Below are 72,089 nucleotides of genomic sequence, written 5' to 3'. Positions count from 1 at the left end.
GAGTCTAAAATGAGAATAAAAATTTATGTATATTTAAACTTAGTACTTTCAATCAACCAAAAAAAATTTAAATTGAGTACTTTCAATTAAGAAAGAAATGTAATGAGTATCAGAAGAGAAAAAGTGGAATACCAATGGTGGCGACGGTGGAATATTGGTGTGCGGTGATGATAAAAACAAACAAAGAAGATGAAAACAAACAGAGAAGATAAAAAAACCAACGAATACAAGTTATTTTTATAGTGGGAAAATGAAATATGAAAGGTAAAACACATTTTTTTAAAATTTTAAGAATTTGAGAGGCTGACGTGTCCGTTATTTAAAATAGTGTGTCGTACCCATGTTCGTTGCATTTTAATTTTTTTTGTTGGACACTTCAAAAACGTGACTCATACGTGTTGTACGTATGTCATACGCGTGTCGGTGTCCGGTGCGGGGACACGCCTTCTGATTGACGTGTCAGAAATTTATACATATATAAGGTCCCTATTGCATAACCCTAGCATCGTCAAGATGTTGGTGAACATGAAATCACATGAACTCTCGTCGTTAATAAGGATCCTTGACATCAGGTGACTTGCTATAGTCGTAGTTATGACAAACATAAACATTAAGTTGGGAATCCCACTCACCTCGTCGTTGTCTCAGAACCATACAACATACCTGTCTATTCCCTGTTGTTTAGTTGCCAACAGTGACTTTGGAGAGTTTTATGTCGACTGTTTTTTCTGTTTATAATTCTTCCTTGTTAGATAATCTGATAGGAGGTGCAATTAGATATTTTAATTAGTATTATAATTATGTTAGCTGTATTTTATTTTAAATATTGTTGGATTGGGCTTTTATTAGTATTTAGGCCTTTAAGTTTATTATCCATTAATAGTATTATATATTGTAGTCTCATTGAGACATTAGGTATGAAGAATCAAATGAAAATGTCTTTTATTTTCCTTTATTTTATTTAGTCAATTTTAATGTTCTTCCCCTTTTAGTGTAGAAACCCTAATTCTTAGTTTTGATAGGAAAACTTCCTATCAATTGGTGCTTTCATTTCGATCTCATTCTCCCCAATTATATGGCACTTCCAGTGTTCTATGGAGAAGAAGAAGAAGATGCCTACTGGTGGATTCTTTGTGTTGAGAAATTTTTCAAAGAGCAAGGAACAAGGGAAACATTAAAAGTGGTAAAAGCTATCACATCATTTCGAGGTCATGCTCTTCGATGGTGGCTTTGGAGGTCTCAACTTCATCCACCATCTTGTTGGGATACTTTCACTAGTGTGTTTCTTTGGAATTTTAAATCTGAATGGAGAGAGATTTTACCGATTTCTGATGAGGAAGAGGAATTGGTCCAAGAGTTATCATCCTTGGTGGAGGAAAGTGTTACGGAGTCTTTATATCCAATTTCAGAACTTGTTGAGAAGGATGTAGAAGAAGCATCGTATTTGTACACAAATCAAGTGTCGCAAACAAATCTGATGACAAAAGAGGATGAAGAAATAGAGTCCCTGAAAGAGAACTCACCACCGGAGAAACCATCAAGTTTCGATCACACAACTCAACTCACATCAGCCTTTGATTCTTCATCAATGTTCATGGCCAAAGCTCCCTTCAAGGTAATTGCGTTTCGGGATGATGAAGATTTTTCAGTTCCACCAAAACCTCCAGATCAAAGCTTTTCAAAGACGACACTAAAATCTCGGGATGCAACCCGATCACGGTCTGATGATAAATTTGAAGAGGAGTTAGAGCAAAAGCATAGACCTGATGTGAAACCACTTGAGGTGCCTATTGCGGAAAAAGAGTTGAAAAAGCGTGAAAAGAAAGATATTTTAGTTGGCCATCAGGCTGAACAGGCAAGGAAAGAAGCTCTTAAGGATGATTTTCCGGTTTTCACTGTTGTCATTGGAAGTCGGGCTTCGGTACTTGATGGATATGATGGTGCTGAATCGATTCAATCAGGGTCATCTCCACTTCCAGAGCCACTTGATTCAATCACGGTACCAGTCTTGCTGCTGCGACTTGAACAAACTCACCATCTGTTTGATGAAATGTTGGAACGAGACATTGCCAGATGCTTCGCCAAAGAGGGGTTGCGCATCAGTTTCTTCGCCAAAGCGATGTTACGTATCATCTCCATGACCTACGATCCAGGACCACTTGCGACTACAAAAATTGATTTTCTGAATAGCCCACACAAGTCGGAACGAGTTGTTCCTCATAGCACATTGTGTCAAGACTACATAAATATGATACTGTTGTTTTTTCAATTGGACCAGCATCAATGTTCTGTACCTCAAACAGGTTTGGTCAATTACATGCTAATCACTCTTGTCCCTTCTCATTTGGCTATGGATTCCATATTTTATGTTACACCACTTCTGCTTGAGATTTGTACCATGGTTCACTACTCTCGCTTGTTTTTCATTATGACTGATATTGGTTATTTGAAGCTCAGTGGTTCCCTCACATGGATGATATTCCTCTATTGTTTTGGACATCGAAAAGAAGTAACTTATAATAATTTCAGCTGTGAATTTTTTTCTAGTTTCAACAAGCTCTCTCATTTGGATACACTCTGTCTGGAACAAAATAGACAAAGATCAAAAAGTGATTCTGAAAATGTAGTACATGCCAAGAGTGTTGATATTGAAAATGGTGCTGGTAATGGTGGTGTGAGTAATTCAGGTTCTTGTTTGGTCTCGGGTTCGGTTTCCGTTTCAGCTTTGGGTGTATCATTACAATGGAGATTGGTGTTCGTTGAGAATGTGACTAGAAAGTTTTGTTTAGATGATTTGTTAAGAGCTTCTCAAAACGTCGTTCCGGTCTTAACCCCATCCAACGTCGATTTGAAACTCCTAGTCAATAATGTTGATGTTGTGAAATCAGCGTTCGAAGTTAACATTGTTTTTGATTTATCCCTATATGTCAGAGAGCACATAAAGGGTATCGTTCCTAGGAATTTCATGAATCTCGACCCGGTAAGGCGGCTAGCGGATGGTTCCAATAGTGGATATTTTCACGACAATGTCGAGTTAGTAATTCCGCCAAAACCTCCTTATTCTCGTTTAAAGAAGACCATCAACATTATAATTTTTCCTTCTACCTTTGCTATTTTCGTTGAGGGAAAAACACAACATTTGTTAAAGTTGAAAGTGAATTTTATTCGACTTGAAATTGCAGCTTCCAATAGTCACATACAACAGGGGAGATTCCGCAAGCACGCTTTCAATCCACCAGTTGTTATGGTTGATGATTGGCTTCATACAAGTGACATTGGAGAATGGCTGTCAAATGGTGCCATGAAAATTATTGACAGAAAAAAGAATATCTTTGCTGTTAAACCTGGAAGGGGCAAACAATCAAAGTCTGACAAAGATGATGAGACTGGTGCAACAAAATTCCTTGGGTTATTGTTTGCCTGCCATGCCAAAGTGATGTTCATGGGAATAGGAATTTTTTCTTTGCAGCAACTCTCTGACTTAAATGTTGTTTTCTATTTCTCTTCAGCTGTCTTTGAAAGCTTTGGTGTACCATCTAAGATGAAAAATAATTATGTTTCAACATGCAATTTGTTTGAATTAAGTTGTTTCAATATGGATAAACTTGGAAAGAAAGTGCTTCTATAGGGTAGCCTATTAGACATGACAGTAACTATGGGTCTACAAGTCTTTGCTGCAACTTATTATGCAATTGGAGCAATATATCTTCTTTTTGGTGGCATGTTGTGGTATTGTATGTGCTATTCATTTGCTTTTGGTGCTGCTCCGGTTCCTTGTCTTGGCTTGGAATGAAATTGTTTTGTCTACAACCTTGAGGACAAGGTTGTTCTTTAAGGGGTGAGTAATGATAGGAGGTGCAATTAGATATTTTAATTAGTATTATAATTATGTTAGCTGTATTTTATTTTAAATATTGTTGAATTGGGCTTTTATTAGTATTTAGGCCTTTAAGTTTATTATCCATTAATAGTATTATATATTGTAGTCTCATTGAGACATTAGGTATGAAGAATCAAATGAAAATGTCTTTTATTTTCCTTTATTTTATTTAGTCAATTTTAATGTTCTTCCCCTTTTAGTGTAGAAACCCTAATTCTTAGTTTTGATAGGAAAACTTCCATAGTTAATTGAAGAGAAGATGAGGTAAGAGGGTGAATTTATGATTGGTAGACATATGATGACTTATGCAAGTGGATCAAATATACTTGATTAGAAATCCTTAAAAATCATAAGTCACTTTCAAAATGAAAAAAAAGGTTAAATATATCATGGATCCTCATAAATATGCGACCCTCCAATTTTAGTCCCTACAAAATTTTCCTTCAAACAATGGTCTCTACAAACTTTCCAATCTCTAAAATTGGTCTCTGCAAACAGTTGGTTGGTGTGCACTAAAAAAAATTCATTTTCCCAGCAATATTGTTTCGATTAATATTTAAAGTACTGTAGACAAGCCACGCTTAACTTGAACTTGCGTGAACATTATTAAACTTGAAATGCTAATATGCAAATGGAAGACCTTGTGCTACTTAGTTTGGATTTGGTTATCAGTGAGAGATAATGGAGAATTTGAAGATTAAAAACGTAGTTTTCAAAAATAAATTGTCAAGGGGCAGTTTGGAAGAAAAAAACAAATTAAATTGATCCAAGAATCAGGAACTAATCCAATTTCTTTTTAAGTGCTCATTGATAATCAGCAAGAAAATCAAGTCCAATTTTCCTGCAGGCTTCTTTCACCTGAAAATATACAGACAAAAAGTCTTAATTTGATTAGTGTTTTCCTCTTATTTATGTGCTATAGTATCACTATTTTGCATATGAAAAGGGGTAGTTATATAGTTAAGAATGATAAAATGATCAGAGAAGAACATGTCAATCTCTGTCCAACAGAAAATGAAAAAACACGTGTTACTCATTTGGCTTCCATAAAAAACAGGAGTGTCATTGACACCATCGTTACTTGTTTTTAAAATGTTTCTAAGAAGGGATAGTTCCTTCATAAGGTTTTTGGAAACCTCGTCAGCATCTACCGTCTGGTTTCTAGAAAATTTAAATGATCTCGCTATTTGAAGGCGAAAAGAAGCACAGTTTAAACATGTGTAAAGCTCTCGGCATCCTCTGGGGTTTCTTCTCAAAATTCCTTTTTGAGAACCAACATTGGGGCACTAGTAAAGGACACTTGTAATTTGTGATAACAATTTTGTTGGGAAAATGAAATTTTTTAGTGAACGCCAACTATTTCATGAAATGATTGTGAGAGGAATGTATGAAGAAGAAGAAAAAAAGGAGCAAGATTAACATGAAAAAAGAAGTGATTAATGTAGCAAAATTGGTGACCTCCAAGATTTACGAAACAAAAATACCATCGTCTACCTTGATTTTCCTCAGGTCACTCATTCCTCTACTCGCTTACAAATAAATATAGTTATTTTAGTTCGGTTTGATTTCTTAATTCTTTGTTTTTTGAATGATGAGTTGGTTGTTATAATAATTTGGGAAAATAAAAGTGATAACAATGGCGAGTGTTGTTACATTCAATCACTTCTATCATGTATAATGCTATTTTGTAGTTGTTTTGTATCGGTTATCCTCAGTACGCGTCACTATCACTACGACTATGAGGTTTTGTTCGCTTTAACTATAAGAATCATCATGACTTTGTCTTTTAGAAAAAATGTCCGACTTTGTCTTTTGTAAAAGACGTCTCATTAGGTTGATGTATTTCGGTGTTGTAAGTAACCTACTCTTAACCTCGATTTTCAAACAATGTAAAACTATTTTGGCGAATCCGGAAACAGTAGATGCTCTTAGGAAGCAGCATAGTGTGATTTATTTAGGTCAGTTCAAACTTCTTTTTTTATTGAAATGTTAAGATAATAAAAAGCACATTGAAAATTTAGTCTTTAGAGGAATTATATTTTAAAATAAAGATGTTTTAAGAACTACAAAGAGAAATCAAATCATCAATTCATTCATGCAAACATATTTCTCTCTAATATCTCTTATTTGCTGTGATGTATCCAACTATATGACTGTTGGACCACGATTTTAATAATTTTGCCACCAAAGAAATTACCGGGTCGAGTCGCGGATCGGTACGCTTTCTTTAAGACGTTTCGCGGTACTGCCAAAATTATGCAAAGCAGCTCTTAATAACCACGACGCCTCCAGGATAAAACAACCCAGTTCTATACTATACGATTACTACTTGCACGGTAGATAATCGGTCTAGAAATACACCTTCAGATGGTACTAGGACCATTCAAATATGGTATCAATACCATCTTAGTATCTGGTATAACGACCAGTCGTAGTAATTTCTCAAACCAAGAGAAATTTCAATAATTCTCTAAAGAGAATCCAAGAAAAATTATACTTGATAATTTCTCAACTCAAATGAGGAGAAATTAACATTATTCTCTAAGGAGAATTCAAGAAAGTACTCGGAAAATTCAACGAGTAGAAAGAAAGGGGGAGAAGTTGGCGCTTCGACAATTCGAAAGACGCAGAGTTATGAGAATGAGGAAGGAAAAACTCAAAATAAGTTTTTGGTGTGTTTTGAAATGAAACAAGTGACTTCCTTATATAATGAAGTAAATTAGCCAAGATTTCTAATCTAGGCGATGTGGGACTAAGGAATTTTTCCAACTAACATACAATGTGGGACTTGACTTAATGAATTTTTTCAATTCATCTCTCTATATTGGAATATATACATATTATTCCAACAATCCCCCACTTGAATTTAAAAAAGTGTTTTAGAAATAACGTCAAATGTTTCTAAGATTGTGCATAAGCAAAGGTGTCTACGACTTGAACCTTTGCGTAGCAAGTAGGATTCCGATTCAACAAGAGTGACACTATTGTCTTGAACTCTATCTCAGACATCAAACTCGCACACAACCTTTTCTTAAGGTGTATTCTTAATAGCCCGTGCTTTTAATGGCCCTGCACGTGTATCCCGGTTTAGTGAAGGCTCTAGGAATTCTGCCTCGAAACTCCATAGGAACCGACCTCAGTTCCACAATCACATAGGTGAGTCTATCAAGAGTACTCCTGTAGCCTAGGTACTCCCTCATATAGAGTATAGATCTCATTAAGAGTTTCTATTATCTCATCCTCTTATTACTTCAGGATTCATGCTTATTTTATTTACTCTAGCATGATCGCCTCATATTACTCACAACTTGTTATTACCCATTGAACCTATTTCTTGGGATCTCCAGTCATTTAGGCCGGGTTACCATCATGAGCAACTCATTTATGTACAGGCATTAGTCCCATCTTTTTGGATGTATTATGGACTTTCTCTCTAGCTAATCCTTTCGTCAAAGGATCTGCTAAGTTTTCATTAGTGCGTACATGATCCACTCTTACAGCTCCTTTAGAGATACAATCTCTAAAGGCGTTCTGCTTTCTTCTTATTTGACGTCTTTTACCATTATAATAACGGTTCTCAATTTTTGCAATAGCCGCGGTACTATCACAGTGGATCAACACAACTGGCATTGGTTTTTCCCATAAGGAATCTCAGCTAGCAAGCATCTTAACCAACTTGCTTCTTCACTAGCATTTGCTAATGCTATCATTTTAGACTCCATCGTGGACTGAGCCAAGATAGTCTGTTTCTTTAATTTCCAAGATACAGCTCCTCCAACCATGTTGAATACATAGCCACTAGTAGCTTTGGAATCACCTGACAAGGTATTCCAATCTGCATCACTGTATCCTTCAAGTACAACAGGAAATTTCTGATAATGTAGGCCGAGATCTATGGTCCTTTTAAGGTACCTCATGACTCGCTCAATAGCTTGTCATTGCTCGTTACTCGGTCTACTCGTAAATATGCATAACAATCTTACGACATACACAATGTCGGGTCTAGTACAATCAGTGACATATCTAAGGCTGCCAGTGATGCTCGCATACTCTATTTGTCTTACACTTTCACAAGTGTTCTTAAACAATTTCACACTTGGATCATATGGTGTGCACACAGGTTTACAATCAAAGTATTTATATTTCTTTAAGATCTTCTCCACATAGTATGATTGATCTAAAGAAATTCCTAGCTCGGATCTAGTGATCTTGATACCAAGAATCACACTTGTTTTTCCGAGGTCTTTCATATCAAAATTGTTGCACAATAATGATTTCATAGCATTAACGACATGAATGTTTGATCCAAATATGAGCAGATCGTCTACGTATAGACATATGATAGTGCATATGCGATTCTCAGATTTATAATAAACCCATTTGTCACTTTCATTCACTTTGTATCCATTCGATATCATTAAGTTATCAAACTTTTCATGCCATTGCTTAGGAGCTTGTTTTAATCCATACAAGGACTTATCTAACTTACATACCTTGTTTTCTTGTCCATGGATCACAAAACCTTCCGGCTGTTCCATATAGATTTCTTCTTCTAAGTCACCGCTTAAAAAAGTTGTTTTTACATCCATTTGGTGTACTATAAAATTATAAATAGCAGCAATTGAGATAAGTACCCTAATGGATGTAATTCTAGTGGTGACTGGAGAGTAGGTGTCAAAGAAATCTACATTTTCTCTTTGTCTAAAATCCTTGGCTACAACAAGCCTTGTATTTATCAATAGTTCCATCAGGTTTTAGTTTCTTTTTCAAAACCCATTTACAACCGATTGATTTGCAACCAGGAACCAAGTCTACTAAGTGCCAGGTCTTGTTAGATTCTAGAGAATCTATCTCATCATTAGTAGCTTCTTGCCATAAGTCTGCATCCAGAGATGACAAAGCTTCTTGAAGATTTATTGGATCTTCTTCTACATAATAGGCCGCATAGTCAGGCCCATAATCTTTAGAGACTCTTACTCTTTTACTTCGTCGAAGTTCTATTTCTACATTTTTGTTGCTTTCTGTGCTTCTTATCACAAGAATGTGACTCGATTGAGTGCCCCCACTATTTCTCAATTTGAAGGGAAATTCGTATTCATAGAAATCAACATCATTTGATTCTATGATCGCTTTTGCATTTAGGTCATAAAACTTATATGCCTTACTGTTTGCTGCATATCTAATGAATACATATTCATATGCTCTACTAGCGAGTTTAACTCGTTTCGGATCCGGATTTCTGACATAAGCCAGACATCCCCAAGTTCTCAAATAAGACAAGATTGGTTGTCTTTTCTTTAATATATCATAAGGAGATTTATTACTCTTTGACTTGGGAACTCTATTCAGGACATAACAAACAGTCAATTAAATTTCCCCCCACTAGTGAGGTGCAGCACCAGAATTCATCATAATTGCAACAAAAAATTCAGTAAGAGTTCTATTCTTTGTTTCTGCTTTACCATTTATTTCAGGAGAATATAGAGCAGTCGTTTCATGTACAATTCAATGTTATTTATAAAAATTATTAAATAAACTAGAATCATACATATTACCTATCACTACAAATTCTTACTAAATCATTTTCAAATTCTTTACAAAGTTTTTAAACTTATCAATTTCATTCACAAAAATATCATTCTTTATGATAATGGCGTACAAATCTACCCCAATAAATTGACTAAATATTTCCTTATTAATAAGAAGAAGAAAAAACATAAACATGATTCTTTATAATATCAGAAGTATACATGACATTCTTCAAGATTAAAGTCTTTTCATAGGTGGACCATGTTCCACTTCTCCAATATCGACAACATTAGTGGTGTGGGCATCTCCCAACAACACTTTCTTATCTTTAGTATTCGTGTATGTTTTAAACATAACACGATCATAACAAACACGACGAGAGATGCCTGTGTTTATCCACCAACCATCAGATCTATCAACCATGTTGATTTCAATGATCATATGAATACATTTTCCATTAGCCAGGTTAACCCGTGCATTACGGGCTACACCAAGTTCAAGCATTACATGTTACATCTCTTAGCCATATGACTTAGTTTTCCACAGTTGAAACAAAAGGAAAACAACGTCATTTCTTTGAGGTGGTGGTTGTTGTCTAGTTGGAGCAATTGGGGCCATAGAAGGGTTCCCATTCTTAATTCGGTTCACAATATTGCAGTTCTAATTCTATAATGATTTGCCATATGGCTTTAGAACCACACCGAATTTATTTTTGTTGTTTAAAACAACCAAGACTTTTCTATTTAATCATGTCTCTGATATTCTTCTTTAATGAGAATAATCAGTCTCTAAATAAAAATTATTTTATTTTGTAATAAAACATAATTCTTAAAAACTTTCAAACTAGGGGCAGTTTGTCTATAAAAAAAGAAATTCTAATTGCTTATAAATACATACCTTATGAGCAATCTTTTGAAGTTCGTGACTTTGAGTTTCTATGGACCTTTCAACTACCATCTGATACTTCACGTAGTTGCTAAAACCATTCTTCTGTTCTCCAGCTTCTTCAATGTCATACTTGTTTTTCAAAGCCTCTTAAACATATTTTGAAGTATCACAGTTACTGTAATAGTCATACAGATCATTTGTGATTCCATTCAGAATGTTATAATCATTCTTTCTATAAGGTGATTTCTTTCCTAAGCTGTAAATTGTTCGCTTTAACCTGTGGAACAAACTCAACTTCAACACTATTATGTGTTCCTTTTGAATGCTCGGATTCTTACAGTTAGTTCGTTCGATTGATCCAGAAGGAGCAACAAAATGTCCTCGGTCAGAATGTTAGCTATATTTTTCAACATTAAGAAGAAAATCATCATTTGCTTTGCTAACATTTGAAGTGACATTTCTCAAACATCAATAGTTTTTCAAAGAAAGTATCCGCAGAAGTACCAATAATTTCTTCAGTAGCCATGGCAATTCGAAACGTCTTAAAATTGTTGGACCACGATTTTAACAATTTTGCCACCAAAGAAATTACCGGGTCGAGTCGCGGATCGGTACGCTTTCTTTAAGACGTTTCGCGGTACTGCCAAAATTATGCAAAGCAACTCTTAATAACCACGACGCCTCCAGGATAAAACAGCCCAGTTCTATACTATACGATTACTACTTGCACGGTAGATAATCGGTCTAGAAATACACCTTCAGATGGTACTAGGACCATTCAAATATGGTATCAATACCATCTTAGTATCTGGTATAACGACCAGTTGTAGTAATTTCTCAAACCAAGAGAAATTTCAATAATTCTCTAAAGAGAATCCAAGAAAAATTATACTTGATAATTTCTCAACTCAAATGAGGAGAAATTAACATTATTCTCTAAGGAGAATTCAAGAAAGTACTCGGAAAATTCAACGAGTAGAAAGAAAGGGGGAGAAGTTGGCGCTTCGACAATTCAAAAGACGCAGAGTTATGAGAATGAGGAAGGAAAAACTCAAAATAAGTTTTTGGTGTGTTTTGAAATGAAACAAGTGACTTCCTTATATAATGAAGTAAATTAGCCAAGATTTCTAATCTAGGCGATGTGGGACTAAGGAATTTTTCCAACTAACATACAATGTGGGACTTGACTTAATGAATTTTTTCAATTCATCTCTCTAAAATAAAGATGTTTTAAGAACTACAAAGAGAAATCAAATCATCAATTCATTCATGCAAACATATTTCTCTCTAATATCTCTTATTTGCTGTGATGTATCCAACTATATGACCACTGAGAATTTAGAATTGCAAACGTAAGTAATATTGACAGATATACATTGCATCAACAAACTTTCACTATATACCAAATCCAATTCTAACTTGACCTTAATGAGTTCTTATTTTCCAGGACGATTTAAAAAACCACATATGTCTTTGGAACTATACTTCTTGAAAAAAAAGAACTGTGTTTTGGTTCCGAAATATGCTTCTGGACAACATAAATATTGTTTCTTCTTCTTTAGAACTATACTTCCGAAGTAACTATAGAGGTGGAAAAAGAAGCTCCCGGCCTTAACTCTTCCCTAAGAAAGTATCAACCCTATTATTTGTGGCCCTTGATAAGAACTTCATGCAAATGGGTGGCTTAACTCCAAAAAGAGCAAGCATTGAAGCAGGAAGAGTCCATATTCCATCACCACATATCAAACCAGAAGCAACAGCAGGTGCAAAAGCATCAGCCTTAGCTTTGTTAACCTTTTCCCAAATAAACAATATCAAACTTCCAACACACATGTCAATGGCAAAATAAGGTCCTAGATAGAAAGGTATTGCCATTGCCATAGGAAGTGGTATGAACCTCCCTACTTTACCAACCAAATCCTTAATTAAGTTTATCACAATCGCCGCGTGTAACACGGTGAACTGACTTTTTAATAATCGAAATGTCGCGGTAAGCAAGAGTCGCCACCGACTTTTATTTTATCCAAACAATATTCGGAAAGGCAAAAAGAAACAGAAAAAAAACCTTTTAAAAGAATTCTAAGTTCGGGGGGTAATTTATGCAAAGGGAAGGTGTAAGGCACCCTTTGCATCCATGGTTTTCCATGGGCTCTTAATTGCTTTGCTTGCTCGTTTGTTTAGAAAATGTAGATGAAAGAGATAGGGACTTTAGCTTGTGAATAAGCGTTGCCCTTTTGAAAAATTATGAGAAAGAATATAATAAAAAGGTTTGAGCATCGCAAGGCAATTAGGGGCAATTACCTTAAACTCAGATGATAGGTCTCTTTTTGCCTTTCAGAATGAAAGGGTCTATCCTTGCCATAAGAGGGCAGGAAGCCTTTCGTTTGGAGGTTGAAGGGTCGTCGAAGCATCCTTTGCCATAAGACTGTCCCATGCCATAGAAGGGCAGGTAGTCTGAGGCAAGGATCAGAATAAGCCATTTCGTAGGCAACCAGAGGATACCTCAGCCTTTTTCCGTAGGCAACATCCGAGGGTCGAGGTCATATTGTGTATCGAAGGCAGCATCATTAGGGTCGTGACCTTTTTATCGAGGCAACACGGCTGAGGTATCCTCGAATTCGAGGGACGAGGCTTATTCTGCAAAAACACAAGGGCAACAGGCAACAGGCAACAGGCAACAGAGAGGGTTACCCAAAAAGCGTGCGTGTGTGCACCAATCATGTGATTCAATTCAGATTATATTATCTTGTGTTTAGTTATTCTAATTGATTCAGAGTTGCACTCCCTAAATTACTAACCACGCAGTATATAATAACATAAAGCAATAAAGGGGCGGGAAATTGTAACCAGCGGATCCCTTATCGGGGTTGACACAAGTAATAATAAAACAGAGAAAATATTAAGACAGGGTTACCAGTAACGTAGCTTTGACAATTGATAAACCTGACAAAAAAGAAGAAACAGAAAATTGAAGGTGAGTGCATAATCGGTTCGAGGGCAGACTTCATTAATTAAGAAAAATAAAATAATGAAATAAAGGTAAAACAGAGAGAGTGTACTTAGCTTTGGTGTTTGCCTGACAGGGTTGAGGGCAAGGGTTTATCAGAAACATTGACTCTGATCATTAGAACAGACAAGGAAACGGACAAGGCGTGAGTGTATTATTAATTCGAAGATAATCAGGGTTAACGTAAATAAAATGAAAGAGAAATAAACTAATAATGAATAAATAGGGAATACTTAGCTTTGATTCGAATTTGATCTGATATGGTTGTTAGGCGCCTTTAGGATTGACCCTGAAACAAGGCAGAAAATAGGTGAAGGCAAAGCAAACCCTAAAAGTAAATTAATTTAAGTATAATTAAAATTAAACAGAATAGGACACTTATCTTTGAGGTTTGTTGAAGGCGCGCCTTCGGGAGAATCATGTTGCTAACCCTGATGATGCATAGAAAAGAAAATAAAATCAGTGTAGGGAATGGTCATCGTGAACCCTGATTAGGGTGCCAATTAAGAGGAATAATTTAATTAATTATTGGTCTAATGACCTAATTAATTAAATCGAATTGAAAAATAAAATCGGATACGAAATATATTTTTTTGGAAATTTTTTTGGGAGTTTTAATGAATTAATATGAATTTTGAAAGGCTTTTTAAATAATTAAATCAATTTTACTATTTATTTAAAATATACAATAAATGCTTTATGAAATAATAAATATTATATTTTTTATAAAAAAAGAACATATAACTTATATATAAAACAAAATTTGATTGGCAAAAAAAATATATAAATAAATAATTAAAAAGAAAATTTGTATAATTAAATATAAAAAAAATTTGAGGGACTTAGCGTTTGATTCGGTGTGACGCATCTCTGGAGGTGTACGATGCACATGCGGCTTGAAGGACGTTGGATCAGAGATAAGCGTGATCGGATGGCCAGAGAACGTGGACGCATGGTACTTGCGTGGGCTGCTGGAGTATCGGATCATTCTGCATCAAGAAAGTCCAGCGCGCCCTTTTTGTTTGAATTAGACCAATGAGGCGTTGACACCTCTCGTCTTCTTCGCCCATCCCTGCAACTTTCTGCTACGAACCTACAGCGGCGGTTTAGCTACGATTTTGTGACCAAAATTCTGTAGCAAACTCCATGATCCTTGAACCTGCATGAAAACGTTCCAAAAACAAAATACAATAATCCAGATCGATAGTGTGCAGCCTTGCGAACCTAATGGGGGCCTTAATTCAACCTGAAATCGACCCTTTCTACGGATCCCTAATTTGAAGGCCATAAACCCTAAACATGGTGGAAGGCTTAATCTGCACAGAAACTTAAATCAAAACATCCAGATAGCATCGTGACATCAATACAAACACAAATATATTATCAATTCATATGCAGCATGAGTAAGTGTATGAAATCGAAGTTGAGAAAAAAATTGCTCATTCATGGACGTATGATTACGTTTCTGAGTGGCCTGGATTGATGAGGATGACTGGAACGACTTCAGGAACCTTCAAATAACGTGTTGCAACGCTTAGGAGGCTTCGAATCTTCTTCAAACTCCAAAAACGATCTTTGAGTTTTTCTTGATTTTTAGAGCTCGGGTTTATGGCTCTCTGTTGCAGAAAAATCGAACCCTTGTACCTTTGACTTGTTATCTACTTATAGGAGAGTGATTAGGGTTAATAAAACTAGAAAGAATCTTCTTGAATCTTTGATTGGAAATTTGGCAAAATTTGATTTGGAATTGTTTCTAATTTGAGCCAATATTGATCCAATATTTTTTCAATCAAATTTGCACGAAATTGTGATGTTTATGAGACATAATTGGAAATTAAATTTGATCCTTGTAAACACTTGAATCAAATATTTGATTTTTCTTAATTTATTTGATTTTAATCCCTTTTTTAATTGAATAAAAAATCATAATAAACTAAATAAATCTCATAAATTCGTGGGAATTGATCCTTGGGCTTTAGATGACTTGTGGGTCAAGCTTGAATCAAAATAACTTGGGCTCATTTGTAAAAAAAACCAAATTCTTTCACATTTTCCCCTCCAAAATAACCCAACTTTGACAAGGCCTATCTCTCTCAATTTTTGAGGTATGGAAGTGTTCTAGTACTTTTTAGAAACCTCAAAGAGTCCTCTAACCATTGTCTTTGGTCTCATATCAAAATTATTTTCCATGCTCATTTTATGCCCTTTTGAAAAAAAGTGTCTTTTTGTTGACTTTTGAGAAGGACCTATAATGTATGAAGCCATATCTCTTAGATTATTGACCTATGAGCTTTGATTCTTGGACCATTGGATAGAGGAATGAATTCCCTTCAAAATGAGCTTTGGTAGGAATTTTTCTGATGAAGTATGAATATTTGGTGAATTTTCAAAGTTTGGTTGACTTATTCAGTTCATGCCCAAAATAGTAACTCTTGACTTTTGACTTCTCTGATCTTTTCTTGCATCATCATGATCAACCCTTGATCAAATGATGATTTTAGGGGTATGAGGATGTTGTTGACCAAATATCTTGAACTTTGACTGTATTTTGGCTTGAAATGACTGTTTTGCCCTTGAGAGTCGACTGTTGACCTAATCATGATTTGAGGGACTAAGTTTTCTCTGTTTGTCTTGAAACTTTATATGGAGATACTTTGGGATGTTAGTGACCTTATGGAACCACCTTGAGCCATTGATTCAATGATTTTTTGTCGAATTAATCAAACCCTAGTTTAGAGTTTCTGTGTAGGAGACTGTGTTTTGGAGCTTTGTGTTTTTGAATAGCATGGGCAAATTTTGGGGTATGACAGCTGCCCCTGTTCAATTATCTTAAACCTGAAGATGTAGAGTGGTCTGCATGCCAGTCGGTATCTGAAGGTAGAAGATGATTGAACATAAGAATACCAAGAAATTTGCCCTATTTGAAGTAGGAACTTTTGTCGGAGATGGGCTTGTGGATGCCATCTGGTAGTTGAATTTTGAGAAGATGTTGTTTGCGCTTTGATCGTGTCATTACCGTTCGTGGTAGATGAATTAGATCCTTGGGAATTGATCGTGTCAGTATCGTTCGTGATACTTGAATTAGATCTTGGAAAGATGATCGTGTCTTCATCGTTCGTGATGATAGAATTAGATCTGAGGAGATAATCGTGTCTTCATCGCTCGTGATGATAGAATTAGATTCTCTTGTCGCGTCAGCACCGTTCGTAGTGACTGAATTAGACTTGGAAGGCCAGTGATCGTGTCCACACCGTTCGTGATGATAGAATTAGACCTCTGAAATTTGATCGTGTCAGTACCGTTCGTAGTATCTGAATTAGACCTCTGAAATTTGATCGTGTCAGTACCGTTCGTAGTATCTGAATTAGATCTTCTGTCGTGTCAGTACCGTTCGTAGTAGCTGAATTAGACTGAGAAGGTCAGTGACCGTGTCTACACCGTTCGTGATGATAGAATTAGATCTCTGAGAGTCGACCGTGTCAGTACCGTTCGTAGTAACCGAATTAGATCTTTTGTCGTGTCAGTACTGTTCGTAGTAGCTGAATTAGACTTTGAAAGTGATCGTGTCATTACCGTTCGTGGTAAATGAATTAGATCTTCGAGCGTTGATCGTGTCAGTACCATTCGTAGTAGCTGAATTAGATCTTGGAAAGTTGGAGATTTCGTTCATTTGTCGGTACCTGTATTCTGAAAAAGGTAAGGTTAATCTTTATGCAATGTCATGATGCATGGGTTATGTAATGAATCCCTCAAAATAAATGAGAGCTTTTGCATGTTATGTATGAGTTCATTATGAGGTAATGTATGCAATGTATGAATGACATATGATATGTGAATATGATTTATGTAGATCTTTTGTCCTTGTAATTGTACTGTCTGATCTTGTCTTGAAGATGCTCAGCTGGGAATTTATGATTTCTGCTTGGAGATGATCAGTGACTTGATGTTCCCTGATTGGTGATAAAGATATTGATAAATCGTGTTGGAGGAGAGCGACAGTGTTGAAGATGTAAACTCTGTTGGGCAGCCATGTCTTTATCGGGAGCGTTTGAAGATATCTTCTTAATGATTACTCTTGTGGGGATATGATCTTGTGAACCCGGCTTTGTGGGGAGACATGGGTGAAAGTTGCCCCCAGTATTATAGTAACTACTACTTGATTTAGGACACGTCACTTAAAATGTCAAACGGGACTTGTATAGATTTGCCCCAGTTAGCATGAACTTTGGAAAGATTCACCTTGCGAGGACTTTATAAGATGTGCACTTTAGGAGACATGCCCCTGGTAATCATATGCCCAATATGATGTCCTATGTTGGTTGAGAAGTAGCTTCAGATCTTCTTGGATGTGTGCCCCTGATTATTTTGGCATCTTTGAGAGATTCTCGGAAACTTGACTTGATTGCCCCAGATTGTTTGGACAAATAGTTTGAAACCCACTTGAGGTGTATGCCCTTGATTGTTTGGCTTCTGAGAGATTCTTATAATCTTGACTGGATTGCCCCAGTTTGATCAGGAACATAGCTTGAAACCCATTTGAGGTGTATGCCTTTGATTGTTTGACTTTTGAGAGATTCTTGGAACCTTGACTGGATTCTCCCAGATTGATTGGGCAAAACATGCCATGCCCATTGTATACGTGGGAGACATTTCTTCTCGAAGTAATTTTGTCTATCGGGATAACTTTCAGTCATTAGCCATACCCTGTGCAAGTTCTTTCTGATGCTAACATTTGAAATTATGTAGCAGAATATGTTTAATAATGAATTCATGAGATGCAGTGCATACGTTTGTCTTGAGTTTTGAGAAAAACATTAAAACAAGAGATGTAAAAACATGATATTTGTAACAACGTGATGTTTGTAAAAATGAAATATCGACTCAGCATTTTTGGTAAACCTTAAGGAGTCAGGATACCTTTTTGATGACAGTATGCTTTCGAACTAACCATGCTTCAGTTAGGACTTTCAAGGGTTGTAACGTGGCTTGGTTCACGGTTTAAGAAACAAAGGATAATGGCTCAAAATTTATTTATACCCATCCCCTTCTTCGTGATGTTCTTCAGTCCTAAGCTCAGTTAATTCAACTTATGCATTCAGGTTCCAGGAGACTTTTGGATTTGTACCTTTGATGATGATGATGGTTCACAAGCAAAGAGATCTTTTGAGATGGCAGTCACTTCTTCCTTTTGGTAGTCACAACATTGTTTTGTTCAGGAATTTATTGACTTTTTTTTTCATCTTTTTGATATCCCTAAATTTTGCCTGAACTGTTTATTTTGGAGCTTACAGTCAGCGGGATGCCTTGATTTTTTTGCCTAAGTCATCTTTTTGATTTTTGACTTAGCAGGCTTTTCTTTGTATATATGTTTTTCATAATTTTTTTTTGAAAGATATTGACTGCCTTGCTTAATGATTGGTAAACCAACATTGGCTTTTGATTGACCTCTCCAACACTTCTTCGATATGTGCGGATGAACGTTGGTGATTGAAACCATTGTTGAAAACTGTACTGAATGATTCTCTTGAAATAGAATGCACAGCCAAATTAACTGAGAACTACCCTGCCCCAGGTTAAAAATGCGGGTGTTTCGTACAAAAAGAAACTTCTACTCCTTAGGCTCAAAGGGGTTGACGAGGGATTACCATCCTTATATCTCCACTGTTTAGGAATTAAAATAATGCCTGTACATCATCAGCATAGTCCATTCAAAAGCATACTGTATGAGGTTGCGGTATCGTTTTCGTCATCCTCCCTCAAAAGGCTTACAACTTAGCAAGAGTTGAATAATCATAAAACATATGCAAAGTAAATACGCAATTTAAAATGAGTGATAAACGAAATAATTTATTCAAGACAAATATATGCAATGCACTGATGATGATTATTAAAACAAATAATGTCTATCATAATTTGAATGTTTAAACAAACAGAATAGAAATTGCAAATGAAAGTAAAACTAATGATCTAAAGTTCATCCACTATGACATTAATCATTCTTGTCGTGATTGTGCCTGGGAGCAGGGATCACTATAGGAGTCTGGGGATGAGGAAATTCAATTTCACTAGCATCGATCATGTCTTGAATCTTGTTCTTCAATGGCCAACAATCATTTGTATCATGTCCAGGGCTATTGGAGTGGTATGCGCACCTCGCATTGGGCTTATAGCTGGGAGCGGAAGTGTTGGGCTTTACAGGAGGACCCCTCACAGTGATCAAGTTCTTTCTCAACAAATGTTGTAATGCCTGAGCCAGTGACATGTTGATCTTTGTAAACTGGCGTTTAGATGTATTCGACTTGCGTCTTTGTTGCGGAGCTAATGTAGAGGTCAGAATTGTCCCCACAAATTGGTTGGGTTCATTGTGATCTTTCTGGTCGTACACAACGTGAGGTTCCTCAGGAGACTGGCAGTTAATGATTTTGTCATTGATTAAGTCTTGGATCTTATTCTTCAGTGTCCAACAGTTATTAGTGTCATGTCCAGGACTATCAGAATGATACGCACACCTTGCATTAGGATTATAACGAGAAGAGGAAGTACTAGGATTCCTCGGAGGGTCCTTCAAAGTGATTAGCCCTTTCTTCAGCAATTGTTGCAACGCTTCGGCCAGAGTCATATTGATCTTTGCGAATTGGCGCTTGGGTGTATCTGACTTGTGTCCTTGTTGTGGAACTGGTGTAAAGGTCAGAATTGTCCCCACAGATTGGTTGGGTTCATTGTGACCTTTCCGATTGTACCCAGTACTGGCCATATGAGGTTTCTCAGGTGAAATGACGTCAATGATCTTGCAATCAATGAGGTCTTGGATCATGTGCTTCAATGGTCCACAATCCTCTGTATCGTGACCAGGACTGTTTGAATGATAAGCACATCTTGCATGGTACTTGTACCCAGGAGCGGGATTAGTAGGAAGTGAATATGGAGGCAATAGAGTTATCAAGTTCTGATTGAGCAGTTGTTGCAGAGCTTGAGACAGCGACATATGTAATGGAGTAAATGACCGCTTAGGCTTGGATCTCTGATTATCTTGACCACCTTGATACTTGTATTGATTCTTCTCCTTCTCGATCAGAAGTGCCTTCAATTCTTCTTGCCCCTTGGCCAAGTTAAGGATCATTTCTTGGAATTGGTTGTTCTGAGTTTGGAGATTCTTCACAGATTGTTCGAGATTCATCTTTGTTACTGAAATAAACAGCACAAAGAAGAGGCATTTATTTTACGAAACCTGTGATGCAATGTTTATGAATGATATGATTATGCACATGCAATGTTCTCAAGGAGTTAAAGGCTTTTTAACACATTTAAAAGAAAAGAAAATAGAAGCAAAATAAATTAATTAAAAATAAAAACCAATGTATTGTTTATTATTTTTGAAGTTACATCGAAGAAATACTATATAATAAATATAAAATAAGAGAAGTCAATCTTCAAGTCGACGCTTTCTCTTCAATCCTCTGATTTCCTCTTTATGGGCTTTGACCATCTCGTTCTTTTCTTGAATAAGCCTATCAATCTCTAACTCCCATGATTGTATTTGTTCAGGAGAGATAAAATCCTCAATCTTCCACTTGCGAGAGAAATAGTCAAGCATACTATCCCGTTCTTTAGCATTAGCCACTAATACTGCCTTTTCTGCTTCAACCTTTTGTAGACGCTTCTCAAGATCAGCCTTTTCTTGTCTTAAATGAGCAATGGTGGCAGTAAGGTCTTCGTTTGGAGCGGGTACATAAGGCTCCAATTCTACGTGAACTTCGGGAGGAGTGATCCTTGGAACAACAGGTGTGTCAGATGGATGTGGTATGCCAAACTCGACGACTCGGTCATAAATCCATTTAAAGTAGATATCTGAAGGAGTATCGATCCTCATTCCCAATTCTCTTGCACCCACCTTTTTTACTTCATACCAAGCTTTAATGAAGCGATTCTTCTTTTCAGTTGTATCTGAACCATAGTCAAAATTTTCCGCACTAAGATATATGGAGCGGGGCTTATCTTTCAAAGCAAAACCAAACTGATGTCGAGCAAGTATAGGGTTATAGGTAATTCCTCCATGAATGCCAAGAAGAGGCACATTAGGGAACTCTCCGCAGCGGTCATATAACTGAACTCCCTCGAATTTCTTTGGATACCAAATGATGTCGTCGTATGAAAGCTCCATAATCCTTTGAATCCAAGTCAAACCTTCTTCATTCTTTATTGAGGATCGGGGTAAGTGAGAAATAAACCACCTATGTAAGAGAGGGATGCACCCTAGAACACAACCTCGTCTCTTTGTCACTCTAGCGTTGATGGAATGCAATAAATCACCAAGTAGAGTAGGAACAGGATTCTTGCTAAGGAAGATTTTGATAGCAGCCCTATCAACAACTTTGTCGCAGCGGTGAAAAAGAACTTGTCCATATATCAACAGGGTTAGAACACTTTCCAAGGCATCCATGCTTAAAGCTTTAGCAAAGATCTTAGCTTTCTCGATCAAGAAATCCACAGGTATCCCAGAGTAGTCTCTTTTGTTGATCCAAACTTTGTTAATTTCTGATCTTGGTAGGTGTAGAGCAGCAGCAATGTCTTCCAACTTAGGACCTCCTTCCTCACCAGTGTAAGGGATTTGATCAGGTATGGGCATGTCCATTATGTAAGAGAATTCTTCCAAGGTAGGCACCAGTTGAAAATCTCTATAAGTGAAGCAATGGAGAAGGGGATCATAAAATTGCATCATAGAGTTAAGGAGAGCTTCATCCACTTTGGTTCGCATTAAACTTATCAGTTTGTTGAGAGATTCAGAAAGAACAAGAGAACCAGTAATATCATCACATAAGAGTCTTAATGTAGTAGGTACTTTCTTGAAGTTGAGGAAGAAAGGTTTTCTGATTAGGATTCCCATTATTTAAATAACCTACAAAACAAATTATGGTTAAAAGACCTTTTTTCTCCTTGAGATGAGTTAGCCATGTCATGAATGCATGTATGCATGATGCATCACAGAAAAACAAATCCATACAAATCACACAATTTTTGGCTTAAGGCTTGCATGGAGTTTAGATCAAGTGTCCTTCCCAAGGGTATTTCTATGGATAAGGAGATCTCAGCAACGGGTTCTACAAGTCATCCAGAATTGTCAGCCCTTCTAAAGCACCCTCGGACATGATGCATTTGCACCATGCAATGATACTTTGAGAAAGAACCTATCTGAATTGTAGCATCGGGTAGCGACTAGTCCTTAACATTTGTCAAGGGTAGTCCCCCCACTACGTTCCTAAAGGCCAGGATGGGTTAAGGGTAACTAAAGGTCCTTGAGCTCCGGCGCACCCACAGACACATACATAGACCTCCCTCATTTGAGAAAGGTGTGCATATGCTATGGAGTCCTAACTCAAGCGTGAACTTCATACTGACTCATCTCCCACATATGTGAAAGAGGTCCTTATGACTATGCCACTCCTAAACTTAGGTGTTCTTGAATCCGGGAATAGGATTCGTCCTTCAATTTTCCCAAAACGCCCCTGAAAAATAAAACAAACAAAACAAACAATAGAAAACATTTAAGTGAATCCTAAACTTTTAAGGTAACCCCTCTTTTATCGGAAAATCCCCAGCAGAGTCGCCAGTTCTGTAACACGGTGAACTGACTTTTTAATAATCGAAATGTCGCGGTAAGCAAGAGTCGCCACCGACTTTTATTTTATCCAAACAATATTCGGAAAGGCAAAAAGAAACAGAAAAAAAACCTTTTAAAAGAATTCTAAGTTCGGGGGGTAATTTATGCAAAGGGAAGGTGTAAGGCACCCTTTGCATCCATGGTTTTCCATGGGCTCTTAATTGCTTTGCTTGCTCGTTTGTTTAGAAAATGTAGATGAAAGAGATAGGGACTTTAGCTTGTGAATAAGCGTTGCCCTTTTGAAAAATTATGAGAAAGAATATAATAAAAAGGTTTGAGCATCGCAAGGCAATTAGGGGCAATTACCTTAAACTCAGATGATAGGTCTCTTTTTGCCTTTCAGAATGAAAGGGTCTATCCTTGCCATAAGAGGGCAGGAAGCCTTTCGTTTGGAGGTTGAAGGGTCGTCGAAGCATCCTTTGCCATAAGACTGTCCCATGCCATAGAAGGGCAGGTAGTCTGAGGCAAGGATCAGAATAAGCCATTTCGTAGGCAACCAGAGGATACCTCAGCCTTTTTCCGTAGGCAACATCCGAGGGTCGAGGTCATATTGTGTATCGAAGGCAGCATCATTAGGGTCGTGACCTTTTTATCGAGGCAACACGGCTGAGGTATCCTCGAATTCGAGGGACGAGGCTTATTCTGCAAAAACACAAGGGCAACAGGCAACAGGCAACAGGCAACAGAGAGGGTTACCCAAAAAGCGTGCGTGTGTGCACCAATCATGTGATTCAATTCAGATTATATTATCTTGTGTTTAGTTATTCTAATTGATTCAGAGTTGCACTCCCTAAATTACTAACCACGCAGTATATAATAACATAAAGCAATAAAGGGGCGGGAAATTGTAACCAGCGGATCCCTTATCGGGGTTGACACAAGTAATAATAAAACAGAGAAAATATTAAGACAGGGTTACCAGTAACGTAGCTTTGACAATTGATAAACCTGACAAAAAAGAAGAAACAGAAAATTGAAGGTGAGTGCATAATCGGTTCGAGGGCAGACTTCATTAATTAAGAAAAATAAAATAATGAAATAAAGGTAAAACAGAGAGAGTGTACTTAGCTTTGGTGTTTGCCTGACAGGGTTGAGGGCAAGGGTTTATCAGAAACATTGACTCTGATCATTAGAACAGACAAGGAAACGGACAAGGCGTGAGTGTATTATTAATTCGAAGATAATCAGGGTTAACGTAAATAAAATGAAAGAGAAATAAACTAATAATGAATAAATAGGGAATACTTAGCTTTGATTCGAATTTGATCTGATATGGTTGTTAGGCGCCTTTAGGATTGACCCTGAAACAAGGCAGAAAATAGGTGAAGGCAAAGCAAACCCTAAAAGTAAATTAATTTAAGTATAATTAAAATTAAACAGAATAGGACACTTATCTTTGAGGTTTGTTGAAGGCGCGCCTTCGGGAGAATCATGTTGCTAACCCTGATGATGCATAGAAAAGAAAATAAAATCAGTGTAGGGAATGGTCATCGTGAACCCTGATTAGGGTGCCAATTAAGAGGAATAATTTAATTAATTATTGGTCTAATGACCTAATTAATTAAATCGAATTGAAAAATAAAATCGGATACGAAATATATTTTTTTGGAAATTTTTTTGGGAGTTTTAATGAATTAATATGAATTTTGAAAGGCTTTTTAAATAATTAAATCAATTTTACTATTTATTTAAAATATACAATAAATGCTTTATGAAATAATAAATATTATATTTTTTATAAAAAAAGAACATATAACTTATATATAAAACAAAATTTGATTGGCAAAAAAAATATATAAATAAATAATTAAAAAGAAAATTTGTATAATTAAATATAAAAAAAATTTGAGGGACTTAGCGTTTGATTCGGTGTGACGCATCTCTGGAGGTGTACGATGCACATGCGGCTTGAAGGACGTTGGATCAGAGATAAGCGTGATCGGATGGCCAGAGAACGTGGACGCATGGTACTTGCGTGGGCTGCTGGAGTATCGGATCATTCTGCATCAAGAAAGTCCAGCGCGCCCTTTTTGTTTGAATTAGACCAATGAGGCGTTGACACCTCTCGTCTTCTTCGCCCATCCCTGCAACTTTCTGCTACGAACCTACAGCGGCGGTTTAGCTACGATTTTGTGACCAAAATTCTGTAGCAAACTCCATGATCCTTGAACCTGCATGAAAACGTTCCAAAAACAAAATACAATAATCCAGATCGATAGTGTGCAGCCTTGCGAACCTAATGGGGGCCTTAATTCAACCTGAAATCGACCCTTTCTACGGATCCCTAATTTGAAGGCCATAAACCCTAAACATGGTGGAAGGCTTAATCTGCACAGAAACTTAAATCAAAACATCCAGATAGCATCGTGACATCAATACAAACACAAATATATTATCAATTCATATGCAGCATGAGTAAGTGTATGAAATCGAAGTTGAGAAAAAAATTGCTCATTCATGGACGTATGATTACGTTTCTGAGTGGCCTGGATTGATGAGGATGACTGGAACGGCTTCAGGAACCTTCAAATAACGTGTTGCAACGCTTAGGAGGCTTCGAATCTTCTTCAAACTCCAAAAACGATCTTTGAGTTTTTCTTGATTTTTAGAGCTCGGGTTTATGGCTCTCTGTTGCAGAAAAATCGAACCCTTGTACCTTTGACTTGTTATCTACTTATAGGAGAGTGATTAGGGTTAATAAAACTAGAAAGAATCTTCTTGAATCTTTGATTGGAAATTTGGCAAAATTTGATTTGGAATTGTTTCTAATTTGAGCCAATATTGATCCAATATTTTTTCAATCAAATTTGCACGAAATTGTGATGTTTATGAGACATAATTGGAAATTAAATTTGATCCTTGTAAACACTTGAATCAAATATTTGATTTTTCTTAATTTATTTGATTTTAATCCCTTTTTTAATTGAATAAAAAATCATAATAAACTAAATAAATCTCATAAATTCGTGGGAATTGATCCTTGGGCTTTAGATGACTTGTGGGTCAAGCTTGAATCAAAATAACTTGGGCTCATTTGTAAAAAAAACCAAATTCTTTCACATTTTCCCCTCCAAAATAACCCAACTTTGACAAGGCCTATCTCTCTCAATTTTTGAGGTATGGAAGTGTTCTAGTACTTTTTAGAAACCTCAAAGAGTCCTCTAACCATTGTCTTTGGTCTCATATCAAAATTATTTTCCATGCTCATTTTATGCCCTTTTGAAAAAAAGTGTCTTTTTGTTGACTTTTGAGAAGGACCTATAATGTATGAAGCCATATCTCTTAGATTATTGACCTATGAGCTTTGATTCTTGGACCATTGGATAGAGGAATGAATTCCCTTCAAAATGAGCTTTGGTAGGAATTTTTCTGATGAAGTATGAATATTTGGTGAATTTTCAAAGTTTGGTTGACTTATTCAGTTCATGCCCAAAATAGTAACTCTTGACTTTTGACTTCTCTGATCTTTTCTTGCATCATCATGATCAACCCTTGATCAAATGATGATTTTAGGGGTATGAGGATGTTGTTGACCAAATATCTTGAACTTTGACTGTATTTTGGCTTGAAATGACTGTTTTGCCCTTGAGAGTCGACTGTTGACCTAATCATGATTTGAGGGACTAAGTTTTCTCTGTTTGTCTTGAAACTTTATATGGAGATACTTTGGGATGTTAGTGACCTTATGGAACCACCTTGAGCCATTGATTCAATGATTTTTTGTCGAATTAATCAAACCCTAGTTTAGAGTTTCTGTGTAGGAGACTGTGTTTTGGAGCTTTGTGTTTTTGAATAGCATGGGCAAATTTTGGGGTATGACAGCTGCCCCTGTTCAATTATCTTAAACCTGAAGATGTAGAGTGGTCTGCATGCCAGTCGGTATCTGAAGGTAGAAGATGATTGAACATAAGAATACCAAGAAATTTGCCCTATTTGAAGTAGGAACTTTTGTCGGAGATGGGCTTGTGGATGCCATCTGGTAGTTGAATTTTGAGAAGATGTTGTTTGCGCTTTGATCGTGTCATTACCGTTCGTGGTAGATGAATTAGATCCTTGGGAATTGATCGTGTCAGTATCGTTCGTGATACTTGAATTAGATCTTGGAAAGATGATCGTGTCTTCATCGTTCGTGATGATAGAATTAGATCTGAGGAGATAATCGTGTCTTCATCGCTCGTGATGATAGAATTAGATTCTCTTGTCGCGTCAGCACCGTTCGTAGTGACTGAATTAGACTTGGAAGGCCAGTGATCGTGTCCACACCGTTCGTGATGATAGAATTAGACCTCTGAAATTTGATCGTGTCAGTACCGTTCGTAGTATCTGAATTAGACCTCTGAAATTTGATCGTGTCAGTACCGTTCGTAGTATCTGAATTAGATCTTCTGTCGTGTCAGTACCGTTCGTAGTAGCTGAATTAGACTGAGAAGGTCAGTGACCGTGTCTACACCGTTCGTGATGATAGAATTAGATCTCTGAGAGTCGACCGTGTCAGTACCGTTCGTAGTAACCGAATTAGATCTTTTGTCGTGTCAGTATTGTTCGTAGTAGCTGAATTAGACTTTGAAAGTGATCGTGTCATTACCGTTCGTGGTAAATGAATTAGATCTTCGAGCGTTGATCGTGTCAGTACCATTCGTAGTAGCTGAATTAGATCTTGGAAAGTTGGAGATTTCGTTCATTTGTCGGTACCTGTATTCTGAAAAAGGTAAGGTTAATCTTTATGCAATGTCATGATGCATGGGTTATGTAATGAATCCCTCAAAATAAATGAGAGCTTTTGCATGTTATGTATGAGTTCATTATGAGGTAATGTATGCAATGTATGAATGACATATGATATGTGAATATGATTTATGTAGATCTTTTGTCCTTGTAATTGTACTGTCTGATCTTGTCTTGAAGATGCTCAGCTGGGAATTTATGATTTCTGCTTGGAGATGATCAGTGACTTGATGTTCCCTGATTGGTGATAAAGATATTGATAAATCGTGTTGGAGGAGAGCGACAGTGTTGAAGATGTAAACTCTGTTGGGCAGCCATGTCTTTATCGGGAGCGTTTGAAGATATCTTCTTAATGATTACTCTTGTGGGGATATGATCTTGTGAACCCGGCTTTGTGGGGAGACATGGGTGAAAGTTGCCCCCAGTATTATAGTAACTACTACTTGATTTAGGACACGTCACTTAAAATGTCAAACGGGACTTGTATAGATTTGCCCCAGTTAGCATGAACTTTGGAAAGATTCACCTTGCGAGGACTTTATAAGATGTGCACTTTAGGAGACATGCCCCTGGTAATCATATGCCCAATATGATGTCCTATGTTGGTTGAGAAGTAGCTTCAGATCTTCTTGGATGTGTGCCCCTGATTATTTTGGCATCTTTGAGAGATTCTCGGAAACTTGACTTGATTGCCCCAGATTGTTTGGACAAATAGTTTGAAACCCACTTGAGGTGTATGCCCTTGATTGTTTGGCTTCTGAGAGATTCTTATAATCTTGACTGGATTGCCCCAGTTTGATCAGGAACATAGCTTGAAACCCATTTGAGGTGTATGCCTTTGATTGTTTGACTTTTGAGAGATTCTTGGAACCTTGACTGGATTCTCCCAGATTGATTGGGCAAAACATGCCATGCCCATTGTATACGTGGGAGACATTTCTTCTCGAAGTAATTTTGTCTATCGGGATAACTTTCAGTCATTAGCCATACCCTGTGCAAGTTCTTTCTGATGCTAACATTTGAAATTATGTAGCAGAATATGTTTAATAATGAATTCATGAGATGCAGTGCATACGTTTGTCTTGAGTTTTGAGAAAAACATTAAAACAAGAGATGTAAAAACATGATATTTGTAACAACGTGATGTTTGTAAAAATGAAATATCGACTCAGCATTTTTGGTAAACCTTAAGGAGTCAGGATACCTTTTTGATGACAGTATGCTTTCGAACTAACCATGCTTCAGTTAGGACTTTCAAGGGTTGTAACGTGGCTTGGTTCACGGTTTAAGAAACAAAGGATAATGGCTCAAAATTTATTTATACCCATCCCCTTCTTCGTGATGTTCTTCAGTCCTAAGCTCAGTTAATTCAACTTATGCATTCAGGTTCCAGGAGACTTTTGGATTTGTACCTTTGATGATGATGATGGTTCACAAGCAAAGAGATCTTTTGAGATGGCAGTCACTTCTTCCTTTTGGTAGTCACAACATTGTTTTGTTCAGGAATTTATTGACTTTTTTTTTCATCTTTTTGATATCCCTAAATTTTGCCTGAACTGTTTATTTTGGAGCTTACAGTCAGCGGGATGCCTTGATTTTTTTGCCTAAGTCATCTTTTTGATTTTTGACTTAGCAGGCTTTTCTTTGTATATATGTTTTTCATAATTTTTTTTTGAAAGATATTGACTGCCTTGCTTAATGATTGGTAAACCAACATTGGCTTTTGATTGACCTCTCCAACACTTCTTCGATATGTGCGGATGAACGTTGGTGATTGAAACCATTGTTGAAAACTGTACTGAATGATTCTCTTGAAATAGAATGCACAGCCAAATTAACTGAGAACTACCCTGCCCCAGGTTAAAAATGCGGGTGTTTCGTACAAAAAGAAACTTCTACTCCTTAGGCTCAAAGGGGTTGACGAGGGATTACCATCCTTATATCTCCACTGTTTAGGAATTAAAATAATGCCTGTACATCATCAGCATAGTCCATTCAAAAGCATACTGTATGAGGTTGCGGTATCGTTTTCGTCATCCTCCCTCAAAAGGCTTACAACTTAGCAAGAGTTGAATAATCATAAAACATATGCAAAGTAAATACGCAATTTAAAATGAGTGATAAACGAAATAATTTATTCAAGACAAATATATGCAATGCACTGATGATGATTATTAAAACAAATAATGTCTATCATAATTTGAATGTTTAAACAAACAGAATAGAAATTGCAAATGAAAGTAAAACTAATGATCTAAAGTTCATCCACTATGACATTAATCATTCTTGTCGTGATTGTGCCTGGGAGCAGGGATCACTATAGGAGTCTGGGGATGAGGAAATTCAATTTCACTAGCATCGATCATGTCTTGAATCTTGTTCTTCAATGGCCAACAATCATTTGTATCATGTCCAGGGCTATTGGAGTGGTATGCGCACCTCGCATTGGGCTTATAGCTGGGAGCGGAAGTGTTGGGCTTTACAGGAGGACCCCTCACAGTGATCAAGTTCTTTCTCAACAAATGTTGTAATGCCTGAGCCAGTGACATGTTGATCTTTGTAAACTGGCGTTTAGATGTATTCGACTTGCGTCTTTGTTGCGGAGCTAATGTAGAGGTCAGAATTGTCCCCACAAATTGGTTGGGTTCATTGTGATCTTTCTGGTCGTACACAACGTGAGGTTCCTCAGGAGACTGGCAGTTAATGATTTTGTCATCGATTAAGTCTTGGATCTTATTCTTCAGTGTCCAACAGTTATTAGTGTCATGTCCAGGACTATCAGAATGATACGCACACCTTGCATTAGGATTATAACGAGAAGAGGAAGTACTAGGATTCCTCGGAGGGTCCTTCAAAGTGATTAGCCCTTTCTTCAGCAATTGTTGCAACGCTTCGGCCAGAGTCATATTGATCTTTGCGAATTGGCGCTTGGGTGTATCTGACTTGTGTCCTTGTTGTGGAACTGGTGTAAAGGTCAGAATTGTCCCCACAGATTGGTTGGGTTCATTGTGACCTTTCCGATTGTACCCAGTACTGGCCATATGAGGTTTCTCAGGTGAAATGACGTCAATGATCTTGCAATCAATGAGGTCTTGGATCATGTGCTTCAATGGTCCACAATCCTCTGTATCGTGACCAGGACTGTTTGAATGATAAGCACATCTTGCATGGTACTTGTACCCAGGAGCGGGATTAGTAGGAAGTGAATATGGAGGCAATAGAGTTATCAAGTTCTGATTGAGCAGTTGTTGCAGAGCTTGAGACAGCGACATATGTAATGGAGTAAATGACCGCTTAGGCTTGGATCTCTGATTATCTTGACCACCTTGATACTTGTATTGATTCTTCTCCTTCTCGATCAGAAGTGCCTTCAATTCTTCTTGCCCCTTGGCCAAGTTAAGGATCATTTCTTGGAATTGGTTGTTCTGAGTTTGGAGATTCTTCACAGATTGTTCGAGATTCATCTTTGTTACTGAAATAAACAGCACAAAGAAGAGGCATTTATTTTACGAAACCTGTGATGCAATGTTTATGAATGATATGATTATGCACATGCAATGTTCTCAAGGAGTTAAAGGCTTTTTAACACATTTAAAAGAAAAGAAAATAGAAGCAAAATAAATTAATTAAAAATAAAAACCAATGTATTGTTTATTATTTTTGAAGTTACATCGAAGAAATACTATATAATAAATATAAAATAAGAGAAGTCAATCTTCAAGTCGACGCTTTCTCTTCAATCCTCTGATTTCCTCTTTATGGGCTTTGACCATCTCGTTCTTTTCTTGAATAAGCCTATCAATCTCTAACTCCCATGATTGTATTTGTTCAGGAGAGATAAAATCCTCAATCTTCCACTTGCGAGAGAAATAGTCAAGCATACTATCTCGTTCTTTAGCATTAGCCACTAATACTGCCTTTTCTGCTTCAACCTTTTGTAGACGCTTCTCAAGATCAGCCTTTTCTTGTCTTAAATGAGCAATGGTGGCAGTAAGGTCTTCGTTTGGAGCGGGTACATAAGGCTCCAATTCTACGTGAACTTCGGGAGGAGTGATCCTTGGAACAACAGGTGTGTCAGATGGATGTGGTATGCCAAACTCGACGACTCGGTCATAAATCCATTTAAAGTAGAGATCTGAAGGAGTATCGATCCTCATTCCCAATTCTCTTGCACCCACCTTTTTTACTTCATACCAAGCTTTAATGAAGCGATTCTTCTTTTCAGTTGTATCTGAACCATAGTCAAAATTTTCCGCACTAAGATATATGGAGCGGGGCTTATCTTTCAAAGCAAAACCAAACTGATGTCGAGCAAGTATAGGGTTATAGGTAATTCCTCCACGAATGCCAAGAAGAGGCACATTAGGGAACTCTCCGCAGCGGTCATATAACTGAACTCCCTCGAATTTCTTTGGATACCAAATGATGTCGTCGTATGAAAGCTCCATAATCCTTTGAATCCAAGTCAAACCTTCTTCATTCTTTATTGAGGATCGGGGTAAGTGAGAAATAAACCACCTATGTAAGAGAGGGATGCACCCTAGAACACAACCTCGTCTCTTTGTCACTCTAGCGTTGATGGAATGCAATAAATCACCAAGTAGAGTAGGAACAGGATTCTTGCTAAGGAAGATTTTGATAGCAGCCCTATCAACAACTTTGTCGCAGCGGTGAAAAAGAACTTGTCCATATATCAACAGGGTTAGAACACTTTCCAAGGCATCCATGCTTAAAGCTTTAGCAAAGATCTTAGCTTTCTCGATCAAGAAATCCACAGGTATCCCAGAGTAGTCTCTTTTGTTGATCCAAACTTTGTTAATTTCTGATCTTGGTAGGTGTAGAGCAGCAGCAATGTCTTCCAACTTAGGACATCCTTCCTCACCAGTGTAAGGGATTTGATCAGGTATGGGCATGTCCATTATGTAAGAGAATTCTTCCAAGGTAGGCACCAGTTGAAAATCTCTATAAGTGAAGCAATGGAGAAGGGGATCATAAAATTGCATCATAGAGTTGAGGAGAGCTTCATCCACTTTGGTTCGCATTAAACTTATCAGTTTGTTGAGAGATTCAGAAAGAACAAGAGAACCAGTAATATCATCACATAAGAGTCTTAATGTAGTAGGTACTTTCTTGAAGTTGAGGAAGAAAGGTTTTCTGATTAGGATTCCCATTATTTAAATAACCTACAAAACAAATTATGGTTAAAAGACCTTTTTTCTCCTTGAGATGAGTTAGCCATGTCATGAATGCATGTATGCATGATGCATCACAGAAAAACAAATCCATACAAATCACACAATTTTTGGCTTAAGGCTTGCATGGAGTTTAGATCAAGTGTCCTTCCCAAGGGTATTTCTATGGATAAGGAGATCTCAGCAACGGGTTCTACAAGTCATCCAGAATTGTCAGCCCTTCTAAAGCACCCTCGGACATGATGCATTTGCACCATGCAATGATACTTTGAGAAAGAACCTATCTGAATTGTAGCATCGGGTAGCGACTAGTCCTTAACATTTGTCAAGGGTAGTCCCCCCACTACGTTCCTAAAGGCCAGGATGGGTTAAGGGTAACTAAAGGTCCTTGAGCTCCGGCGCACCCACAGACACATACATAGACCTCCCTCATTTGAGAAAGGTGTGCATATGCTATGGAGTCCTAACTCAAGCGTGAACTTCATACTGACTCATCTCCCACATATGTGAAAGAGGTCCTTATGACTATGCCACTCCTAAACTTAGGTGTTCTTGAATCCGGGAATAGGATTCGTCCTTCAATTTTCCCAAAACGCCCCTGAAAAATAAAACAAACAAAACAAACAATAGAAAACATTTAAGTGAATCCTAAACTTTTAAGGTAACCCCTCTTTTATCGGAAAATCCCCAGCAGAGTCGCCAGTTCTGTAACACGGTGAACTGACTTTTTAATAATCGAAATGTCGCGGTAAGCAAGAGTCGCCACCGACTTTTATTTTATCCAAACAATATTCGGAAAGGCAAAAAGAAACAGAAAAAAAACCTTTTAAAAGAATTCTAAGTTCGGGGGGTAATTTATGCAAAGGGAAGGTGTAAGGCACCCTTTGCATCCATGGTTTTCCATGGGCTCTTAATTGCTTTGCTTGCTCGTTTGTTTAGAAAATGTAGATGAAAGAGATAGGGACTTTAGCTTGTGAATAAGCGTTGCCCTTTTGAAAAATTATGAGAAAGAATATAATAAAAAGGTTTGAGCATCGCAAGGCAATTAGGGGCAATTACCTTAAACTCAGATGATAGGTCTCTTTTTGCCTTTCAGAATGAAAGGGTCTATCCTTGCCATAAGAGGGCAGGAAGCCTTTCGTTTGGAGGTTGAAGGGTCGTCGAAGCATCCTTTGCCATAAGACTGTCCCATGCCATAGAAGGGCAGGTAGTCTGAGGCAAGGATCAGAATAAGCCATTTCGTAGGCAACCAGAGGATACCTCAGCCTTTTTCCGTAGGCAACATCCGAGGGTCGAGGTCATATTGTGTATCGAAGGCAGCATCATTAGGGTCGTGACCTTTTTATCGAGGCAACACGGCTGAGGTATCCTCGAATTCGAGGGACGAGGCTTATTCTGCAAAAACACAAGGGCAACAGGCAACAGGCAACAGGCAACAGAGAGGGTTACCCAAAAAGCGTGCGTGTGTGCACCAATCATGTGATTCAATTCAGATTATATTATCTTGTGTTTAGTTATTCTAATTGATTCAGAGTTGCACTCCCTAAATTACTAACCACGCAGTATATAATAACATAAAGCAATAAAGGGGCGGGAAATTGTAACCAGCGGATCCCTTATCGGGGTTGACACAAGTAATAATAAAACAGAGAAAATATTAAGACAGGGTTACCAGTAACGTAGCTTTGACAATTGATAAACCTGACAAAAAAGAAGAAACAGAAAATTGAAGGTGAGTGCATAATCGGTTCGAGGGCAGACTTCATTAATTAAGAAAAATAAAATAATGAAATAAAGGTAAAACAGAGAGAGTGTACTTAGCTTTGGTGTTTGCCTGACAGGGTTGAGGGCAAGGGTTTATCAGAAACATTGACTCTGATCATTAGAACAGACAAGGAAACGGACAAGGCGTAAGTGTATTATTAATTCGAAGATAATCAGGGTTAACGTAAATAAAATGAAAGAGAAATAAACTAATAATGAATAAATAGGGAATACTTAGCTTTGATTCGAATTTGATCTGATATGGTTGTTAGGCGCCTTTAGGATTGACCCTGAAACAAGGCAGAAAATAGGTGAAGGCAAAGCAAACCCTAAAAGTAAATTAATTTAAGTATAATTAAAATTAAACAGAATAGAACACTTATCTTTGAGGTTTGTTGAAGGCGCGCCTTCGGGAGAATCATGTTGCTAACCCTGATGATGCATAGAAAAGAAAATAAAATCAGTGTAGGGAATGGTCATCGTGAACCCTGATTAGGGTGCCAATTAAGAGGAATAATTTAATTAATTATTGGTCTAATGACCTAATTAATTAAATCGAATTGAAAAATAAAATCGGATACGAAATATATTTTTTTGGAAATTTTTTTGGGAGTTTTAATGAATTAATATGAATTTTGAAAGGCTTTTTAAATAATTAAATCAATTTTACTATTTATTTAAAATATACAATAAATGCTTTATGAAATAATAAATATTATATTTTTTATAAAAAAAGAACATATAACTTATATATAAAACAAAATTTGATTGGCAAAAAAAATATATAAATAAATAATTAAAAAGAAAATTTGTATAATTAAATATAAAAAAAATTTGAGGGACTTAGCGTTTGATTCGGTGTGACGCATCTCTGGAGGTGTACGATGCACATGCGGCTTGAAGGACGTTGGATCAGAGATAAGCGTGATCGGATGGCCAGAGAACGTGGACGCATGGTACTTGCGTGGGCTGCTGGAGTATCGGATCATTCTGCATCAAGAAAGTCCAGCGCGCCCTTTTTGTTTGAATTAGACTAATGAGGCGTTGACACCTCTCGTCTTCTTCGCCCATCCCTGCAACTTTCTGCTACGAACCTACAGCGGCGGTTTAGCTACGATTTTGTGACCAAAATTCTGTAGCAAACTCCATGATCCTTGAACCTGCATGAAAACGTTCCAAAAACAAAATACAATAATCCAGATCGATAGTGTGCAGCCTTGCGAACCTAATGGGGGCCTTAATTCAACCTGAAATCGACCCTTTCTACGGATCCCTAATTTGAAGGCCATAAACCCTAAACATGGTGGAAGGCTTAATCTGCACAGAAACTTAAATCAAAACATCCAGATAGCATCGTGACATCAATACAAACACAAATATATTATCAATTCATATGCAGCATGAGTAAGTGTATGAAATCGAAGTTGAGAAAAAAATTGCTCATTCATGGACGTATGATTACGTTTCTGAGTGGCCTGGATTGATGAGGATGACTGGAACGACTTCAGGAACCTTCAAATAACGTGTTGCAACGCTTAGGAGGCTTCGAATCTTCTTCAAACTCCAAAAACGATCTTTGAGTTTTTCTTGATTTTTAGAGCTCGGGTTTATGGCTCTCTGTTGCAGAAAAATCGAACCCTTGTACCTTTGACTTGTTATCTACTTATAGGAGAGTGATTAGGGTTAATAAAACTAGAAAGAATCTTCTTGAATCTTTGATTGGAAATTTGGCAAAATTTGATTTGGAATTGTTTCTAATTTGAGCCAATATTGATCCAATATTTTTTCAATCAAATTTGCACGAAATTGTGATGTTTATGAGACATAATTGGAAATTAAATTTGATCCTTGTAAACACTTGAATCAAATATTTGATTTTTCTTAATTTATTTGATTTTAATCCCTTTTTTAATTGAATAAAAAATCATAATAAACTAAATAAATCTCATAAATTCGTGGGAATTGATCCTTGGGCTTTAGATGACTTGTGGGTCAAGCTTGAATCAAAATAACTTGGGCTCATTTGTAAAAAAAACCAAATTCTTTCACATTTCCCCCTCCAAAATAACCCAACTTTGACAAGGCCTATCTCTCTCAATTTTTGAGGTATGGAAGTGTTCTAGTACTTTTTAGAAACCTCAAAGAGTCCTCTAACCATTGTCTTTGGTCTCATATCAAAATTATTTTCCATGCTCATTTTATGCCCTTTTGAAAAAAAGTGTCTTTTTGTTGACTTTTGAGAAGGACCTATAATGTATGAAGCCATATCTCTTAGATTATTGACCTATGAGCTTTGATTCTTGGACCATTGGATAGAGGAATGAATTCCCTTCAAAATGAGCTTTGGTAGGAATTTTTCTGATGAAGTATGAATATTTGGTGAATTTTCAAAGTTTGGTTGACTTATTCAGTTCATGCCCAAAATAGTAACTCTTGACTTTTGACTTCTCTGATCTTTTCTTGCATCATCATGATCAACCCTTGATCAAATGATGATTTTAGGGGTATGAGGATGTTGTTGACCAAATATCTTGAACTTTGACTGTATTTTGGCTTGAAATGACTGTTTTGCCCTTGAGAGTCGACTGTTGACCTAATCATGATTTGAGGGACTAAGTTTTCTCTGTTTGTCTTGAAACTTTATATGGAGATACTTTGGGATGTTAGTGACCTTATGGAACCACCTTGAGCCATTGATTCAATGATTTTCTGTCGAATTAATCAAACCCTAGTTTAGAGTTTCTGTGTAGGAGACTGTGTTTTGGAGCTTTGTGTTTTTGAATAGCATGGGCAAATTTTGGGGTATGACACCGCGCCAAAGAATATATAACAAAGCAATAGACAATTAGCCGGTAAAGAACTGAATCCTTGGACTCCAAGTATTGCCATGTTGCGGAACACAATTGCGTTCGGCGCGGGGTATTGACTTCCAGTTGTTCCTAGATCAGGAAATGCTTTGTAGAAAACCCAAAACACACAAGGAGAGATCACACATCCCATTGCTGTGCCGATTATTTGGCTCACAAACATGGATCGCGGCGATGCTAAAGTAAGATAGCCTGTTTTGAAATCCTGCATTAGGTCAGAAGCAGTCGAAACTATGTTCATCATAACTCCACAGGCTGCTAGACTGGCTAGAACTCCATCATGTGATGCACCAGCCCATGCACCGATTGTGAAGATTGCAAGCTTTCCATAGGTTGATGCTAGGGACCAATCTGTTAGTCCATTACCATAAGCATTGCAAAATGCTAAGGTTGGAGCAATTAGGTATATAACAAGTATGTAATACCATTTTAGTTGAGGGAAGATGTGTGGCAATGTGGCTGTTGAGATTGATGCAATAGCAACATATCCTCCAACTGCAAACCATATAGGAATCTGATCTTTAAGGAAGAGTTGCTTCCGACGCTGATCATCGTAAGATAGCTCAGGACTAGAAGAAGAGTCTTGATCTGCAACAGGTAGAGCGTTTTCCCTTTGTTTGTTCCGAATTTGATTAAACAAACCCAATAAGGTGTAACTTAGAACCTTAACAAAGTTGTATAAACCATCTCCAAGGATCAAGGCTATGGCTATAAATACCCTATAGCCTTGGATTCCTTGAAGGTTGTTGTTGCCAAGGTTAACTTTGTACCAATGACCCTCTTTGGTTTTTATGAGAGGCCACATTACTCCCCAAGAAAGAATTCCTCCAAGGAGCACTGATATATTTATGATATATGGACAAATCATTCCCACACCAATATAAAGTGCAGAAAAATCAAAATAAAACCTGCAAATAAATAAAGCTAGATCAATATCCGAAAGTTATAATGAGACTAATTCAAAGTATATTACTTTTTTATTTACTTGTTATCAAATGCTTTGAGGCCTAATGAAGGGAAGGCTTGAAATCCACAGCTATCAGAAGCTGTATAGAACCATTGAAAGAAACCCCATAAGAAACTCAAACTGAAGAATCTTCCCAACAATTTCACTTGCTTCCTGAAAAAGTAGAAAAGGAAAAAATCAAATTAATTGAAAAGCTTAACATATAATAAATAATATTGAGTATAATGGTTACTTTGCTTGTTTGGCTCCTTGAGGAGTGTGGAAGCTATTGATGAGATGAGCAGTTGCAGTACCACTTGGATATGTCAATTTGAAATCAATAACCATAATCTACATCCAATAACATAAGCAACATTTAGTCAAGACTACTACTAATAATTGCTAACGAGACATTATGAAGCACTGACACAGATACAGAAGGATCGATAATATAGGATTTAGTGTCTGACACTTACATGCATCCGTGCATATAAGAGAGGTAAGTCAATGAAGAATGTTATTATATTTGAAAAGAGTTTGTCATACCTTTCTAAGAGGAACAACTGAAAAGAGTCCCAAAAAGCTAACAACAAAGAGAAAAGCAATTATCCATCCTAATTTTGGATTTTTAAAATCACTTGTGTCTAGGGATTGTTTAGCCACATGTTCACTCATTCCAAATAGGTAACTCCCAAATCCACCTGTTCACACAAGTGAATCACAAAAAGAGTTAATCAAATTGGAACTATAATAATTTCATGATGAGTGATAAATTAAAAAAAAGATATGCGTAAACTTTTTATTCAATTTTAATCTCAGCCACGTATCGGAAAATGTATATTAGTTCGCAAAATGTTACACATGTAGGATGTTAAGTTGTATCTATTGTTCACAAAGTGATACACATGAGGTTAATTTGTACTTCTATGCCAGGATTTCCATCGACAAAATTGTTAAATCTAAAGTTAATTTTTAAGGTATGTTTGGATGGATGACATGGAATGGAAAATAATGGAATAGAATGAAACAGTAAATAAATAATTATATTCTATTGTTTGAATTTGCAAATGATAGATGGAGTATAATGAAATCAATTCCATCACATTTCATCTAATCCTTCATATTTTTGTTCCATCTAATTTGGATGTATCCAATGGATTAGGAAATTTTTAGTAAAATACTGATACAATAGAGTGAAATCTATATTTTATTTTGTCCCGTTAAATTCCGCTCGGTCATGTTTCATTACTCTCCGCTCCGTCATGTTTCATCAATCCAAACACAACCTAAGATATGTTTAGATAAGTGGTATGAGATGAAATGAAGTGATAAATAATGAGATTCTATTGTTTGAATTTGTAAATAATGGATGAAGTGGAATGGAACTTGATGTAATCCATTCCATCACATTCTACCAATCCTCCATATTTTTGTTCCGTCCGATTTTGGATGGATGTAATGGAATGAGACTTTTAACGAAATATTTAAACAATAGAGTGAGATTTATATTTCATTTCGCTCCGCTCCATTCACTATGTCATGTTTTATTCTGCTCTGCTATGTTATGTTTCATCAATTCAAATACAATCTTAAAGATAAAGTTGTAAAAAAGTTTATATAGAGTGATATCTCTCATCTTATAAGTTGATTTTGTAAGAACGAGTTAAGTCAAACTCTAATATAATATTAGACGTTATCGATCAAGTATGACATGTCTTCGTTTATATATATATACACCAAACTCAAAAGAGTGTTGAATGTGAGAGAGTATACTAAAAATATTTCAAATCTTATAAAAATTAAATAGAGTTTTTAAAGAATTTGTATAGAAAATCAAATCTTACTTTACAAATAGTTTGTATAAAGAAGAATTAGACTTAACTCTAATCAATCTAATAAAATTATCTTAGTCCACACATGTGAAGGCATTAATTACGTATAAGCAATAATTTTAATTATTACTACTAAAATGAATAGTATAACTTGACTTATATGCCTCATGCTCCTATCATATTTTAGAAAAATTAAATTCTACCAAAATTTTGGTCAAATAATACAACCTCATTTATTTCCACAGCTCTAGGTATAAGTTGAACCATATAATCAGAAGAAAAAGTTGTACTATCTTTTAATGTATGGACTAAATTCATGCATGACTTTGAATATTCCAAGGTTTGTATTTTCCAGATAATGAAAGGTTGATAACAAAAGATAATGAAAGATTTACCATTATTATTTATTGACCATTTAATATGGTTAAAATTTTGTTGTATGCAGATAATTGAACAACGAAAATATAAAATACTATTCATAGCAAAAGTGCATATTCATAAATTCAAGAGAGTGAAAAAAAAAAGTTTACCACTAAAAGCAATTCCAGAGGAAGCAACAACACATGTTTGAATAACAGTATTCTCTTGTCTTGTAAAAGGTTGTTTCAACATATTAGATTTTTCTAAAAACTTTGTCCATGTTTTCACAAAGAAGAATCCCAAGAGACCAGCAGACACATTCAGGGATGGTATAATCCCAGTTGTGAGATTAAGCTTCATCACAATGAAACTAAATAGTATGCTCAGAAAAAAGCTAACCACAAAAGCTCTTACAGTTAATTGATTCTGCCATGATGGAACCAATAAGTGCTTGAACACTTTCTCAACTGAAGCTTCTTCTTTCAACGACCTTGTACGCTTTTGATGTCGTTGTTGTTCGGAATTTTGTTCATGATGTTGTTCAAATTCAAAACCATGGTCAATTACCCTATCATCATTTTCATTTTGTGCCATGCTTTTAGATTCTTGAGATTTGGATATTGGTTTGGATTTTTCAAGGTTTATGAAACGGTTTTATATACTACTCTAGCTAGTATGTTTAAATAATGCATATTTTATTGATAATATTTTGTTTTGTTTTATGACACGGTTTTATATACTACTCTAGCTAGTATGTCGAAATGTTCAATCCGACTTAAAAAAATATGATGTGTAGGACAAAAAATAATGACAACTAAGACCAATAATCTTCTATGTAATAAGCATTACTATAATATATATCTTAGCAAAAGTAATTTTTAATTTTATTAAAAGACTTATCAATAACTATGGTTATATGTTAAGACATATAGATTTTGAATCTCAATACTAATATCTTTCCACTTTTTCTATACAAATAAGTCCCTTAATTAAAAAACATTTCGCCACAATTATTACTAGAAACCGTGATTATTTGTTTCCTAAAATTAATGTATGATTGATCTTTACAAGCGTGGTGATTTTTTTTTTTTAAATTAAAACATATCAGGTTTAGTTTATTTCCTTCATAACACGAATGTCTTAGTAAAGAACAAATGAAAGCGATAGCGATAGCGATAGTGAAATAGACGAAATTGAAATCGAATTCAAATTTCATTTGATGTTCCTCTCATTCATTTCTTGGAACGTCCAAACTTCAAGAAGTTTTTTTGGTGTTTCTCTTCTTAGTATTTTCCTCTTTTTCATTTTACGGTACATTCTCTATTTCATCACCTTTATCACCATTCATGTTGAGTTATAGATTAGAGTGTTGTTAAACATTATATTGTTGTAAATGAAAATCAATAACAAAATCATATTAGTAAGTTGTGAATGAACCTCTAATATGTTGAGGAATATAGGTAGTTGCAAACATATATGATAGTGTTGTTGTATATAATCATATTACTATGTTGTGAATGAACCTCTAATATGTTGAGAAATATAGGTAGTTGTAAGCATATGTGTTAAAGCAGAAACACAAATACAAATTAGAGCAGAGAGAAATACACAAAAATTTTGCTCACACAGTTTGGCCAAATTACCTACGTCTGCGACTATAGAGTAGATATAGTTCCCTATATTATGTCTTGTGAATTGTATACAGATTACATTGTTAGAAAAACAAAAGAACTATCATAAAGGGTCCTCACATAAACACAACAATCATAATCACATATTCTATAGACAATCCAGAGCATGTATGAATCAAAGAGCTTGTACCACTGCCTTGGAGACTGCTTCAAGCCATACAAAGACCTCTTCAATTTGAAAACAAGTCTGCCATGTCTAGTATTACTGAATTCTTTTGGCTGCTCCATGTAGATTTTCTCGTTTAGATTACCATGGAGGAAATTTGTTTTCACATCCATCTGCTCTAGATGCATATCCTTACTAGCTACTAGGGCCAATACCGCTCTATTAGAAGTGTGTCTAATGACCAGACTGGAAAATCTCACCATAATCAACCCCATTCTGCTGTGAATACCCCTTTGCAACTAGGCGAACCTTGAACTTTTTCCCTTCTTTTTCTATAACTGTCGACTTTTTCTTGTGCACCCCATTGCAAACATTAGCTCTCTTTCCTTCTAGCAGGTGAACAAGATCCCATGTCTCATTATTTTTCAAAGACTACATCTCCTCCACCATAGCACCCATCCACTTGTCTTTCTCCTGGATATCCATAGCCTATCGAAAAGTAGAAGGGTCTCTTGAATCGGTAAGAAGAGCATATGATGCTAAGTCTTCAAACCGATATCTCACTAGAGGTGTAATACGACGAGACTCCCTATCACGTACAAGTGTATAGTCTTGTATTCCACCTGAATCTTGCACTCCACTTGAATTTGAGCCCGGTTCGTCTTGGTGTTGGACTACAATCTGCCTTGGACTCATTGGTGGCTCTTCCATGTCCACCTGAATCTTGTCCTAACTGAATTTTTTTATTTTTAAAATTGACATTAATTTTTGCAAAACAAATATAAAAACAATATGATAGGTAAAATGTATTTACTTAATCAATTTTATTAAACTCAATCATATTAAAACTAATTATACTAAACTCAATTCTTATTCAATTCTTCTTATTCAATTCTATCTACTATCAATCCAAAGACATTCTTGCTACATCCAAAATCTAAATCCAGTCTAGCTATTAAATAGGGCATATTCTCATTCCCGCGCGATACTACCACTCTCTAGCACACAAGAAACAGCGTTCAATCGAAAATGGCCAAACCAAAGACGAAGAAGAAATCAAGAGAAGACGAAGACGCAGATTCAACAAACCCAGTAACCATTGAACGCAAGAGACTCAAATCCTTAGCTTTTTCAAACAACATACTCTCTGAATCCCAAGCTAGATCTTCAATTCACCTAAACCCTTCTTCCATTCTCGCCAAACATCACGGCAAAGACATCATCAAGAAATCTCAGAGGAAGAGTAGTAGATACCTTTTCTCGTTTCCCGGTCTCTTTGCTCCTATTGCTGGTGGCAAAATTGGTGATCTCAAAGATTTGGGAACCAAAAACCCCATTCTCTACCTTGATTTCCCTCAGGTTCTTGTTTACTATTACGTATTAAAAATTTAATTTTTTTAGGGTTTTGGTTTGTGGGTTTCAAATCATGACAAGGAAATTGAGTTTTTTGTTTTGTTTTGTTTTGTTGTGGAGGATGATTTGGTTGTTTTGAGCTATAAGCACATGCAAACATTGATAATAATTTGAGTAAACAGAAGTGATTGAATATAACCATTTGTACCGATGTTACTTGGTCATACACTTACAAGTTGATACACCTTCAATTTGAAGTGTTGGTGGGATCTACATAACATTGGACACAACACATATTGCAACATGTATATATGCTAATAATAATTTGAGAAAAATAGAAGTGAGTGAATGTAACCGCTTGGATCTTTGTTGTATTGGTCAGACACTTGACACACCTTCAGTTTGATGTATCAGTACTAGTACTACATAGGCTTTGAGTGTAACTCTACTTGTATTGACATTGGACACAACACAAACACTAGCTTGTAGACAATGATAATAATTTGAAAAAAAATAGAAGTGATTGTATGTAATTAATCACTCATGTCTTTGTTGTGTAAGTAGGACACTTTACACACCTTCAATTTGAAGTGTCGGTGCTATGTAGGTAGGTTTTAAGTGTTACTCTACTTCCGCAGACATTTGACACAATAACAGACATTGAGATGTTGACACTAATAATAATATGAGAAAGATTAAGTGATTGAGTATAACCACCATGTTGTTGTGGTGTTTGTCAGACACTGGCCACACTTTCAATCTGAAAGGTTGTGTTACATGGGTTTTGAGCATAACTCTGCTTGCAGTTCAGTCATTTAATTTTATTTACACTTTTACATGCATAGCTGAGACTGGGAGTAACTTATGAAGTTGTAGTAATGGAATTGACAATGGTTTTTTGTTGCTATCAGTAAATGTGTCAATTGGAGTTGTAAAAAGAGATTTCCCGGCCTAATAAGAAACCTAGGTTACCAGTCAAATATAGGCTTAATTAATATTAGTTTCTAGTTCACAAGAGTTTTTTAATTAAAATAAATTTATATTTCTTTGCGTATAAAAAGGTCTTATAAACTTACAAGTGTTACTAAAAAAGTTAATTGAAAGCTTCGAATACGATTCAGATACAATAACGAATTTCAACTTTTACAGTTTTAAAAACTCATAATTATTGTAGGACTATCTCACTGTTTTTAATGTAACCTTTGTGTGATAAAGTTTATCTGAACTAACTCATATTGTGATATAGGGTAAAGATGTAAGTAGAGTTCAAGAATGCGGACTATAGTTGTAATATACCTCTAATATTCACCTTTTATATCTCCTTCACTTACTCTGATGATTGGATTTCAGAGTTCCTACAGGAATTTGGTTATTTGCCTTCCATGTTGGTTGTTAACTGATCTGACAGGTTCACATGCAGTTGCATGCATACTTGGTTGTAATCAACAAAACTGATTCAGCGCCTTTTTTGTGTGAAAAAGAACTGATTCGGCACTGGACACAACTATATGACAACTTGTTGAAAAGTTATAGGATGTTTGATTCGGTATGTTGTGTTTTGGTAACTGATGAGGTGTGTTCTCACTCTCACTTTACAGGGCCGAATGAAGTTATTTGGGACTATCTTATATCCAAAGAACAAATACTTGACTCTACAGTTCTCTAGAGGTGGAAAGAGCGTGATGTGTGAGGATTATTTCGATAACATGGTAGGTGTTTTTTTACAATTCATGTTTTTTTAATAAAATTTCTGAGTTTTGAGACATGAACTAGAGGAAGTTAGAGTAGTTTTCTAGTTATAAGGGGATTCAGCAAAACAACTTCCTTGTATGCATATCGGCTATTCTTTTAATTTCTCGTAGAGTGAATGGTTTCACTATGGATTTCTTTCTCCTCCACTATATATGCATGTTTTGATCTGACAGTATCCTTGTTCTTCCCATTACTTTTTCTATTGTGACTTATTGCTTCTTCATTTACATATTTGTATTGTATGGCATTGAGCTCTGTGAGTAAGAACACCTATGTTCCTTATGTGCAATATCTTGATTTTACTAGATTGTATTTTCGGATGCATGGTGGATTGGGACAAAAGATGAGAACCCAGAAGAAACTAAACTGGAAATTCCTAAGGAATTGTATGAGGTTAGGAATTTTTGAAATGTTATAATTATCTATTCACAAGAAGGAACTTTTGTTTATCACTTACATGGCATTAAGAGAAAATAAAGTATTTTTTCTTCGGTTTTAGGGACAACAAACTGAACCTGACTTTAAAGGGGGTGCGGGAGCAGGTGCAGCTTCTGTAGTTAATCAAAGTGTTCTTAAAACTAAGATAAAACGTGCGGAGCAAGAGTCACCAGAGACACCTCTTGAAGAAGATTCATCAGACAGTGAACTTGACTTAACAGACACAAAGGAATTGGTTCCAGTTCGCCAATCAGCGAGAACTGTAAAAAAATCATACAAGTATATGCTTCTTCTATTTAGTTAACTTGATGTCTGTTGCTCTCTAAAATTGTATCCAAGTCATATTCATATAGTTCTTTTGTTGGGTTAGATTTACTGAAATTTCTTCCGGTGATGATGATTCTGCTAAAAGCAGCCCTGACATTTCTGAACACGAAGAAGCAGTGGTAGAAGTTGATACCAATGTAAATGATCATAATAGCTCAAACATCCTTATACACATTTCGGTATTCCGGCAATACAGTTTATAAGTTGATTGGATGGTCGTTACCGTATTATTTTTGTTTTGATTCTATATTTTTTTATTACAGCCAATCAGCCTGAAGTTTAGAACTTCATTCGATCTTATATTCTATATTATCAGGAAATTTATATTTTTTTTCTTCCTTAATTTATGAGTACAGAAAGAAACTGTAGTTATTGACATTGACAATGAGGATAATGCTCCGAAAGAAGAACTCCCCATCGTGGAAAGTAAAGAACCTGCTTCAGCGTCAAAATCTAAAAAAGGTTCACTTGTTCAGACTACTATATCCTCATTATTCAAGAAAGTGGACGTAAAGGTATGCTTTTAAGCAGGTAGACAAAATCGACTGATTTCTATCTACATTGCTAGATTGTGATGATGTTCGCACTTTCAATGAGTTGCAATTGCACATATTTTAGGCATCATTTAGTACGCTGCAGAGTGGATTCTCATTGAACGCTGATTTGACAAGTTCATGTGTTTTTATTTTTTCAGAAGACTCCAACCAGTTCAAAGAAATCTCCATCATCAAAAGGTTGTTCTTTTCCCAGTCTCTTTACATTATTATTATGGGAATGATTATGAAAATTGGATATAATTTATTTTTCTTGAATTTTTCAGCTTCTGGCCAGAAGTTGCAATCCGCTGGTTCGAAAAGGAAGATTGACCTGGTTGATTTTCTTTTAACTTGATTTCCTGAGTTTCCTTTTTTCATATGGGATTGACAGTATTCCTTAATTAAGTGTTTCGTGTCGGAGTAAGACATAAGCTGAGGTATTGCCTATTGTTGTAGGATGAAGGATCTAAGAAAAAGGCAAGAAAGATCAAGGACAAAAATCCTGGTGAATATTCTTCCTTCTTTCTCTTATTAAGTTGTTGCATAATGAAACTTTATCAAACTTACCTTGAGTGTAAATTTTAGGTGAAAAAGTCAAGGCAAAAAGCAAGGAAAGTGAGGTAAGATTTTCCCATTCTTGGAATTTAACTGAGTTATATCGTTTTTGTCTGCGGAATTAGTGATTAAATCATCTTTCAACGTGTTGTGTTTCATGCTTAATCAAAATGCCACCTAATCCAACATCTGATAGTAAGAAAACCTATGAACTCTTTGATCATTTGGTTTCTCTCACTATTTCAGGAAATCAGCTTTACTTTCCATTTCTTTTACTAAATGCTTTTCATCTTGTTGCTTTTAAATATATTAGGAAATCAGAAACTTTGCATATTTGACATTTACATAATCATTGTAGGTTGAAGATGACAATGAAGATGTTGATGACATTGAAGAATTTTCAAATGCTTCAGAGGTAATTCTTCCCAACTTAACACACGCCTGAACTCGCATGCATTTAACTGTACAGACATGAAGCCGGTTTTGAACTGTTGGTAGTTTATAGCTGCCACGGGTATGAACTGTTTGATGTTATTCACCTCACCGCGTTTATAACCATTCTATTTTTAGGATTCTGATGAAAGCGACGAAGAATGGATTGCATGAGAATGTGATACGAGTTGTGGCTACTAAGCATGGATATGAAAAGGGGCGCTGTCGCACTTAAAACTAATGAACTAGTTTCCTCGTTTTATGACATAGGCAGAAACAAAATGCTCTGAAATTGATGTCGGATAACTAAAAAGTGTTACGATGAGATTGATACATGTTTTTAGCTTCATAGTGTTTCAACATCTATGTTGTGTATGGAAAATGCGCAGTTTATATCAAAATGTTGATGATTATATATTATATCTTGTTTAATTTCCGAGGGCATTCCAGACATTTGAAAGTTTCATTACATATAACTTATTTGGTTGCCATGTAAGGACACCGTTAAGGAACCTTGCTTAGTTTTTCTCTCTCTACATGATAAGACTTTACGAATTAAGAACTCAACCACAATTATTTTGGAATAATCATTAGCAAATCAATCTATAAAGCTAAGCAATTTATATTGGTGGTTGCTACATTGCTACTGATACAAGACTGAATTTTGTTTAATGCACTTTATTCTTTGGTGGCTGGTGTGGAAGGTAAATCGGACTGGTTGATATGAGGGTTGGCTAAGATTTGGAAGAGTTGCGGGTCTTCTAAAGTGGTGGTTGATGAGGATCGATTAGGGTTTGGAAGAGTTGACAATTTTTTTAAACTTCAAATTGTCTGCTACAATTGGCGTGCTACAATTGGTGAGGTGTTTGGGGTTTGTCTTGATCATGTGGAGTATGCGGATCACTTATTTGGGGTTGCGTGGTTTGTCGTGGTCATGTGGAGTATGTGGATCACTTGTTTGTGTACTGTGGGATAGCTTCCTTGTTCAAGCAACACAGGGTGTTTAGGTGAGTAGGTATGCCTACCCTACTTTTGCGTTCAATCTTAAAGGTTTTTGCGGCTTTTTAAGATCTTGGTTAGGGTAAGAAGTCTTGTTTACATTTGGTTTTGATCTGACATGCAAAGTTAAATGAAATTGTTGAATGACTTTGATGATTGGTTTGACTTGGAAATGAGTCCATGCTCACGCTCTGACTTCAACCTTTTCTTATTGCAAAGTTAAATGAAATTGTTGAATGACTTTGATGATTGGTTTGACTTAAAAATGAGTCCATGCTCACGCTCTGACTTCAACCTTTTCTTATTGGGAGCGAGACCTGCTCTGGTACCTTCGTTTTTATGGGTGTGTTGGATAATCAGCTGCTCTCCTTTGTTTTTTAGGTGGTCTTACCTCTCTTCAGCTTATTTTCTGAAAGTACGGGGTCTCAGTGTAGGCTTTTTTTTTTGTGGTGTGGGTGGGTTGGTTTTTTAATATTTTTTGTGATATTTTTCCTGTTGTATATAGGTTTTTGTTTAGCCAACTTTTATTTTTCTAGTACTCTATTGGTGCTTTTAGTTGTATCTTTTATTCTTTTCTCATCTTTAATATATTTTGATCTGCTTTGCTATTAAAATAAAACTCAGATAAATTATTTACTATAAAAAATTTCATAGATTTTTACAAGTCAACCATTCACATGTACATGTGAAATCGCGAGTCTAACAATATCGTGCCAAATAATTAGAAGTAGTTAATGAATTTCAGTTAAAGACAATTTTCTTGACATCATTCAAGTTTGAATCTATATGAAAATAATCTTTGACCAAATTTTCTCTGGAAATGCATCTCCCGACTCAACGTTTATTTTCCACCTTCAAATTTAGATTAATGCAAAGAATGTGGAATGAAAAGAATGATCTTTACCTGCAATTTCAGTTTGTTTTACTTCATTTGAAGTGATGAAATACAAGAATGATGTTTTGGTGTTGAAGATTGACGTGATTTTGGGTGAGTCTGGACTATATATATATATATATATATATATATATATATATATATATATATATATATATATATATATATATATATATATATATATATATATATATATATATATATATATATATATATATATATATATATATATATATATATATATATATATATATATTTTAAACTGGGGTGAATCTCAGAAAAGAAAAGATTGATGTGATTTGTGTGCGTTCTGAGATGCATTTTAAGACGAATGAAGGGCAATTTCAAATTTTAAAAGATGTAGTAAGCTAATATAAGTGGTGAAAAGATCATTCCCCAACTTTATTTAGATTTTAACCAAATACTGAATTACCAGAACATCATTCTTTGGAGCTTGAAATGTTAAAAGACAAAAATAACTACGTTGAAAATTTGGTGTTCAAATTAAAATGTTTTAAGAACGCAAATGGTAATCAAATCATGCAAACATATTTCTTTCTAATATCTCTTATATAACATTAACCAAACAATACATTTTCTTTGCTGTGATGCATTCAACTATATGACTACTCGATTTAAAATTGCAAGCTTAAGGTAATATTTGACAGATTTACATTGCAGCAATATCTTTTAAACCTAATCCAGACATGACCTTAATTTCCTAAGAAAGTATCAACCCTACTATTTGTAGCCCTTGACAAGAACTTCATACAAATTGGTGGCTTAACTCCAAAGAGAGCAAGTACTGAAGCAGGAAGAGTCCATATTCCATCACCACATATCAAACCAGAAGCAACAGCAGGTGCAAAAGCATCGGCTTTAGCTTTGTCAACGGTTTCCCAAACAAACAATACCAAACTTCCAACACACATGTCAATGGCAAAATAAGGTCCTAAATAGAAAGGTATCGCCATCGCCATTGGAAGTGGTATGAACCTCCCTACCTTACCAACCAGATCCTTAATCAAGTTTATCACAATGGCCGCGCCAAAGAATATATAACAAAGCAGGAGACAATTATTCGGTAAAGAACCGAATCCTTGGACTCCGAGTATCGCCATGTTGCGGTACACAATTGCGTACGGTGCAGGGTATTGACTTTTATGTGTTCCTAGATCAGGAAAAGCTTTGTAGAAAATCCAAAACACACAAGGAGAGATCACACATCCCATTGCCGTGCCGATTATTTGGCTCACAAACATAGAACGCGGAGAAGCCAAGGTTAGGTAACCTGTTTTGAAATCTTGCATAAGATCAGAAGCTGTTGAGACGATGTTCATCATAACTCCACATGCCGCTAGACTGGCTAGAACTCCACCATGTGATGCACCGGCCCATGCACCGATTGTGAAGATTGCAAGCTTTCCGTAGGTTGATGCTAGGGACCAATCAGTTAGTCCACAACCATAAGCATTGCAAAATGCTAAGGTTGGAGCAATCAGGTATATAAGAAGTATGTAATACCATTTTAGTTGAGGAATAATGTGCGGCAATGTGGCTGTTGAGATTGAAGCAATAGCAACATATCCTCCAACTGCAAACCATCTAGGAATCTGATCTTTAAGAAAGAGTTGCTTCCGGCGCTGATCGTCGTAAGATAGCTCAGCCTCAGGACTTGAGGTAGAGTCTTGATCCGCAATAGGTAGAGCACTTTCCTTTCGTTTGTTCCCAATTTGATTGTACAAACCCAGTAACGTATGCGTTAGAACCTTGACAAAGTTGTATAAACCATCTCCAAGAATCATGGCTATGGCTATAAATACCCTATAGCCTTGGATTCCTTGAAGGTCGCTATCACCGAGGTTAACTTTGTACCAATGACCCTCTCTGGTTTTTATGAGAGGCCACATTACTCCCCAAGAAAGGATTCCTCCAAGGAGCACTGATATATTTATGATATATGGACAAATCATTCCCACACCAATATAAAGTGCAGAAAAATCAAAATAAAACCTGCAAATAAATAAAGCTAGATCAATATCCCAAATTATAACGAGACTAATTCGAAGTATATTACTTTTTTATTTACCTGTTATCAAATGCTTTGAGCCCTAATGAAGGGAAGGCTTGAAATCCACAGCCATCAGAAGCTGTATAGAACCATTGAAAGAAACCCCATAAGAAACTCAAACTGAAGAATCTTCCTAACAATCTCACTTGTTTCCTGAAAAAGTAGAAAAAATAAATTAATCGAAAAGTCTAAAGTAACAAATTCACGTATAGTAAGTAATATTGAGTAGTGCGGTTACTTTGCTAGCTTGGCTCCTTGAGGAGTGTGGAAGCTGTTGATGAGATGAGCAGTTGCAGTACCACTCGGATATGTCAATTTGAAGTCAATAACCATAATCTAAACCCAATAACCGAAACATTTAATCAAGGTTACTTATAATAATTGCTAAAGAGATTATGAAGCATAGACACATACACGACTCTGATACTCACACGTCAACACCGTTGATAATTTGGATTGCCAGCAGTCAGAATCCACGCATTCACATACTAAGTACATCGGTGGTCATACATTTCATATTGAACAATTCAGATTTCAAGTTCAATATTTCATTAAAAAAAGATCATCTCATTGAAAGCTGGACTAACTGATCTCTCGATCCAACAATCACTTATGTGCTTACGGCGTGAATGCGCAAGATTCTCGGCACCAACACGTGTCAGACACTAGACACGCATTCAATCTGATGTGTTACTGCTATATAAAAGAAGTATCAATATTTCAAGAATGTGTCATACCTTTCTGAGAGGTACAACTGAGAAGAGTCCCAAAAAGCTAACAACAAAGAGAAAAGCAATTATCCATCCCAATTTTGGATTCTTAAAATCACTTGTGTCTGAGGATTGATCAGCTACATGTTTACTCATTCCAAATAGGTAACTCCCAAATCCTCCTGTTCATACAAGTGAAACACAAAAAAAGTTCATCAAATTGGGACAATGATGATTGTCACAAACAAAAGTAAATGTTTCTAGATTATAACAACATTAGATTTCTTATAACATCAAAATCTCATTATCAAGTTTTTGTAAGGTCAATAATCCGCATTTCAGAAAATTTATCTATTAGTACACTGAGTTAAATAGAGATGTCAATTTGTATTTATAAGTTGGGTTTCTTCTGACGGCAACCTCATTCAGAGCTCCACGGGAATATTTTTTTCGTGGAGGTGAGAAAGAAACTCCTTCATAACCAATTTTGGGATGGGGACGTGATCATGCCCCCTGCCTTGTAGGTCTCGCCGTCGAGAAGATTACAATAACACGTTCATATATACACGTATATGTGGTAAAAATTAAACAATACTATCAAAAGATATGTTTTGAAAATGATAGTAAATTTTGTATATTTACATATCCATAGTGATCTAAGGTGGTTCAGAGTGATGGGGACAACAACAACAATCAAACCTTATCTCATCAAGTGAGTGTAGGATAAGACTTGGTTGTTGTTGTTGGCTGTCCCTGTGAATCCCCACACTGACGGGGACATGGAAGAAAAAGTCCCTTTGGCGTGGAAATAGGGAGGCCGATCGGGACTGAAGAGAAGTACTACCTGCTCCACTGGGTTAACATTTCTATGCACATGCCAAACTATATGTTATAATTACATACAAAGTATAAGCAGTATGTTTATAAGTGCCAAGAAAAGTTGCATAGTTTGACTTCTATGCTTTATGCCCCTCTAATAAATACAATTCCAATTAATTTTCAAAGCTTTTGGTATACGTTGAAACATGTAAACAAATTAAAAGCTGTCTATTTCAAGTTAAGAACAAAAATTGATGACTTTGAAACTTCATTTCCATGTTTTCTATTCCAAGGTTCATTCATATATTCCAGAAAGTGAAAGGTTTTGATAACAAAAGATTGTGATTTATTGTTTACTAGTATAATACAAACATTAATCACTGTAGTACATAGTTGACTGGTTGGTGCGACTAAAATGATTCAGCGTTTGTCATATAATTGATTATATATAAGCTGTTTCTATAACAAAAGATAAAATAAACTCAAATTATATTCAAATAAGCTATATTAATATGTCATAAGTTGTTTCCATAAACTCGTCCAAACAGAACAAGTGCTTACGTTAATCCTGCAAATAAGCTTAAATAAACCAATCCAAACACGCCCTTAATTTTCAACTTCAAATCTAAAAGCATCATATAAAAAATAATCACAGATCGAATCAAGTGATTTGACTCAAGTAGTTAACGAGTTTCCCTAAAAGAACGAATCATTTAAGAGAATCTGAATTCGAAACCCGACCGAAACAATCTTTGACCAAATTTTACTTAATTTTTAGCCCAAAATTTAAACTAACAAAACCCTGTTCCTAGAAAATTGGAGAGTTACAAATCAATCAAATCAAACTAACTACATAAAATAGTAAAAAGCTTCACACATATCAAATCATAGTACAATAAAAACAGATTCATAGATTCAAAAGAGTGAAAGAAATAAAAAAAAAAAGAAGAAAACTTTACCACTAAAAGCAATTCCAGAGGAAGCAACAACACATGTCTGAATAACAGTATTCTCTTGTCTTGTAAAAGGTTGTTTCAACATATTAGATTTTTCCAAAAACTTTGTCCATGTTTTCACAAAGAAGAATCCCAAAAGACCAGCAGACACATTCAATGATGGTATAATCCCAGTTGTGAGATTAAGCTTCATCACAATGAAACTGAAAAGCACGCTCAGAAAAAAGCTAACCACAAAAGCTCTTACAGTTAATTGATTCTGCCATGTTGGAACCAATAAGTGCTTAAACACTTTCTCAACTGAAGCTTCATCTTCTTTGGACGACAACCTCGTACCCTTTTGATGTTGTTGTTGTTGATGTTGTTGTTCATGATGTTGTTCAAATTCAAAAGCATGGTCAATTACCCTATCCTCATTCTCATTTTGTGCCATGTTTATAGATCTTTGAGATTTGGATTTTGCTTCGGATTCTGCAAGGTTTATGAAACGGTTTTTATATAGTGATAATAATCGTGTAGTTTTGGACACTTGAGTTAAACTTGGTATTGACCTTTATTTTCAAAGTGTTTTGAAACATTGCATATTTGCATACTTTATTAATTTAAAATTAATGTATAATTAGATTTACTAATTAAATCATATTTTGTGTACGATTTTAATGAAGCGTCAAATTAATTAAAACTTAAATATTTATACTAAATAATATGCATATAGAATAAAATAAAATAGTTACTTGTTATCTAGCTAAATTGTTTTATTTTTATAATAAATGATTAAGTTATTGTTTAATTTATTTATGGATGAACACCAACGTTAACATCAACGTCAAGATAGGAACAAAGAGAACATGTGAATGTGATAACAAGTTGAGGTGAGTGAGAAATGTGGAATTGACTAGAATACAAACTAATATTGGGAACCTTGTTTTGTATGCCAGTTGGGGATATTGGTCCTACAATAATATTTTAAAGAATATTTAAATACTATTTATAAAAATATTCTATTAAGTAATTTTTGCCTTTAAATTTTTATCTTTGAATATAAAGATAATATTGGAATATGGGTCAATGCATAATAGTTCTTGCAAAAAATAGTATTTTGTTGATTTTTATTGATACATATTAATTATTACTTTTTTTTCAACATTCTTTTTTATTTTATTTTTGAAAGAGAGAAATTCATTTATTTTCTTGCGTATTCTAGTTTTATTTTAAAAAGCTTTACTTTTTAATTTTCTTAAATGACTAATGTATTTAAGTTAAATATAAATCATATATATTATTTATTTAATAAATCTAAGAAATAAATATTCTTTTATAATAATAAAGATCTTAGAGAATAATATATCATCTTAATAAAGTTTGGTAGAGAGAAAAGTCTATTGAATACAATGGCACGCCAAAAAAGGGAGGAATTTTGTATGTTTTGAAGAGTGAGAGCATTTGACTAAAGATTCAACAAGGAACACTACTTTCAACCACAAATTTGGGTTATTTAAGTATATAGTAATATTTTCAGAGTATTATTCTGTATTAATATATTCATCTATAATATCAAAATAAATGGAAAATGTTAATTAAAATGATATAAATAATATTAATTAACAAGTAAAAAATAAAAATAAAAATTAATACCATATTTAAAATAAGTCATATATGACTTTTTTTTTAATAACAAATTAGTCATTTTGAAAAATAGAATAGTAGAATTTTTTTATTATTAAAATAATAAAATAATTTGATTATGTGTTTAAATAATTTGAGCGGACCACACAAAATTTAATCTACCACTAGATCTTAAGATTTTTATACACCAAAGTCTTTAAAATTTATTTAAATCAACTAAAGAAGAAGTGAATAGGTTAATAACTACTCACCAAGTTGACTAAAGGCGTGCACAATTTAGAAATTAAGAAAAAGTCAAATATAATAGCATCAATACAAACATTAGAGAAACAAAAAAGATTACAAATCTTTAAACCTCAAACAAAGTAAGAGCTCAACGTGCAATCAAAGTATTTGAACTTCGCCTTAAATTTTTTTTTTTTAATAAGCAATTTTATAAGATATCGCATTAGGGGTGCAACCCTTACAATAAAAACTCTAAAGCGAGTTGAAACAGTTTAGAGGTAATTTATACCAATCATAAAAATGGGTCATAAAAATAGGATCACTACCACCTAACCATCTCCAAGAGAAGAACATAATATTGGAGATTACCATTTCGAAGCTAAAAGAAGCATTCTCAAAGATGATAGCATTTCTCATCAACCAAATACACCAAATAATAGCTAACAAAACAGAATTTAATTTAATTCTAATATTGTGGTTCTTCACCTTCTCTTGTATGCTACCGAAGTTTTTGAACTCGTCCAAATTAAACTCCACATCTTCACCCAACCAATTATAGACTTTCTCCCACACCGCTTTCGAAACATTACAATGAAAGAAGAGGTGAGTTAGCATCAAATCTAATTTAGTTTGAGTTAGCATAGAGTTTGGTCGAAAACATTTATAATTGGAAAAATAATTGTTGGACATGCAAAAATGCATTATTATGAGAAGCATTTTTTGCACTCCCAACCAATAAAGGACACCGCACAAAATTTTATGTGATGAGTTACAAACACGAAATAAAGTTTTGAGAAAACCACACTCTTGGCAATTTTGAGCATCACCACTTAGAACACCCCTTTTAAAGAGATTGATGATATTTTTAACAACGCCATTTTATTCCAAACCATATAATTAATATTTCTTTCATTTTGACATCACCCTCTCTTCGCGCCAAAGTTTGATAAGTTTCTTTTAACAGGAAATGTCTTTGAATGAGTTGTCCTTCACATCCACCTATCAGACACATTAAACTGTAAACAATGTTATTGAAAAGACCACAACACCCTTCCAAAATAATTATCCTTCCACTCCAAAAATGGTCGTTTCCAACTCCACCCCCACCCAAACACCTCATCACATTTGAAACATCTCACCCACTATCACCCTCTGCTCAAAGAAGGGAGGAGACCAACCAACAGAAGAAAATGATCCCTTAGCGAAATACTTTCTCAAACCAAGAATTATCCTAAGACAAAGATCCCCCAATTAAACCTTGAAGAAATAAAAATTATCATACAACTCTTCTACACCGTTAACCGACATTTTTTAATACAAAAGATATCTTTCCCCCACTCCGACGCCTTCCTACCTCCATCTGAAAATTCATTTATACTCACCCCATATTTATTTTCTAAAACCTTTTGTCAAAATCCACCCCCCGTTTTCAATCTCCAACATCATGTACCTAACAACGCCACATTAATGTCCTTCAACCTCCTAACACCTAGACACCCCCATGTCTCCTATCTAGACACACTTTGTCCCAATATCCAATTAATATTTCTAGACTCCACATACCCACCCTACAAAAAATATTTAAGGAGAGATTCAATGATAGAAATGATATCCGTGGGAGTCTTGAAAAAAATTAAGAAAGTAAACTGGAAGCGAAGACAAGGCAACTTTGAGAAGAACTAGGCAATCTCCCATTGATTGATTTCATTATTTCTAGGATGATAAATGAGATTTACTTCTATTGATAAATACGATATCCAAAAATAAATTCATCTATGATTAGCCCTAATAGTCAACCCATGACAATTAAATGGCGCCCTCCTAATTTTGTAATTAAGCAACAAGAAGCCTATCCTAACCAAGAATCAAATACATTTGAAATTTCCCTCCATCGGAGTATCTGTTATTTCGTATTTTGATTCTTTGCCTTTTGTGTGTATTGTTTATTTTGAGTTTCCTTGCTTAATTAATAATCAAACACATATTAAAGTAGTTTTCCATGCATTTTGGTAAGTTGAATAAAGGCAAAGCCTGTCTGAATTGATTTAGAAGAAGTTTCAATTGATTTCACTTTCTCTGACTCGAGTCAAGGATCATGTGAATCGATTCTTGAAAGTGCCTCAACCTTTCATTTTCATGATGTTTGCTCAACTCTATTTAGACTTTGGTTAACTCTGTTCAGGATTCCAAATTGAATTGATTCAGTAAGGTTGCAACTTGATTCAATATGATGATTTAAATTGATTCATAGAAATTTTGAATCGATTCATTTAGTTCATTTTTTTTGCACTATCTCTTGCAATTATAAAATATGGGTTGTCATTCCAAATATTTCATGAGAGATCAAATATTTTTAGTCAGAAAAAGCTTTGCAAACACAACTTATTCCTTCCTCAAATCTTCATCTTAATCATGTTCATGAAAAATATTTTCTTGTGTGTGGGTGATGATTAATTGCGATGAAACATTAGAGATCTAATTGTTCATTGAAATGTGTATATTTTTGCAAAGGGAAATTTGATATTGAAGGAATTCACAGGTTTGAAGCTCCTTGAAGGAAAAAGAAGAAGGAGCTTTTCTCCATTGCTGTGGAGTTTTTCTGTAGATTTGTCAACTTGTTGAAGAGAAGGATTCAAGGCTTGTAATTTCGAGATTTAGTGAAGATCCAAAATTTTATCAAGATTGAAATCTATCAAAGGTTGAAAATCAAGATCTTGGTAAAGATCCAAGTTTTAGTGGTGGTAGCTAGTTGCAAACAAGTTCTATCAAGAAGCAAGGAAGAAGATATATTGGATTGTTATAATTTATCTTTTGCTTATCTGAATTGTTGTAACATGAACCGAACTCAAATATCATGTTAATGAAAGATACAAATTTTCAATGGATCGCCATCGAAAACTAGACATAGGTGCCTGCAAGGATGATAACACTGAACTAGTTTACATCCTAGTGCACTCTCTAGCTTTCTCTCTCTCTCTCTCTCTCTCTCTCTCTCTCCCACTTTCTATCCATCCCTCTCTCTCTCTCTCTCTCTCTCTCTCTCTCTCTCTCTCTCTCTCACTCACTCTCCCCTTTATTTCTTTATCGTTCATTGCATGCTTGGGTTTTGTTGTTAGTTTTATCTCTTAATCAACTAAATCCATAGGTTTATTTTGTTCATAGTCTTAATTGTTAAAAGCTTAGGTTTGATTAGAATTGGATTTCGAAATAATCTTGTTGCTTATTATTCCGTGAGAATTGTAATTAAATTCTCTTCAAATTGATAAATTATTAAAGACATTAAACATATTGTTTGAAGTTTTAACAATTAATCATTACATTCTCTATTACATCATTACAAACCTTTGGTGTGCGTGTAGTATCAATCTTATTCCAATATATTAAAGGAACCTCCACCTTTGAAATAAGCACAAGAAAAGTAAATTTCACACCTTCGACTAGCCTCTCATTGGAATGGAATTTAGTGAAAAATCATACACAATACCTTTTTAAGTCTAGACAAAACTCTTTAATAAACCCAAATTTCACACCAATTGGCCCTGAAATTTTAAAACTGTCACAATCCCACATTACTTACTTTATTTCATATTTACTAAAAGGCGCTACCAGTAAAGTAGACTTAAAATCTCTGCTAGTCTTGAACTCAAGACTCATAACGCTGAGTCTATTAATTCTCGGAGACATGAAATTAGTTAAAAAAATTATTAAAAACAGTTTCTTGGATATCTTGCACCTCTTCCACCTGAACACCATTCACATTTAAGATAAAAATAATTTTTTTTATCCACCTAATGTTTGCCAAAACATGAAGGAATTTAGTATTAGCATCACCTTTCTAGAGTCATATTCTTATAGAATTTTTCCACAACATGTTTCACAAAATGCGAGATAAAGAAAAAAGTTTAGACGTTATTTACCTCATTTCAATGATCTACTCACTAGTTAACAAATCTACTTGGCCTCTTAAATCAAGCTCATTCAGACGCTCCTTAGCCTATAGGATGTTACCCTCAATATTCTTAACATGACAAAAATGCAAAACTTAAAATACCTTTTTGAAAAATTCAGTTTATCCTTCAACACATAGCCCCCACCCCTAAATGAAACAAGATTTAACATGATCTTTGATATAATAATTACAACCAGGAAAATCTTCCTAACACTTCATCGTGTGAAACAACCTAAGACCATAATATTGCTCATGCCTACAAAGAATTAATGGACAATGATTAGAAATACCCCTAATAATAGAAACTTGAATACAATTAGGCCACATTGTACACCAATAAACAGAAAGCAAAAAACAATCCAATATACTCATAAAAGAACCTTTTGTTTTTGTACAATGTAAAATGTCTACCATATAATAGTAATGAACAGGTCTAGATCCTAGAATGAACTCATTAAATCTCCCCATCTCAATATCTACCACCTCTACCTCTCAGACCCATGACCTTCTAAAGAGAGTTAAAATCATCACAAGCACGCCAATTACCACCATTATTTGCTTGGATCTCTGGATCTATGTGCTTGTAGGTACAATTATCTACAAATGATCTTGGTGGTAGATGATCTGTGTAGTTTTGATAATGACAACCCCTAATGTCAAGTGGTATTTAGTGGAGTCCTTGAAGATTTGAGGTCAAGAAACCTATGATGATGGTGTCTATGAAAGAAGTTATATCAAGTCTCATTAGTTAGAAGATGTCAATTCATAGATGAAATGATAACTCAATGATGAATCAAGCAATGGTTCTTGAAGCTTCAAGGTTGTGAAATAGAGGAGGTGTGAAAGCTTGACTGATCTTGTGTCTAAGTGATCAGTGTATTGTAAAAGTATAATAGTATATCCTAAGATACTAAGGAAACTATCATACACACCAAATGATTTTGAAGTCTTTCTCTTTGTATAAAATCACCACAAAAATGTTTTAAGCATGTACCTAGTGGGTTACTTCTTTGGTTAAACCTTCAGGAGTAAATTTTACACTAAATAATCGATTAAGACACTAAAGTTAATCGATTAACTATTTTATAACTCCTTTTAATAATCTAAATAAGCTTATAATCAATTAGTGACGAAAAATTTAAAAACTATATTGGTATATTTGTGAAGGGCCCACAAGGGGTGACGTGGGAGGCAAATGATATAACACTTCGCCCACTATGTTGTTTTGATCGCCTGTTTCTTATATTGATCGATTTTTTACTAGATGTGACGCTTGTTCCTCAAATATGTCACCCACTTCCAAGACAATTCCCCTGAAGCATGAGAATGTGGATTGGGATATGTTCTTAGTCCACAACAGTGCGAAAAAAGTCATGGGATATTGACCACTCTCTCTTGAATAACAAGGGATTAAGTGTCCACTGTCATGTTCTCTCAAAGTGGTTGCTACTTCCTAGGGATATGGGATTAGACCCATAAATCCTATAAATACCTCAACCCTGAAGGTGAGGAGATCCAATCTCATAGACATATAGACCATATATATAAGAGGATGGTTCCTCTCCTGCTAAATGCACTTCTTCCATTCAGCTGCCCATGATTTAATAGCTTCAAAATTTTGAAATAATATAATAAAAATAAAAATGTTGCCTTCAAGAAAAATAAGTGGTGGAGATTGCGGCAAAACCAAAGAATGGGAGAGACTGCTGGAGATGATCCAAATCTCATATATAAAGCTTTTCACCTCCTTGCGTGAGCTAGATCTAAATCCTGCAAAAAAAACCTTAAGCCTTTAACAACTATTAATCCCTAGAAGTTGTTACGCATTAAGTTTTTAGGAAGTATAATAGGCGCACTTGGGCCACTATTACAACATTTAGTCATATTATTGTCCTCACATTCAACCTCTTCATCCATCATGGTGAACAAAAATAAAATAACTTCGACCATCAAAGAATATGATGGGGAGGAAAGTGCCATGGTAGAGATGTGTGTTACCTTGGACGATCTACCTCACTAGAACCAAATTTTGGAGGATAACGTCCTCTATATCCAATAACTCCAGCATGGGATTGAACTTATAGAAGAGGTGGAGATACTAAATCCCCAACCTCTCTCAGATGAGATATGAGAGGCACCCGTTCCAAAGAATTTTAAGTCACTTTCGTTGGAGTTAGATCCATGATTTTAGGATTGGCAGAATTTTTCTAAAATATGGTGCTTGAAAGATGTTAAGCAAGATGTCATAACATCTTGATCTTCTGATACAACTGAGTATACGCTTACATTAAAAACCAAATGTTCTGACAAGTGTCGTGACATTCTGTAGTAAAACATCAATACAGGCTGGTTTATATCTTGACCGATTTGATTTGATTTTGTGATATTTCCTTTGGATATATTACAGATATTTACGCAGGTCAAGAGGAATTAAATCTGGAACAAGTATAATCAAATATCGAACAAAATCAAAGGTTCTAAAATTGGGGGTTAAGACAATTTAAGAAACTTGAAGATTTTCTCCAAGATTTAAAAAGATATTATGCAGAATTGTTGCTACTCTCAGGGTGTGGATCAAGTAAAGTCGTTAGAAGCCCATGGACTGCTAAATACTATTTAAAGAGAACCCTAGACCTAATGTAACTAAGTCTTTAACAACTGTAAAATTAGGGGAAGGTTAGAAGTCTTAGGTTTTGAGGATCTCTTGTGTTTTAAGTCACCCATGTATCTTTTGATACAATATGGTATACTGAAGTTGAGTATTGTTCTTGGTTTAAGCTTTTAAGCAAAACTAAGTATTTTGTATTTGAAGTGTAATATTCTTGTTGAGTTATTTTTTGATGCAGTCACTGGCATTGAGACTGTTGATATCACTGAGGTCATTTAGGAAGTGAGATGGTGATTTCTCATTTTAGATGTCCATTTATAGGTAGAAGTTGCATTGAGTAGTGATTACGTGAGAAGTTGTAAACTAAGATTGTTTAGCTTTGAATTGATACTACTAATAGTGGATTTCCTTCTTGTCTTGGTAGCCCCCAGAGTAGGTGATGTTGCACCGAACTGGGTTAACAATTCCATGTGTTATTTATCATTCTGCAATTTTAAGTCAATATCAATCAAAGCTTGATGAATATGTTTAGTTTAAAGACAGATGTTGTAACATATGTCTTGACAATGTTCTAATGTTAGGAAATCAGTATTAACATGTGTTGTCTGTACTAGAAATCTCAGTTGGCTTGTATCCTTAAAATACGAGCTCCTCTTTGACATCATCAAAGATGTAACCCTGAGATGGTATATGGGCATGCCCGAATCTTTATCATTAATTATCAATATTTGATGAAGAAACCAATCCACTAGTTTATAGTAAGCAGATACAAAAAAGATTGTCGCCACCAGGCTTTTCAACATTTTGTAAGGCCCTTCCGAATCTCTGGGGAGTACTTCGCTCGCTTCAATGATGAGAGACCATCAAGGTCGTCCACCCAAACTAGGAAATGTTGTGGGAGAAATTTAAAATGGCCTAATGGCAGGATATTTTAATGAATCCCTCGCCCAGAGACCCGCGTGTCCCTTAGCCGAGGTGGTGACTGATAAGTGCCAAAATGTACTTATTTTGTGTATGTAAATAGTGGCACTTATCGATACTTTTGTTAATACCGTTTGAATAATTCCCCGTTTTGTGTATAAATACGTATACTTTGTGAATAATTGTATTTTCATATACTTTTATACCATTTGATAATTTTTCCTTTGTTTTTATAAGTATTCATGCTTATTGGAGCCTTGAGGAATAAAGTGTCAAAGGCACGGCTTCGATTTCGCAGTTTTGGTGCAAGCCCGCTTAGCCACCGTCAAGCGGACTTCCATAGGCTCAAAATAAGGATGACCAAAATCATCATTTTGGTTTCCATTCATTTATTATTGGATAGATCATTAAATAAGCTTTTCAATGCTTCGAACCGGACGCAATTCGGAGTTACGGTTCTCGAGTTATGGCGAAAACAAAATCTGATTTTTAGCAGACTCCGCTAAGCGGACTCTGTGCCGCTAAGTGGACCTGCAAATTTTCAGACTTGTTAAAAAGGGGAAAAATCACATTTTTAGGTTATGATTTGGGTATTTTTGAGTCCCAACACCATCAACTTCATTCTTAGAGTAGGATTGACTTAGAAAACAACATCGGGTCATGCACTTGGAAGATCGGAGGTGGATTTCTCATCAACCGGAGCTGACAACCTGCGAGATGTTTGGTTTATCTCTTCTATTCTCTGTGTATTTCTTTGTGTTGGGTTTTGCTTGTATATTTACTCGAATCTTATGTATATTTACCGATTATAATGTTATGTTTAACTTGCTTTACAAATCTGTGTTGAAGTTGTTTTGGATTTTTGCTCTATGCTGGAGATTTGAGTTACTTTAGACATAAACTGCTTGAATCTTTATCTAGGATGATTATCTGTTAGTTTCTGAACTCTAGAGATAGATTTAGAGCTAACAATCACTGTGGGTATCTGTACTTAATGCTTTCGTGTTTGAGCGGCGCGCGAGAGTTCGCCGACGCGAGAATACGGATGTTCTCGCGACTTCGCGTTAGAGATAACCTTAGTTGTGAGATGATCTCGTTTGTGCTCCATAGATGGACGCTTATGTGAGAGATACATGATGACATAGATGAGTATCGTAGGTTGAGTATAACGGATTGGTAAGTGTATGTTTGTGAAGAGTGAATATATTTACATTTCTGATAAGTTATTTCTCTTCTAAGAATGTGTTTATTCTTTTCCTGTCTATATCTTTGTTTACTTTTTGCTCATTCAAATCCAAAGTTCGAAACCGTAGAAACTGTTGAATGGCATCTCTCCATTCCAAATCTTTTTTGTTGCTTGCCCTATACTACCCGCATCAACAGTGACACGTGAAAAATATTATATAAAGGGTGAGAAAAGAATGCTGAAAAGATGGTGAGAGATGTGAAAGAGCGCACCTCTAACATTGACATGTCACAACAGTTGTGAATGAGTCATTACACCTTGTCTAAAGCTTCACACCCACAAACACTCATTGTGAACAGATATGTCGAGAAGTCTTCCACATGCATGATATCTCTCCCGCCAACTCCAACGTTAGATATCATGGGGCCTGAGCCTAACAGATAGTGCAAGTTCCACAAGCTCAAGGGGGCACCGTATTGAGAACTGCTTTCAACTCAAAAAAGAGATAGAGCGCCTAATTCAAAAGATAATTTATTATAATTTTAAATATTAAAATAAAATTTGATGTCATTGATTTATTAATCATATATGAGACCATTATTTAAATAAGTTTTAGATGAATTAGATTTTTAAATAAGTTAACAATTTAAATCAAAATTTTTATGATACTTAATTCGATGAAATTCTTTTAAATAATAAAAAAAATAATCTATTTTAATATCAAACTAAGGGCCCGTTTGTTTTGCCTTTTTTTAAAAATGATTTTTATAGTGTTAACAAATTTTGCGAAGATTTTTTTTACAAAGAAACTTTTTATAAAAGCTTCAAATGAAAAATTTGTTTGAATAGTTATTCTTAAAATGTGATTTTAGGTATTTCATCTATTTATGGGGAAAAAATTTGGATATCAAAATTTCAAAAAATCACTTAATTTTGAAGCTATTTCAAATAGATTTTCATAATAATCATTTTTGAAATACAACTTTTTAAAAAAATTATGATTATGACTAAGTTTTGGTCTTCAATTATGTATATTTATGTTATAGGATGTCAAATTAAGTGTTTCATTTTAGAAAAAACGAATATAAAAAAACTTGTAATATTTTGAAAAACGGTTTTAGAAAATCTATTTTCAAAAATACAAAGAAAAAATTCATTTTTTTAAAGCTGAAACAAACTGGCCCTAACTAACCTTTTACCATAATTTCCAATAGAATTATGTTTCAAACAAAAAAAATGGATTAAAGAGGAGACACCACTTGAATTGGTGCCTCCTATTTTTCTAAATTTTTTCAACTTGCGATTTGTTGTTACTTGTAGATTTACCTGCATAATTTTTAATGTTTTGTCTGCAAGTAAATTCGCAAGTAACATCAAATCCGCAGAAGTGCCAATTCAAGTGGCGCCTCCTCTTTAATTTATTTATTTTGTTTCAAACATTGAATTTTTTTGTAAAAGATTAGTTGGTTTAATATTAAAATTGAAAATTTTAATTATTTAAAAAATTAATCTAATTCGGTCAAATCTATTTTCATTTGGTAAATTTCCAAAACTCACATAAATTTTTATATAAAAAATTTTTTTCAACTTGCGGTTTGTTGTTACTTATAGATTTACATGCAGAATTTTTAATGTTTTGTCTGCAGGTAAATTCGCAAATAACATCAAATCCGCAGAAGCGCCAATTCAAGTGGCGCATCCTCTTTAATTAATTTATTTTATTTGAAACATTGAAAATTATTGTAAAAAATTGGTTAGCTTAATATTAAAATTGAAAATTTTAATTATTTAAAAATAAATCTAATTCGGTCAAATCTATTTTCATTTGGTAAATTTCCAAAACTCACATAAATTTTTATATAAAAAAAGATATAAATTAATGCTAAATATTGATGATCTAATACTTTTTTGGGATAATATTACAGTTTTTTTTAACACTATCTAGTTTTTTTCATGTGATATTCATGAATCTTTCTAAGTATGCGTTTTTAATGTAGTGGGACAGAGACAAATTCATATGATATTAGAAAGTCTTTTGGTAAAAGTAAAACAAAAGAGAGTTAAATATTTCCAGCATTGATATCACCTAAAAAATCCTATTAGTATGTGGTCGCAATCATATTTATCACCTAAAAAGATACAGCTAGATTTGAGAAAGGAAAGAAAAAGAAAGGAATAATAAATAAAAGAGGATTTTCTTTTCCTTGTATAGTTGATACCACGTGTATTTCGTGCAACCAAAATTTACTATGTAGAGTAAAAGTGCTTGGTTTCAAATTGCTCCACTTTTCGTGTGTCATGTGAAAACCAGCTGGTTATTATTGTCACTGCTTTTATGATGAATGAATCTATGAAGGAATGAATAGTGATAACTTTTTATAGAGTGGTGTTATTTAAACACTAATTATCAACAACACTGTATTTTAACATAATATTAAAATACATCATTTATTTTAAACATGTCCATAGTATTGGAACATGTTGTACCGGGTAAGTGAATTGGCTATTTAGAATTGAGATATGTTTTATGTTTAGAGATGGTGTATGCTTTTGGAATTGAGATCTGTTTGTAGCAGATTATTTTCTTTGAATGACTCTTGTATTTTGTATTTTTAGTACTTCTTCCATATCATAAAAGTATCTTATTTGTATTTTTTTATGTCTTAAATAATTATTTTATATTATCAATGTAATATTTATTATTTTTTTTTCCTACTATACTTTTATTTATTAACTTTCGTTCTATTCAACTACTCTATTAACAAATAACAATAATTAATAGGGATATTCTAATAAATAATATTAATTTTATCATTAAAACCGACACATCTAATCATTTTCTTAAGAACCACACATTATTTAAAGTTTTATGCTAAAAGTTTTACATATAATATGCTTTGATTTTGTTGTTGGGGGTAGCAAATTTTGGAAGAGAACAAAAGAGTAATTAATAGAAAATGTGAAAATGAGAGAGAAGAATGTAATTGTATTGAGTTTGAGAGTTGTTTATGTATAATGTAGGTGTTATTTACTCGGCAAGTAATTGTTTTTAACAAATTTGTTGAAGTATGTCTTAAAATCTTAAGTGATGAAGAAAAAAATTCGATATTGTCAAAATTCAAGAAATCGAAAACAACAAGAATGTCTGGTTCAGGCAGTTCGTGGATATCAAGTTTGCTTGGCTCGGTTTCCGAATCCGTTTATTCAAGTTTGTCTAACAATTAATGAGTTCTATTTTGGGCTTTGTTATAGATCTGTTGCGTTTTAGTAATTATAAATATGTATCTCTTCTGTTATTACACTGTGACATTTTAGAGCTATAGAGCCAAAAGGGAGAAACAAGAGTTTAAAGTTTAGGGAAACCTTTTAGAATTATCTAGAAGGATTAAACAATACTTCTTGATACCTTGGGTGAAAGTGATTCATATATTGAGAGTTGGAGAGGTTGAGAAACAATTGGGTAGAAAATATGTGTTTGCTATTAGGAGACTTAAGGGTTTGTTCTTGTGAAATTTGAAGACGATGACTATTTTCTTGTAACTCATTTGTAATATCTTGTAACAAATTTCTGAGTATAATGAATTAGAAAGTTGTTCTCTCCTCCAAACGTAGATCTTTTAATCAAATTGGGTAAACAAACATTTCGCCTTTTCTCGCCTTGTTCTGTTATATTTTTTGTTTATTGTCTATTATTCTTGAAGGCCATTTATTTTGATTGCTACTGTTCTTTGTCCCCACATATCAAAGTGTTGATTTGAATTGGAAGGTACTATTACTTTGGAAGAAGTCCAAGCGGCGGTGAAATCCAAAGAATTTTCAAAGGTGGAAGATTTGAAGATTGAAGATAGTGGTGAAGACTTAAGCGTGTCAAGAGGAAGATGAGAGCGTAAAGGGATGTCAAAATCAAAGAGGTTTGACAAATCAAAGATAAAATAATTTAATTGTCAGAAAATCAGTTACTTCAAGAAGGATTGTCCTGAGAGAAAGGTCAATGATGATTTTGTTCATGTTGCAGTTGCCTTAGATGAGGATATATAGTTATGGTAATGCTAATGCACTAGTCCTATCAAGTTCGGAGACTGGAGAAAGTTGGGTAATAGACTCGAGTTGCTCTTATCTCATGTGCCCAAGAATAAAATACTCTAAGACTTTGAAGTTGGAACAACTTGGAGTAGTTTGCCTTGGTGATAATAAGACTTGGAAGGCTTATGTTATTGGTACATCTAGAATCAAAATGTTTGATGACCGTGAGTTTCTTATTCATAATGTGAGGTATGTTCCAGAACTCAAGCAAAATTTGTTATATATAAACATGGAGTGTTGAATATTTTGCACGATGAAGTGATTATTGCTAAAAGGTCTAAAATATGTGGTATATATATTTTAGAAGGTTCAAATGTTGTTGTTCATTCATCATTAACTAGTGGAGATTTTCATGACAATAAATAGCAATGGGATTTGAGGTCAAGACGCTACGAATTCCTTGAGGCGTTGTTTAAGAAGTTTATAATGAATTTTGCAGAAAAAAGAGATAAAAATGCATGTAACCTCTGGGTTGTTATTGAGTTTTTAGGGAAGAGCTGATGTCAAAGCACTTTACTTGGTTGGTAGAGAATTTTCCAAAGGAATAATAGTAAAAACCAACAGATTAACCTTTTAGAAACTATGGTGGAGAAAAATCATTTTGAAGTGGAGTTTCCTACTATGGATACTAGTAGTAATGTGGAAACAGTAACAGATATATTTGGTTATCATTTGACTTAATTGTGATAAAGTAAGGAGGGGAAACATGGCATCTTAAAGAGACAGTTATGCTAGCCTTTGGTGTTATGCTTTAAATGTGGCTAGAGGGTTGCAAATTTCAAAAAGAAGAACCTTTAGGGAGGCATTAGAAAGCAGGTGGAGTCAATGATGGTTGAAGAACCATTCTTGTGTGCTTGTTAGATTACCTAGGAAGAAAAAGGTTATCTTTAAACGTCAAATCTCAACAACCACAACAACAACAAATAGACAAAATCAATACAATATTTAAACATTAAATCTCAACAACAGAAATAACAACAACAAAATCTAAACATTAAACCTCAACAACAGTAACAACAACATTAACAAATAAACAAAATCAATATAATTGTTAAATACTAAATTTCTACAACAATATTAAACATCTTACTTGATACAACTATAACTAACATTAAACATTTTTAAAAAGGAATTACTAGATAAACGATTACATTAAGAAACTAACCTTGAAATTTTTTCATGCTCTTGCTTTCATTATCATTGTTTTCAATATCTTAAGTTTAAAATTCAGCATTTTGCATCCAAGATGGATAGTTGTGACATTTACGTTTTGATTGGCTAGTGAGAGTTTCACGCAGATCACTAATGTTTCATGTGGATTAATCAAAAATAAAAAATAAATAAAAATAAAATATGTTACTTTACCACTCGGTTTTTAGTAAAACCAAGGTACTAGGTCATAAAAAAAATTTAAAAATAAAATTAAAAGGTGATATTGGTCATGGATTCGATCCCCAACAGCTGCATTTTTTGAATTTTCAAAACTGCGCAACTTTTTACCTCAGTTTTTAACAAAAATCAAAGGATAAAATCCTATTAAAAAAATAAAAGGAGATAAAATATAGTTGCTGGGATTCGAATATCTGTCCTCTAAATACTTTACCCCTCGAGTTTTCTACAAAATCGAGGTAATAAGTCATAAAAAAGTTTTAAAAAAATTAAAAATTGTTAAATTGTAGTTCTTTGTGGCGCCTTCATCTTGAGATCCTAGTAGCGCCTTCATCTTGATACTCCAATTATCATAGTTGTTCTTTGTGAGCATCGATCGGCATTTGAAAAGGGAAACATCCATTCGCCATCTTTTGAGGATCTTGAAGCTCTGGTATCACTTTGTTGGAATTAAGGTTGTTTTTGTATGTAGGGAAAGTGTTTAGAAATATTGGAGGCTTGAATAGAAACTTGATAGGTAGGAGAATTCTTTATGAAAGAGAGAACTTTGTATTTTTTGTTTGATGCAAATGTATAGGATTACATCTCTATTTATACTATTCTAAGGAGAACTCTAGACACACTAATTCTATAGAGTTCTCAACTCTAGAGATCCAAAAGTATTCTAGAGAATATTACAATCATAAGAAATATCTAGACACTCCAAACACTACAAAAATTCTCTAGAAACATGATTCATAATTACTTAAGCCCAAAATAACTAAGCCCAAAAAACTAAATAATTAATTTAAGTTCAAATCAAGTTTATATTTCAACATAATGCTACAAGGAAATCAAGGCGAAATAGTTTATTTAAGTATGATATATGACACTATCTAAGATAATATATTTATGTAAGTATTTAATTAGATAATAAAAATAGTTTATTCAATGTTAGTTTGTGAATTAGTATACATTGATACATGCATGGATATATCACCATTTTCTAAGTATTCGTGGATAGAAATTCGACTGAGAATACATGGATATTGAGCCTTGTGTCCACATCTTCATACCAACAAAAAGACATCATACTACAAATCCATATTGAGAGTGCATGGGTAGACTACTAGCACAATATGTGTTGTTTGATAATTATGCCCATCTTTGAGGCACTCGCCTGTTGGAAGACATTTGTTAGAGAGATTTGGTGGCATACGCGTACATCTGCGAGTTACTATTTGGTGGCAATGTATATGAAGGTACTGATGTCCACGCCTTTGTTAGAGAGATTTTGAAGGAAGTCAAGACTGTCTTGCGGAAGAAGAGGTTGAAAAGGAAGGACAACATTTTTTGTGAGACACATTATAATACATTCTTTTTAAGATCTTTTAATTTTTATTTTGGTTGTATTTTGTGTGCGACATTATTTATATAAGATTATCATGTATTTTGTTTGACATCTTATATTATATATTATTTTGTATTTTTAGTTTAAATTTTTTATTATTATTATTTTATGTTGTTGTACAAATACATGGATTATGCTGTTGTAAAAGACAAATTTGGATTCTTTTATCTAAAACCATGATGAAATGTGTGATTGCAATTTAGATTTTTTTAATTTGAACTTATACTTAGGTGAGGTTTGGCATGGTTCATATTCTATAATCTAAAAAGTGTTGAGTCATTTATTTTTAGAATTTTTCTTTACCCACCTCCCTATGGGGTCACCCCCAGCGAAAACCCAAAACTGTCACTGTTTCGGAGATGCATCTCCGAAGTTATTTTTTTTTTGAATTTTTTTTGACTTCGGAAATGCATCTCCGAAAACA

General features: G+C 34.9%; 3 protein-coding genes across 4 annotated transcripts; 1 reads left to right on the top strand and 2 right to left on the bottom strand.

The window, feature by feature from the left end:
* Window positions 1-33,616: 33,616 nt before the first annotated feature.
* Window positions 33,617-41,363, bottom strand: LOC131653317 (probable metal-nicotianamine transporter YSL7). The gene is made up of 5 exons (XM_058923424.1): window positions 40,819-41,363; window positions 39,003-39,157; window positions 38,710-38,807; window positions 38,496-38,630; window positions 33,617-38,418 (listed from the first exon to the last, which is right to left on the bottom strand). Exons 1-5 carry the CDS (start codon window positions 41,240-41,242, stop codon window positions 37,377-37,379), a joined length of 1,854 nt encoding a protein of 617 aa, XP_058779407.1. The 5' UTR covers window positions 41,243-41,363; the 3' UTR covers window positions 33,617-37,376.
* A 1,974-nt stretch (window positions 41,364-43,337) lies between these two features.
* On the top strand, window positions 43,338-48,274 carry LOC131653316 (DNA-binding protein RHL1). Of its 2 annotated transcripts, none has more exons than XM_058923422.1 (12): window positions 43,338-43,804; window positions 45,397-45,507; window positions 45,857-45,943; window positions 46,050-46,267; window positions 46,359-46,494; window positions 46,672-46,830; window positions 47,010-47,049; window positions 47,136-47,185; window positions 47,308-47,356; window positions 47,437-47,471; window positions 47,765-47,821; window positions 47,977-48,274. In XM_058923422.1, the coding sequence occupies exons 1-12, from the start codon at window positions 43,475-43,477 to the stop codon at window positions 48,010-48,012; spliced, it is 1,308 nt and encodes a 435-aa protein (XP_058779405.1). In that variant the 5' UTR covers window positions 43,338-43,474; the 3' UTR covers window positions 48,013-48,274. The 2 variants fall into 2 exon arrangements, with proteins under 2 accessions (XP_058779405.1, XP_058779406.1); XM_058923423.1 differs by having other exon boundaries at window positions 43,340-43,804; window positions 46,359-46,452.
* A 1,988-nt stretch (window positions 48,275-50,262) lies between these two features.
* LOC131653314 (probable metal-nicotianamine transporter YSL7) lies at window positions 50,263-54,860 on the bottom strand. Its single transcript, XM_058923421.1, has 5 exons — window positions 54,292-54,860; window positions 52,541-52,695; window positions 52,042-52,139; window positions 51,822-51,956; window positions 50,263-51,745 (listed from the first exon to the last, which is right to left on the bottom strand). The coding sequence occupies exons 1-5, from the start codon at window positions 54,719-54,721 to the stop codon at window positions 50,446-50,448; spliced, it is 2,118 nt and encodes a 705-aa protein (XP_058779404.1). The 5' UTR covers window positions 54,722-54,860; the 3' UTR covers window positions 50,263-50,445.
* Between the last annotated feature and the right edge of the window lie 17,229 nt (window positions 54,861-72,089).

The sequence above is a fragment of the Vicia villosa genome, linkage group LG2 (genome assembly GCF_029867415.1).
Source record: "Vicia villosa cultivar HV-30 ecotype Madison, WI linkage group LG2, Vvil1.0, whole genome shotgun sequence".
In the NCBI taxonomy this organism is placed as follows: Eukaryota; Viridiplantae; Streptophyta; class Magnoliopsida; order Fabales; family Fabaceae; genus Vicia; species Vicia villosa.
Note: the sequence above shows the minus strand (reverse complement) of the source record. Positions and strands in the feature narration are given on the sequence as shown.

Excerpts from the sequence above, each read along its gene's own strand:
- LOC131653317 (XM_058923424.1), bottom strand. The coding sequence starts at position 41,242 with ATGGCACAAAATGAAAATGATGATAGGGTAATTGACCATGGTTTTGAA. Across the intron at positions 38,808-39,002 it reads CAGTTGTTCCTCTTAGAAAG|ATTATGGTTATTGATTTCAA; the intron begins GTATGACAAACT and ends TATTGGATGTAG. Across the intron at positions 38,631-38,709 it reads CAAGGAGCCAAACAAGCAAA|GAAGCAAGTGAAATTGTTGG; the intron begins GTAACCATTATA and ends CTACTTTTTCAG.
- LOC131653316 (XM_058923422.1), top strand. The coding sequence starts at position 43,475 with ATGGCCAAACCAAAGACGAAGAAGAAATCAAGAGAAGACGAAGACGCA. Across the intron at positions 47,050-47,135 it reads GAAATCTCCATCATCAAAAG|CTTCTGGCCAGAAGTTGCAA; the intron begins GTTGTTCTTTTC and ends TGAATTTTTCAG. Across the intron at positions 47,822-47,976 it reads AATTTTCAAATGCTTCAGAG|GATTCTGATGAAAGCGACGA; the intron begins GTAATTCTTCCC and ends TTCTATTTTTAG.
- LOC131653314 (XM_058923421.1), bottom strand. The coding sequence starts at position 54,721 with ATGGCACAAAATGAGAATGAGGATAGGGTAATTGACCATGCTTTTGAA. Across the intron at positions 52,696-54,291 it reads CTCTGGAATTGCTTTTAGTG|GAGGATTTGGGAGTTACCTA; the intron begins GTAAAGTTTTCT and ends TTGTATGAACAG. Across the intron at positions 52,140-52,540 it reads CAGTTGTACCTCTCAGAAAG|ATTATGGTTATTGACTTCAA; the intron begins GTATGACACATT and ends TATTGGGTTTAG.